The 60,406-nt window shown below is 36.1% G+C and overlaps 3 protein-coding genes across 6 annotated transcripts; 2 read left to right on the top strand and 1 right to left on the bottom strand.

Annotated features, from left to right (window-relative positions):
• The first annotated feature begins 7,764 nt into the window (after positions 1–7,764).
• On the top strand, positions 7,765–24,238 carry LOC115243799 (protein gooseberry-like). Its single transcript, XM_029821035.1, is given in 6 exon segments — positions 7,765–8,752; positions 13,249–13,387; positions 14,266–14,555; positions 21,884–22,282; positions 22,521–22,808; positions 22,811–24,238. Coding segments are annotated over 6 exon segments (1,443 nt in total). The 5' UTR covers positions 7,765–8,694; the 3' UTR covers positions 23,080–24,238.
• Positions 24,239–29,040: 4,802 nt separating this feature from the next.
• On the top strand, positions 29,041–40,112 carry LOC115243787 (facilitated trehalose transporter Tret1-2 homolog). Of its 4 annotated transcripts, none has more exons than XM_029821019.1 (5): positions 29,041–29,545; positions 35,036–35,092; positions 36,623–36,761; positions 36,873–37,192; positions 37,427–40,112. In XM_029821019.1, the coding sequence occupies exons 1-5, from the start codon at positions 29,507–29,509 to the stop codon at positions 38,378–38,380; spliced, it is 1,509 nt and encodes a 502-aa protein (XP_029676879.1). In that variant the 5' UTR covers positions 29,041–29,506; the 3' UTR covers positions 38,381–40,112. The 4 variants fall into 4 exon arrangements, with proteins under 4 accessions (XP_029676879.1, XP_029676881.1, XP_029676878.1 ...); XM_029821021.1 differs by lacking the exon at positions 29,041–29,545 and adding an exon at positions 30,277–30,498; XM_029821018.1 differs by lacking the exon at positions 29,041–29,545 and adding an exon at positions 33,983–34,269.
• Positions 40,113–40,416: 304 nt separating this feature from the next.
• Positions 40,417–45,799, bottom strand: LOC115243789 (cytochrome P450 307a1-like). The gene is made up of 3 exons (XM_029821022.1): positions 45,073–45,799; positions 42,481–43,272; positions 40,417–42,211 (listed from the first exon to the last, which is right to left on the bottom strand). Exons 1-3 carry the CDS (start codon positions 45,467–45,469, stop codon positions 41,883–41,885), a joined length of 1,518 nt encoding a protein of 505 aa, XP_029676882.1. The 5' UTR covers positions 45,470–45,799; the 3' UTR covers positions 40,417–41,882.
• Between the last annotated feature and the right edge of the window lie 14,607 nt (positions 45,800–60,406).

The raw sequence follows: 60,406 nt of genomic DNA, 5'->3' as shown, positions 1-60,406 counted from the left end.
GAGCGTCGTAGGATCTTGACAGATTGGTGTACCGGCAACGCCCCTCATCTATGCTCATCTCGCCAGCGCGTTGTTCTCGATGCGATCTACTTAGCGATCGAGACGAGGCGATATTAACGAAGACAAAAAGCTCCGATCGGCGAAGAGAAGAGGCTCGTAAATGTATTTTCTGCCAACTGCAACTTCTCGGACATCACTCGGATGCGGCTTCTTCCGTCCATGCGACGAGATCGTATCTACCGTCGGCGCTTCTTCTACCGCCGGCACACACATCCTCTCTTTCACAATTTTTGCCTCTGTCTCCGCGCCAACCATTTTCTCCATGTTAATATTTTTTCATAAACAAACTGGTAAAACTGGAAGATTGCGCTTCAAAGTATCGAAAATCATCTCTATAAATTATTAAGACGTGGAAATTAAATTAAAATAGATTTATTTTAATTTAATATAATTTAATTTATTGCTCGTTTTTACATTTTCGAGAGAATAAATTTATAAATTTATAAATTTTGTGCTATTATTAAAAAATATGCACGGCGCGAAAGAGATTTGAAATTATTGCGAGTGACATATTAATCCAGTTCGTCTCTGCGATGAAGCGGATAAGGGAGGAAGAGGGAGAGGCGAGAAGGAGGGGGTGGATAGAAGAAGAAAACGTGAGAAATCCGTGAAATTCCGATAATCCATGCCGCGATGGCTCCGGCATTCCCACAAATCTCGATGATCCTGGTTCCCGTAACCGATCTCGCTTGTGTATCATGATCCATCGAACATATTGTGCCGCTACAAAAATATATATTGCCTGTCGCGGCGAGAGATTGAAGCATTTCTTGCCTGGAATCTAACGAAGCATAAGACCGCCTTTTTGGTCTCGGCTCGTATCGCCGTTGTTCTTACCGCGAGACTTTTCGCCACCCAACGGTCCCACGCTAACGTTATTTCTTCTGCGATAGAATGCCGATCGAATCCTTCTTCCTTCATGTGCAAAAATACATTTTTCGAAAAGCAGAGATTCACGAGGGGTTCTCTGAAATAGTGATAACAAAAAGAAAAAAGCTGAGAATTTTTTGAAAAAAAATGTGAAATAATTATGACATTCGTGACATGTCCGAAAAAAAATCAGCATCGTAAATTCTGGCGAAGAATGGGTGAACGAAAAAAAAGGGGTAGTCTTGCAGGTACAGTAGAAACTTTTTTGCGTCTTGCAAATTCTTCGATTCCGGGACAGGGTTTACGTCCTTATTTTTTTTTTCTTTTTTTTTTTTTTTTACCGATGGAAGCAAGTCCGTCGTATCGTCGACATTGTGGATTATGGGCGATAATTAGGGATATTTATGTGTTTACGATCTGACGACTTTACGACTCGGGATGATTTTACTGGTTACGCGCGAAGAACGCCACCCCGCAGACTGCGTTGAAAAAAGATCCTGAACACATTTGCAAGGTCTGTCACGTAGTGACTCATGGAGTATCCTTTCAATATATTTCCTCTTTTGAACAGAAGCACAATATGAGAAAGAGTGCGAGGATAGGCAGGGTTGTGTTACTAAAAAAATATAATATAAATTACAGAGTGAATAGAGAATATGTACTTTGTTTACAATTTTTATATCGATTATGAACGAAAAAAAAGGAAACTTTGCCATGCTTTTGAGAAATATTCTCGCTTCATCTCATCAACTTCCAAGTCGATTCTTGATGCGTGCTAAGAATAACGGATAATCTAAAAAACAACTCGAGAGAGAATTTATCGTGAAATCCGTGCTGTGAATTCAACATTCCGGCTCTTCGCAGACTGGAAGAGTGACTATTTGCAACGACCGGTGCAACCAGACGATTAATTTCTGTGAGAACATTCGCCGTTGCGATTCGGTGATGCGAATCGCCGTTGATCGAGCGAACAATTCGCTGCACATCGAAAGTATTGCTTACACATTGCAAAAATCAGACTGACTGCAATTAGTTTCTTACTAACTCAGCTACAACGGCCGCCACTGGCGATACTTGATCCGGCGATCTCTAATCAGTTTTGTGTATATACAGAGTATCCCCCAGATCTGCATCTCCAAACTGAAGGGATGAATTCAGCACGTCAAAACAAGAAACTTTTCTATTTGACACTTTGGTCAAATCTCAAAAATAACACTTCCCCAAATCAAAATTTAATAGAAATGGACTATTGCTATTTTTACAAAATTCAGGTATTAATAGCATAAAAATCATTACTCAAACGATAAGAATTATGTTTTGGGACATTATAAAACGCAATTCTTATCATTTGAGTAATGATTTTTATGCTTTTAATACCTGATATTCATAAAAACAGCAATACTCCGTTTTTATTAAATTTTGATTTAGAAAAACGCTATTTTTGAAATTTGACCAAAGCGCCAAATAGAAAAGCTTTTTGGTTTTAAGTACTGAATTTACCTCTTCAGTTTGGACATGCAGATTTATGACACTCTGTATATGGAGTCGACCATGTAGTAAATTTTCTTTTATTTTTATTTATGAATTTTTACTCTTTTTATTCATGAATTCTTTCATGCGATTGTTGAATCTTTAGCCTCATTTATTCTGCTTCAAATAGCTTCGTCCTATTGTGGAATGATATGTTAAATGATAACAAATGCGAAATATTTCGAAAATTCCGTTAGAATGACACTGATAAATGCTTAAATCCGTTTCATATATTTGGCTATTTGTATCTCCGTGACAAATTCTATAGCTCTTGTTACTTTTCAATTGAGTCAACAAATAGGAGCAGTCGTAAACTCTTTCATGTCAAAAGAATTCATTTCGGAATATTTTAACAATTCAGAGGTTAAGAGGCGTTGCTAGAATAAATAGAGCAAATTCCAGAGTAAAAGTTTAACTTTCGATAGAAATTTCTAGTGCTTTTTTAAAAACTCAGTTATAGCAAAAGACAAATCGAAAATCTTATAATAATAAAATACGTAAAAATTGTTTTTAGGTTTAGATACGAACAATGATTAATCGTCTCCTTGTCTAATCTTTGCTCTAATCAGTAATAGATAGGCCGTATATCAAGATATAATAAGTTTATGGCTGCTACAATTTTTGTATAGTCTCCATCATACCCTTTTATTGGATTCTTTTATCATCCTTTTCTATTCGCGAGACAATGGTTGACAAACCAGAGATTTACAAGCCTGGTGGAGTCTTTTCCTTCTTGGACCTTCAGGAGACTTTTGCCTTTCCATTTATTACAAACTAAAATGTCGCAGGAAATGTATTAAGTTGCAGATCGTTTGTGTGTGCTACTACAATAGATAGAATGTGCATAAAAGATTATTATTCAAATAAGGATTGCACAGAAATATAATTTTGTACATTTATCTTTATCAGATAAATAAAATAATTTTTTGTAAAAAAATAAAGCGTGTGTGTATGTGTTTATATAATCCACGAATATAAAATAAAAATGTTAAATTATATGGAGTTTAATTATAATGATTAAATTTTTTGCATTTAGTCTGAGAGAGAAATTCAAATATCGTTCGGAGGTGGAATGCAGGACTTTTGGATCTATTAAAAATAGCTATCCAATAATGAACTACGATATATGAAATGTTGTCAGAATAGAAATTTTATCAAGTAAGTAAACTATTTATTCTAACGATGTATTTTTTAGCAGCTTTCCCTCGAAATTTATCTCTCGATAACGGACATTCATCGAACATCTAGCTATTTATGCTCATTCCAGCTGAGCCCAATTTATCATTCTTAACGGTATTGTTTTTCAATGGATGTAGAACATGCATCTCAATGGAAGTCAAACATGTCTCGAATAAAGCATATACCGCTATTTCTATCGCCACTTTTCTCAAATTTGGATAATTTATTCTGGACCGTTATTAATTACCGTTATTACATATTAATGAAACGGAGGGAAGCATGCTTTGTGAAAGGAGATTTATTTCTACTGCGAATTTTCTCTCATATGTTTTACGAATTTTATTTAAATATTCCAAGATCAAGTTGAAATAAACGAAGCGAGGTTTCTTTTTTTTTATTCGTTTTTTTTCTATCAGCGGAATTTAACTACTGACAACATTTAGACTTCGGGGTCCGAGGAACCCCGCGGTTTCGCTGCTGTGAATCTGTCAACATTGCCGTAAGAATATAATGCATTGAAACGCGTTTAAGCGGGAAAATTTTAAAGTGGACAGGTTATTTTGTAGCAAAAAAAAAAAATCAACACCCTCGGCTACCGATGGACGCTCTGTTACGAATACTCCGATCTGTTACTTCTTTTTTTCTGTCAAAGCCTTTGAATAGTCGGGAAGGCAGTTAATCTAGAGTTTTTTTTTCGGAAAACCATGCTCTATGACGTTCGAAGCATCCTGTTTATTGTATTAACATTTTATACAGAACAATAATATACTGACAGCATGAAGTTAAAAGATTTTGGAATTTCAATTTTTACAGCTGTAGAAAAAATGATAATTTTGATTAACATTTTGAATTCTTCCTGTGTATTAAGATAATGTGATTGTTTTAGATCGCCCGAAATGCAATGAAATGCAACTTGAAAATTTGAAACGATTTATCTAGAAATTGCTAATTTGCAACGTGCGAAAAATTTGCAATCTTCCAGCGAGACTGCTCGCCATCGCGAGTAAAATGATCAATCTTGTTCCAAGTTTGTTATTTATCAACCACATTGAAAATACATTTCGCGGTTAATCAATATTTACACGAAGACCAATTACTCACAGTTGAGAGACACCATCTGACAGACTAATTAATTGGCTATTAATGATCCAACACATGCAAGATGATTTGCGTGATTTTCCCAGTTGCTCTAGAACGTATTATCAATGCGAGTATTCCGTCGTTTTGGTCCATTTGTTGATTTGTGACTGGCCAAAAATGTCTTTTAATTATTTATTGCGCAATAACACAATTATAATTATTACTAAAACAATAGAAAAATCTTTTGAAAATAAATTCGTTGGAAAATTCTAGAAAATAATTGAGCCGAATTTTTATTGGGTGTCCAATGAATAGTCGTTTTAACAATTCAAGTCACAAATCAATCAACAAGTACATTCGGCTCAACAAAGAGCATTTTGACCGCAAACACTGAGCAAACGTATTTTCTAAATTCGGGGCTTACGCTTTGGTCATTTTCAAACCGTATTCACGTGTGGTCCAAGACGTTTGCTGCATATTTATGATCCCTTATTTATACACACATCGAGCCACCGCCCACCGAGTAGCATCGCTGTCATACGAAGAGACGGAAGAGAGGAGTGCACGGAAGAAGAAGAAGAAGTAGGGGTTGAATGTGCTCGGAAGGGGTAGATTATTTACGGCGTAACGGTCTACGTCACTACTGTCCGCGTTGTCAGGTAGGCGGATCGAGTTCCGAGACGCAATTTGCATCTGTTTGCGGCTTCTCGCCTCCGCCCTTCTTTCGCTGGCTCATCAAAGAGCGATATATATCGTTCCTCTTTCACGCCCGCGTACCAACCGATCGCCTTTTTACATACTCGGATCGTCATCATCGTCGACCGGCACACTCGAGACCGTCCGATACGCTGCCTTCTTGCCACGCGAATTTATTGAACCGAACAGAATATTTTTTGGCGATTATATTCGAAATTAATTAATATTTCTTGCCTGAAATATATTCTATTTTTAATATAAAATATAATTCTATTAATATCCTAATGTGGGGGACAAAGATCATGTATGGCAAAAGAAATTTTGACAATATTTAAATTTCTAAATGATATTTTCCTTTTTAATCAATCATCTAGTCGGAGATCTTGTATATGGTACGTTCGATCGCGTCTTCAAAGATTTAGGTGTCTCTGGATTGTATAGGGGAAAATAAAATAGGTAATGAATAGTGATCTACCGTTTCCGGAAAACTTACGGAGCGACGAAAAGCCGATTCCCGACAGTAGTCTTCGATTCGTTCCGTAAAATTCCGCAACTTGAACGAATAGAAAATAATGCAAGAGTAAAAAAAAAAAAATATTGCCTAATTTTGACGCAAACAACTCACTCGACGTGGAGCCCGCCTCACTGATGCTTCATCAATGTTTATTATCGTCCTGTTTATGTACTCTCTTGCGCTCTTGCCAAGCAGGAAACTAACTGAAGACGACATTATTCTGGATAGGGTATTTGGGACCACCGTCTACGCTGGGGCTGCAGACGGCGCGATGCACTGTCACCCCATATCTTAACTATGAGGACTTAACTTACGGGGAAGGCCGTCGAGGCCTCCCGTCGCGCGGGACCGACAAAACAAACTCCTTAATGTCTTCATGCTCGTAGGGCTTCCGCGAACAAAATTCGCTTTTCGACCGTGCCCTCACCAGTTGGTAGCGTCATCGGACTACTGGAATGGTGCACCATAAGGTGCTTCAAGGTTACGAATTACAAGGTCGAATTTTCACTCCCTATAAATGAAGAGATTATTTGATTTACGTTGCAGCGCGTAAACATAAACATCACTGGGTAGCCATTGATTTCTCAAACACTTCCTTTACCGGAAGTTGTGCAACGATAAAATTGTTTCGAAAATTATGGAAAGATATTAGATACCGAAACAATTTTCAATAGTATAATTTAATATAATTTTTGCAACCTTATTAAAGTAAAATAGACAATCTCCTACATGAAGAGAGCTTTATATATTTATTTTTTGTAATTAAATTATCAGTATTATTAGATTTTGTATTTATATAGATTTTTATCTCTCTCTTGTGCATGTAAATATAAAGAAGACACAGAGAATATTCTCACGTTGGATTAACAAATTGCTAAATATATTAATGAAATAATTCGGGATTGTATTGCATTATTTAAAGTGGTTAATTACTAAGGGAAATCAACGATCGATCACTATTTCACGTCACCGTCGCGCCTATTGTGTCGCATCCTCTTTTCAATCGTGCATCGTCATTTCCCCGATAGCTCCGGAATGGAGGCCCCCTTGGACGAGAGGAAAAAAAAGCGCGAATCCTGGAGTAATTCGCAATCATGCGTGAACAGCTGACACTGGAGATTAGGTAAACTCTACGCGCCTCGCGCCAGCGATTTGCGCTAAATCGCTTTACGTAGCTTGAAAACGCACGGCAAGAAACGCACAATCTGCGCTCGAGCGATGACGCCGCATAGAACTCGCGGCGAGAAGATCACGACGGTTTTCTCCCATTACCTTAATTGCGCGTTCCACAAACAAACATTTGTCCCGTAGAATTTGATTGCGTTTCATGAACACCGTCTAACTTATTGAAAACTGCTGGAACGACGCTATGTTTGTAATTATGTTGTCAGCTGTTTACGTCTGTTATTACTTCTTCATCTTAGTAATATACTTTTACATGATTTATTTATATTTATTTACATTAAAAAAAAATAGATCTCTGCAATTGTTAACTTTAAAAAAATATATCTATACGTATAGTATTAAAAATTATCGCAGAGAAAATTTTCATTGTTGAAATGAGGTATACATTTTGCAATTATTATTAATGAGCTCGCTGTTCTACGCACAAAATAAGGTAAAATGAAGTTATATTATTCTTCTTCATCAAACTCATCATTTTCTTCAATACTGAATTCTTCTCTGAGAACATTCAGAAACTGTTATATTTCAGACATATTTTAAGACATTATCAGACGTTTAAGACATTAATAAAGAAGAACATTAACAAAGTTTAATTGTTGTATTATTCTGTTGAAAACTGCAAAAGATTACGAACAAGTATTCTTTTTGATATCACTTGGTTTCATCCACCGGCGATAAGAGAATTCTACAATTCCATGATTGATTTCTTTTCATAGGAAAACCTCGATAATCTCTATACTTATCCCAAAAATTACTTGGCATTTAATTTTCGGATTGCGATTAAGCGAATGAAGCGAAAAGATACCGCAAGCGAGACCTGGGAAACAAAAGGTTTGACCCACCGGGGTCATACTCGGGGAATAACGAGCGCTGTATGTAAGCATGGTGCGTGCTCGTAAAAGCACGGCAATAAAATTACCCAAGGTGCCCATCTGGTTGGGGCGTGAATCGGAGGCGTGGTGGAAAGTCTCGCAGTGCCGCGATTGGTTAACGTTGAGCACCAGTGTATTCAAGAATCAAGATTTGATCTCCCCTGTCGGTTTTCTCGTGCCGATCGTACCCCAACCAGAGTATCGCCAGACTGGCAAAACTTACCTGATGTAACTGGTGGGAGTTGCCTAGCCGTTAGTTACCCCAACGTTCCATCCCCAGGACGTTTAGTTGGGATCGGCGAGCCGATCGGTAGAGATCTATCTCTTATTAATCTTGTGAAAGTTGAAGTAAGTGTACATAGCCTTCCTATGTCACGTCAGATAAGATCAAGACTGTTGCGAAGAGAAATCGAGAAAGGAATGAATCAATGGTTCCAATCAATACACTACGACCCGGGCGAAATCGTCGCTTTTCAAACTTGCAATGGATACATGGTTTGTGCTTGCTTACATATTTCTTTTATGTGAACGTCGGGTGAATCGCGGGACTAGGTAGGATAAGTAGAACGGGAGATTAATGCGAAGGATGGAGAATCGACGATGTCATCCTTATGGAGAACTATGTGAAATGCGCTAGTGAAGTTTATCATCATTCGGTGCCGGAACGAACTTATCCGGACTACGTCGCGGTGGCTCGGCTTGGCTGAGATGGTTACCACCAACTTCTCGATGATGCGACCATGTTTTACTGGATATTCTCTTCAAGGTGTGTCTCTCGCTCGTCGCTAAATAGCTAAATACTCATCTAAGACTGTTTGTAAACTTAGAGGTGATTTTATGATCCAGATTGCTTCACTTTATCTTTCATCTATCCACAAACATTGTTCGATTAATATATTTTAATCTCACCAAGGTTGACAAATATTGTGAGATTGGATTTGATACTCTTTCTCCTTCAAGAAATGAGAGACAAAATTTTCTTAGAGAAGAACTATTAAAGTTTCTGGATAAATTTTAATAAGTGCATCAGTTCTAATAGTTTCTTGTTCAACAAGAACAAAATTGACATAAAATTAAAGTTTGTACAAAATAATTAATTAAATTAATCGAAGTTTTAGAGTAGTAATTTTCGGAGTAAAAGTTACGGATTCACAAAAATCTGCGAAATCTCGTCCGATTTATTTATACAATAAATAATTGCACTCGTTTTAAATTGATTGGAATATTTTATGAACCATTATTAGTAATGACATTATTATAGATTATGGAATATCTTCTTCAACGATAATAGTAAACGAAAGAAAGAAATCTATTTTTCTTTTTTGATTCTTTATTTTCCACTTATTTATTATCTGCACGGCATTAGGTTTCTTCATCAATATTTTTAAAGCATAAATAATAATAATAATATTTTGAATACATCGTTAATGTATCGATATATATGAAGAAAATTTTTATATAATTTATCGAAATCTCTCATGAACAGAATTATGCAACATCGTTGAAACTTTTATATCAAATAATCATAGCACAGCTATTTTTTATAAATATTTTTACGATTGACATGTCATATATATTTCTTCTATATACTTGTGGACATATTTTTATTATGTTATTTGTTTTCCCCAATACTGTTCCGTATAACGCACAGTGCTGTTTCATTCATTCGAGCTTTCTCGAAAGCTTTATGCTGTTATAAAATAATTAAAAACATTGGATTTTATATTTAAAATCCAAAAGTTTTATTTTTCTATATAAATTTATTTTATAATAGATATAAAAGTCATTTACGTCCCCGCTCAATATATTTATTGCTTTCATAGAAATTCAAGAATTGTAGAAAAGTTTATAAGTAGTTTTCTTCGAGTCTTTTTATTGACGTCGTAAATTTAAATTCATTGTCTAATCCCACGTGGTGCTCGCTCAAGTTCGTTAGAAAGAAAAAAAAAACGAAAAAAATGTGTGAGGTCAAAGAAAGTTTTCTATTTTTCGCCGTCCGCGGGATACCTATATCAATGAATTTATCTTTAATAACGTAAGTTGAATAATGCGATTTGTCAATGTCCGAGGGTGTGGTGTTTTGATTGTAATTAGCATGAATAATTGTTTTCTTGATGATTTACCAGTTGGAAACTAGATGCAGAAAGTCTGCATTCGCGGAAATCGCGGTGTTAATTGACGGCGGGCGATTAGCAGTTGAGCGAGAATGCGCTTCCGTAAAATCACCGCAAAAAAACTTTTCAATGATGGTCGTTAATTACTTCATCGTGGATAAAACGTAAGACTTCTTACTTTATAATTCTATCATTATAATGATTTATGAGTCGCCGTTGCAGTTTTTGCGAAATAAGCAAGGGTTTTATCCTCGTTCTTTAAAGCGCGATTTAAATTAAAATCGAAATTACTTGAAAGAGACTTCGTTGAAAACTTCGCGTTAATAGAGTCTCCGTAGACTCGTTTGTCAATTGAACGATCGATTAAATCAGAAGTTATTTCGTAGAACGAGCGCGATCACCATCGGTGAACGCTTTTTTCGGTGAACGTCGGTTGCACCCGCGGTGATGCATGGCTGCGATTATGCAACCGTTCTGCGCAATCGGATAGCGGTTCTCTTTTTCCGCAGGTGCTTTTTGCCGAACGGATTAGTCGAAGCCTGTTTACCTATCCTTTGTCTTACGCGACAAGATGTTTTACCTATCCTTTGTCTTACGCGGAAATGCGTTTGATTATAAACGAAAGCGTGCGACCATACTTTGCCGCGTTTCTCGTCTTTCGACGATAACAGTAATGCCGTTTATATATTCTCATATTCTTTCCGAATCGGCACAAAATGTGAAAGTACAATAATGCATATTATCTTTCTTGTGGCGCCTGCGAAAAATCACAATCGAATCATTTTATCGGGAATTAATCGTTTTGCTTATATAGGTCTTATTTATGAGGGTAACATTTTGCATCCGGATTAGAAAAGTGAAAGCTGTAGGATCGATCATTCGCTTCCTTCTTGCCGCGAGCTGTCTAAATGATTCGTCAATATATATAATAAGAGCGTTAAAAATCACGGAACTACTTTAATACGCGTCACTAATGCAAGTAATATTTATATCATATCGATTACTGTCGACATGATTGCAGATGTATATTTATACTTTTGTCAATTTCAAGGGAACTTTAAAAGAAAAAAAAAAATTTTCCTATTTTTATTATGCGAAAATTTTCGTTTTCTAATCTTTTTATATATCTTTATATATGGACTATATGTTTGTGGATACTAATTTATTTTCTGTTTTCTATTCTCTTTTATAATAATTATATATATTTATTACAAATCGAGGAATCAAAATCTCCTAGTTTATTATATTGTCAAATAATTTCAATGAAAAATCTGAAATAAATAATAAAGAGATTGGATTTTAAATAATATATTTGGTAATGAAATATACTCTTGTTGGAGAAAACATTTCTGCATTTACTATAGTGCTTTTTCAATCATATATAATTTTTATTATTAACAAGAAACACTGAAATATAAGTTGAATCGTTAAACGAAGATATACATAATGAAATATAATAATAAGGTCACAAGAGACTCTAGGTTTGTGTATGTACTAAACAATAACAAACAATAATTTGTCGTACATCTTCCCAAACATCAAACTGATGTTTTTCTTTTTTTTATCTATGCCAGCCTCTGTGAGACCGTATTATTACTTTTTATTATATTCACAGTACATATTATATTAACAGTTAATTAAAAAATTCTAGTTTCTTGCCATATTAGAATTTTTACATGATTAAAAACAAATATTAAGAAGTGCAGAAATATTCTAACAAGTGTATGTGTATGTATTTCATTATTAAATATAATATTTAAAATCTATAATCTGTGTGTGTGTGTGTGTGTGTATTGCTCGTTTTATGTTTTTCATTACGTATCGTTGCATGCGCGAGCGACGGTGTGTGTGTGTGTGTGTGTGTGTGTGTGTGTGTGTGTGTATTGCTCGTTTTATGTTTTTCATTGAAGCTATTTGATATTATAAATCGATTTGTAATAATCATATATATAATCTAAATCTCATACTTCTTATCGCCTACAGAAGAGTAAACTCTTTTGTGTAACTTTTGCACACGATATACAAATCGACATTACGTTTTACAAAAGAGTACACTCTTTTAGAATATCGATTTAAATGGACTTTTATGAATAAGATATCTATAGTTAATACATCGATTATATATATACATTAACAATACACGTAGCATGTCGTAACTATAATAAGATATCGCCGCTTTACGAAGGAAACGGTGATCGCCGTCTCGCCTGGATGATCGGATTTTTCATTGCGTTGTCATTGAGATCCCCTTTTTTTCGTCTATTGTATCGCGTCTCGTAAGAGCAAGCGCGGTTTTTCTCTAAACATCGAACGATTGCGATTGCGCGTCTCTTTTTTGCCCATCTAATCGTACAGCTCATTCGTCATTACAGCCATCACTCTCTCGGTGATTGTAATCCGTTTCCTCTGAAATTGCAACTGACGAGAATGCGGCTCATTCCTTAAAATACCAGTATTCCAGAGTTTCGAATAATAATCGAATTAATTACAGCGCGCATATTAATATAATGCACCGCATTTATTTATCTTGCTTTTAAAGTTTGCGTTCAAGGTTTGCTGCGTCTTGGATATACCGGCAATAAAAATCGCAACGACTCTATTTCCTAGAGCGGCCGCGTTCCTCTTTCTTTAGATCGGTAATCGAGATCGTCGTCGTGTAACGCGAAATTAAATAAGCCAAGCAAATTATACGCTATCATTGTTGTGCGTCGTAAACCGCGCCGGGATTTATTGGACTTATCGATAGTCGCTCCACAGCCGCCCGCGCTTATAATTCTCTCTCTCTCTCTCTCTCTCTCTCTCTATTTTCTCTCTTTCTCACGTCTTCGAGAGAAAGAAGTCGAATCAAGCACGCAGTAACAGCGATAAATCCAGGTTGCCCTCTTTATGCGCCGTCCAATAATCGCTGCCCCCCCCCCTTCCCGTTTCTCTTTCTCTCTTGCTCGGCCACTTCCGGTCGGTTCGGAAATCAAAGCCGTTCGAAGGACGATTTCTCAATCACTGCTTCTGCGATCAGAAGCGAGATGGAGAAATGATCTCGTAGAGAGCACGATAATTATTATTACGGTCGAATTAACATGTGCAAAAGGTTTTTCAATTATATGAGAAAACGATGGATGGATGGTGTAAGCGCTGTTGCTTTTTGCAGACTTAGGATCGATACCGGGCCAGGGCCGCGTAAATCAGCTCGGTGGTGTCTTCATCAATGGACGACCGCTACCTAATCATGTCCGGCTCAAGATTGTCGAGATGGCCGCGTCAGGGATCAGACCTTGCGTTATATCGAGGTAGAGAGTGAATAGTAATATATTTCTCTAAAAAGAAAAGAGAGAGAGAAATAGAGAAAGTTTCTAGAGTGAATTAATTATGTACTTTTAACTCTACACTATACATATACAGGGTGTTGGAAAAAAGGATAAAATATTTTAAAGGGATTTAGTATGCCCAAAAGCAAGTTGAAAAGTCTTGATAAACATGGGTCCGCAAATGAGCCGTTTTTGAGATATTTTTATTAAACGGGTCTAAAAGATTTTTTTATTTGGGGCTATTTAAAAAGTCTGGTGTATGTAGAGCCAATCAATAACTTGGAACAATTACAACATCGTGAACAAGAGGCCTGCGTCACAATCAGAATGAATCCAGTTGTATTTGAAAGAGCACAAGATTTATTTTTGCGGAGATGCAGGATCCGCATAGACATGGAAGGAGGTCATTTTGAACATCTTCTCTAATAAGATAAGGTAAAACACCAGCTGTTATTTTTTTTGCATAAATTATAAAAATAAAAATGTGAAACAAAAAATAAAAATTATAAAAATTATAAAAATGATAAAAAATATCAAAAATAAAAGTATCTCAAAAACGGCTCATTTGCGGACCCATGTTTATTAAGACTTTTCGATTTGTTTTTGGGCATACTAAATCCCTTTAAAATATTTTACCCTTTTTTTTCAACACTCTATATATATTTTATATATATACATATATATTTTTTATTTTCCCTTTATAGTAAAAAAAGAGGGATAGGAAAAATTTTTATCTCGCTCGAGAATCTTTCTGAATAGTTCTGTCTTCTTTCTATGATATAGTTTTCTAAAATAGAATAGAAATTCTGCGAGCGATATCAGAATTGAATTAATCTGTTATCGTATCTCATTGAGGGCAGACAATTGAGGGTATCCCACGGATGCGTGTCGAAGATACTAAACCGTTATCAGGAGACTGGTAGCATCAGGCCCGGTGTCATCGGAGGGAGCAAACCTCGCGTGGCTACGCCAGAGGTGGAGGCGAGGATTGAGGAGTACAAACGTGACAACCCGGGTATGTTTTCGTGGGAAATTAGGGATCGGCTTATCAAGGAGGGTATCTGTGACCGGACCAGCGCGCCGAGTGTGTCCGCGATTTCTCGGCTACTCAGGGGTCGCGATCCGGAAGACGACGTCAAACTTGGCGACGGTGAGAGATTCCAAAATAGCAGTTTCGCTTATTGGACAGAAATAAGATTTTGAGACTGCTTAGAATGCGATGTAGAACGCGAATAATTGTTAACGTAGCAGTTACACAAAGAAATCTAGCGTATTCATACGTGGGTCTTTTTTACCTCAGCATAAACGAAAAATATATTATCGGGAAAAGGAGAGGAAAATATCATTATTTTATATAGCTTTGCATAATTTATTTTTCTTATCTCTTTTTTATCGATGGATTAATTAGGTACTAAATAAATATTATTATAAAAAATTTTGAAAACTAAATTTTCGAAAATGCTAATTTAAATTAAAACTCAATTTCTGTTACGAATATATTATTTTCAATATATTTTATGATACGAATATCTCTAATCTTTCATACACAAGATATCTTATCTGTATGTGATGATACTGATTTTTATTCAAAAAAAAAAAAGAAAAAATAGTTCATCCTTCGTGTTACTATCGCTTATCTCGGAGATACCTCGGAGCTTCTTCGAAATTTCCCCGATCAGCCACACTAATGGCGGCGACGAGTTCCTCGAAGGGGAGAGTTCACCCTCTCTCCCTCTCGACTGCCCGAGTTTCTTCCCGCGTCCCGCATCCTAACGGAGATTGATGATCGCCGAGCGAATCGGCGAATCAGCCCGACGCGACGCCGAGTATCCTTGCACGGAATTGGATTATAACGACATCGGGACTCGCATAAGCGTACCGTGGCCGCTCGTTACGCGACGCCTGTTAAAATTGAATCAGCTGTTTTTTTACGTTTTTTTAAATTTTTTTTTACGTACGCGCCACGTTGTGTAGAGATACGTGAGATTTCGCAAAACTTGGCATCGCGCGCTGCTGCTACTGTATTAAAAGACAAGGAAATGAGAAGTCGAGAAATGCAAGAAAATTTCGAGAAAAACGTCTTCTAATTTATCATTCTACCTGGGAATATTAACTACGCCTTTAGAATACTTTTTAGAAATTATTTTTAAAAGAGTTTTGTAAAAACACATTTCTTTTTATATTGTTGTATTTCATTTTATTGTCCAACATAAATTACAATGAAATTCGCAGCGTGTAATTTGTTAAAACATGTCCGGATGCGTTTGTTTTCGCAAAATTTTTTCCGACAAAACATTTCTCAAAATATTTTTAAAGGATAAACTCAAAAGGATAAGCTCAGAAGCCAGTTGATCCATTCTTTTAATGCTTTACCGTCAAATGACCATACCGGTCCATTACTTTTTAACACAATATGCGTTTCATTAATCTTAATTTATGGTTTTTTTGTGGCACTATTTGTGTAGTTTTTTCTTATGACTTGTCGGTTAATCGTGTATAGATACAAATAGACACCCACCACTGACTTGTTTAAACCCACTCGATATCCATTCTAGAATACTAATACGGAGGCGATCTCGCTTAGTGAAAGGACCTCTCGGAAAGCTTCATCACCAGGCCCACACAGTGGCGGACCACCGTGTGGGACCCACGCTCGCTCGAGTATAACGGTATGAATGAGTAAATTAAATGCTCGCGTATTAATCGGCCGCTCCTCGCGTTTCTCGGTCTCGGAAATTACCGGTTCGCCGTCCATCAGATCGTCCTCTCCCCCGGTAGCCGGCACGGCCGGGCTCTGTAATTTTCTCGCCGCCCGGTACATGCCCACGTGTGTTGCACGGGGAGGCTGCGCGCGAGATGTGGGCCCCATTCGCGTGTAAGCGAGTCGATCGTCCTCGAGAAAATCGACGGCCGATGAAGGACGCGCGCGTCTACCGACTCGCCGGATGAATCAGGCATTTCTTCGGTATTTTCGGGACGATCGCGGCAAGACTGCGGACTAAAAAGATTGCGGTCAAACGAGAAAAGTGCTGAAAACGTTATTTTAAAGACCAGCATTTCATAGTTGGAAAATTTGTATCATATTTAACATATATCGCATGTCCCAAACGGTCCACACAAATTTTTGTATTAATTTAACATAATATATGTTAAATAATGACACTAATACTATGTTAAATAATTAATTTCAATACAAAATAAATACAAACTTCATAATAATTTAAAATAAATTTTATGTAAAATCAATATATATATTTAATGATAAAATTAATTTAGAAAAAAAAAGTTATTTTGACACTCTCATTCCTATTATAGAATAAAATCAATATTTTTTTCTGTAAATTTTAACACGTAATGCCTTTCATTAATAATACGAAATATATATATATATCTATTATGTAAAATTAAAGATATGTGCACATTGTATTATTTTTACACTTTTTCAGTTGTTTTAATCATTTAACATTTTAGTTCAATTAACATAACAACAATATGTTCAGTTAACGCATAAATATGTTAAATATTTAACACAAAAATTTTAACCGACATGTTTTTTAACAAGAAAATATAAATTTTTCAACATTTTATATATATATCAATTACAATGACATTTATAATAAATTAATATTAAAAGATTTAGTAAATTTAGACATATGTATATGTCTGACATACTAGAGTTCGACGATAAATAGATAAATATTTATCAAGGGGTTTAAGACCGAGACTTTGAATTGTGTCAAGTATAAATTTTGTGCGGACTAAAACACGTGAGACAAAGATCCGATAGATGTATACTTTTTATGAGGATATTGACATATTGAGCGGAATACATATAGCGCTAAATTTTGAAATTTTGTGTGATTTATCTAGGATGACAGAATTTATACTAGAATAATAGAATTTACAAAATTGACAAATCTTTGACAAAACCTATTTTGCAAAACCTTTACTGATTTTTGTCGCTATGGAAAGCGACAAGATGGATGGTGATAATGTCATCCTTGCAAAAAATCTAAATGGATGAGCATCATTTGTGGCGATTGTGGCTTAACATTTTAGAGAAATTTTCACGAAATCCAATTTGGCGCTTCAATGGCAGGAGAGAGAGAAAAAGGTTTGCTTAATACTTGACAAGACAAATGAAATGTGTACTAACGTAGATCTTCCTATGGCCTGAGAAACCTCAAGTCGGCGAAGATAAAAGGGCTCGTGGTTAGAAAGAGAGGGAAGAGGATTCATGCGTCTGTAAATCGATCGTTGTGACGGTTGGGCGCTCGTCGAAAAAAAAAAAAAAAAAAAAAAAAATAGAGAAGCCGGGGTAAAAATAACACGACCTCGCAGAGGGGTGAGAAGCGAAAAGGGACACCGTCTATTAAATGCTCGCGCGCGAAGTGTACGAGTCGAGTTGCCGGAGCTGTCGAGATGAAGTGACGCCTTTGTTTGGCAAACGTGTCGGATTGTTTTTCTCGCATACTATGTGAAACGCGTTGCACGTAAATAAGTTGAGGGGCCAATTGAACGAGGAAGGTAAATGATTAATCTCGCGTATTATATGTGGCCTAATAGCGTACACTGTTGGAAAATTTGGCTTAAATTTAACATATATATCACAAACGGTCCATGCAAATTTTTTTGTTGATTTAATATGGTATGCATATATTAAATGGTGACACTAATACTATGTAAATATTACAACAGAAAATAAATGCAAATTTCCTAGTAATTTAGAATAAATTTTATGTAAAATCAACATATTTTTAATGATAAAATTAACTTAGAGAAAGATTATTGATGGTCTGTAGTCGCTCTCGCTTCTAGTAGAATAAAATCAAAATTTTTTCCTGTAAATTTTAACAGATAAATTCTATCACTAATAATACAGAACGTATCTATTGTATAAAATTAAAAATATGTGCACATTGTATTATTTTTACACTTTTTTTAGTTGTTTTAATAATTTAACATTTGAGTTTAATTAACACAACAGCAATATGTTAAATTAACACATGAATGTATCAAATATTTAACACAAAAATTTTAACCGGCACTTTTTTAACAAGAAAACATAAATTTTCCAAATTTTCCACAGTGTAATAGTATTTTGTTTATGAAAATAGATGAATGATTTATAAATAAATTCTTTCAAATAATTCAAAAATAGATAAATTAGCCCTTTAATTTAGCTATACATGCGCATAAATTGAATAAAATATCGATCTTATGCTATTTCATAATTTGATTTGATTCAAGCTGCGTCTTCAAACTTTTCTACTTTATAATCTTGCACTGGACTTGCGATCGAGGTTGCCAGGTCTTTATTTTTACACTTTTTTTAGTTGTTTTAATAATTTAACATTTGAGTTTAATTAACACAACAGCAATATGTTAAATTAACACATGAATGTATCAAATATTTAACACAAAAATTTTAACCGGCACTTTTTTAACAAGAAAACATAAATTTTCCAAATTTTCCACAGTGTAATAGTATTTTGTTTATGAAAATAGATGAATGATTTATAAATAAATTCTTTCAAATAATTCAAAAATAGATAAATTAGCCCTTTAATTTAGCTATACATGCGCATAAATTGAATAAAATATCGATCTTATGCTATTTCATAATTTGATTTGATTCAAGCTGCGTCTTCAAACTTTTCTACTTTATAATCTTGCACTGGACTTGCGATCGAGGTTGCCAGGTCTTTGATTTTGACCTGGAGTCTTCGAGCGAAGAAGAAAATCTCCGGATTCTATATAAAATTAATTTTCTTTATTGCATATATACGTCTACCCAATTTCATATTTCTGTTTGCAATAAATTACGCGAATCGTATACACAGGAATTAATTCTCTCTCGTGCTCTCGATAAAGATATATCTCGCGAGATTTCTGCGCTGCCGTTGCCGTTGTCGTTTTTCTCGACGATTGAATCCGGGCGGATCTAAAAAATCAGAGGAGAAATTATATCCTTCGCGAAGAGCTAAGCGGCCGACTGGTGATTCTTCAAGTTTTCGGAACCCGGTATTAGCCGCGGAATAAATAATTGCCAGGTTGGTGCGACCGGTATACTAGAACGTAAATACGTCATCTCTCACGCAGGGGTTTCGCCGTCGTCAGCATTTAAAAAGTAGATTTTCCGTTATCCTAAAACACACGTGTGATCCTTTGTTACAAACATACAGATTTTCTACATCTACAATACAAAAAGTGCCTACGAGACGAAAAATAAAATACAAAATACAGTACGCCACATTTTTCAAGCTTAAAATTCTTGAGCGTCTTACCTGGCTCAATCACTCTTCCAGTCACTGAAACGCTCGAACAATACCCAGTTCGCCTTTGCATTTCGGAAGGAAGTAATTACCCATTTACCTACCTACGAGCTTTCCCGCGGCGGCACATTGTCGAGGCTATTTCTGATCGTTCATCATGAACGTGGACGTGGCACGATCAGGCCTGTTGGACCACGTCGTCGTCCGCACTATTTCCATCCGCATGCGGATAGGTGTCGGCGGATTGTGAAACTCGATGAGAGAGAAAGAGGGAAAGCGAAAAAGAAAAGAAAAAAAAACGAAATAATCCGATGGCGGGGGCGGATGGAAAAGGAACACGACGACGGGCCGGGAATAGAGCCCGTGTCGAATTTGCATTAACGCGGCCCGTCGCGGCGTCAGGCGTCGTCGCCCGATTAGTCGCGGGTCGTGTAAACTCGAATCCTCGAAACCGACGACGTCGCATCGCGATCCGCGCGCGGAAGCAAAAAGCTCTTCTCCTTCTCCTTCGTGTCTTGGGCATCGTCTGCCCGTCACGTGCTCGGTCGCATCAAGTTCCTCGCGATGAAAGGAAATGCACGCGCGAAGAAATGCCTATTTCCAGAACTCAAACATAATTGGATGCATCTAGATGAATGTAATAGGCGTGCTCTGCAGGTTGGGAAGTTTATCCCTCTTTCTACGCTATAGAAATGTAATGTAAAACAAGATGAAAATTGTGCAAATTAGAAACTTGCACATTGCTTCTTCATCATTTTATTTCACTCACAAAGCTTAAGCTCCTTAAAGCAAGCGGATTTTTCAATTTTGGCTTCCTTATAGAGAAAGCTTTCACTGATTCTCACTAGATTCAATGCCAACCATCTTTTGATAATACTCTATTCATGTCAAAACAATTAATCTGATATTTCAAAATTTACGAAAATTAATGTGTATAGATATTTCTCAAAAAATCCAAAATTTTATAAAAAATGAATTCTTTCACCAATCCTCACCAAATTCACACCAACCATCCTTTAATGATACTCCATTTATATAAAAAAATTTAACCCGATATCTAAAATTCTGCAAAAGTTAGAGCATGTACAAACATTTTTCAAAAATTCAAAATTTTATAAAAAATGAACTCTTTCATACATACATACATTTTTTAATAATACATAAATTATTTAGATTGTTTATACATAAATTTTTTAAAAATATGATTTTCCGATATTTTAAAACATTCTAAACACATTGGCATAGAAAACTGAAAAAAAAATTTTGTCACGAAAACAAAGCTTTCTCTGTGAGGGAGCAAAATATGAAAGATGCAGTATGATTCTTTCAAAATTAAGCAAATTATTTTTAAAATTAAATTAAGCCACGCTCGAATGCATTATCGTTCTCGCGAGTCTTTGTTATTTGCATCAGACGGAGTTCATCTGCATTTTCGTGAATATAGTTCCTCATTGGTGGTTTCGCAATTTGTTTTTAAAGAACCAACGTCAAAAACGCACGGCGTGGATCAGGGGCCAGGTGCTTATTTCACACTCAATTTAGAATCAACATGTTTACACCCGCGCGATCTCCCTCGATCCACCTACCTTCCCCTCCCACCGTTGCTGAAAGTGTGGTTGTTTTTGACGAACGAGGCGAACCGCGTTTTGTCATTCGTTCATCATGTCACGTATAATTGTTTTATGCGATTTCTTTGTCGCTCGAAAGCTAATGACTGACAATGAGTGTTTCGTAATTATTTCATGGCCTAATCGCGCAATCTTCTCGCCGACCTTGAGCTCGGTAAAATTACAGCATCGCATTGTTTGAGGAAGTTTCTAATCGTAGCAAACAATGTGCAAAATCATAATGTGAATTAAAATGAAAAATGAAGTTATGTTTAATAAAAGTTCTTTCGAAGGGAAGGGGGTAAATATACAAAATATATCATATGAAGGATTGTATATGTATATATATATGTAGGGTGTCTTATTGTAAAACTTTTCCACGCAATTATCTCTCAAATTATTTGCTATCGAAAAAATATTTTAAATAAACCTTTTTGTGTTTACCATAAAAGATTTCCAATCCGTTGAGTTATATGAGGATTTTTAATTGTAAACTCTGTGCTCGAGAAGGATTTTCGCAATGAAAAAAATTTTTACATATACATATATTTATATATGTATATTTATTTATTTAACTAAAATGCAATTTTTTTTAGGCAAAACGAGTTCTGGATCCGACTGCGACAGCGAACCGGGAATTCCATTGAAGAGAAAACAGCGCCGGAGTAGGACGACCTTCACGGCCCACCAGCTGGACGAGCTGGAACGGGCCTTCGAGAGAACTCAGTATCCTGACATTTACACTCGAGAAGAACTCGCCCAGAGGACGAAGCTGTCAGAGGCTAGAATTCAAGTGTGGTTCAGCAACAGGAGAGCTAGATTGAGGAAACACCTTTCCTCGACCTCCACTGGATATGTCGGTTCCGTGGCATATCCGGCCCCCTCGTACGTTATTCACTCGTCGGCACCGCCACATCCGCATCCTGGAGCGACGGTGCCACCGGGTCATCCTCATGGTCAGGGTCTATCAGACGCGGCGTTCACCTCTGGTCAAGGTAAGCCTAAATATAATAGTGATTCTTTTCTTTGGAAAAACACAGAAATCTAGACTATATTTGGCAGACATTTTTGTAAAAGATATATATATATATATGTATGAAGGTTTTGTAAAAATATATTTTTAATCTCTTTTATATATGAATATCAATGTTACTTGATTTTGAGTCAGAAAATAATATAATTTTTGGTCAGAACATGACGTAACAACTGCATGTAAACTCTATAAAGTTACAGAACTGTACTCGTCCCATCACGCCCCAATGTCTCATCAATTGGCGACGGATTCCGCTCGGCTTTCTTCGTCCATCGGATCGGCTCCGCCTTACAGTTTCCCGACTGCTGTTACTTATCCCAGCCCGATGCTTCCATCGACCACATCCACGACGACTCACATGACTCACCAGGCGACCTCGACATCCTCGAGCTACCAGCAAACGGTGAGCGGTCATCAGCTACCGCCCCCGAGTCCTCTGATCACCATGATGGGACCGAATTCTGGCAACTCAAACTCCGCTTCTGATCAATTATCAGTTCGGTTTCGCCCGCTCAGCAGCAACAGCAACAACAACAGCAGCAGCAAGCGCAGCAACAAACCAGTCACGGAGCGACATCGACGTCATGGAATCTCGCGATCACCGCCAATAGCGGTAGAGTCAATCTCCCGAGTCCGCCGTCCAGTTTACAGCAGCCTCACGCTTATGGCGCTCATCCACATCAGGTAGGTACTTTCGCCAGTCATTATACCGCGCAGAATTTTCAACCGCCCAGACCGACGCCGCAATACTGGTACTAAGAAGTGTGATCTTATAATTAAGACATTAATAAGGTTCTCGTATAGAAACACAAATTCTGGATTTCGCGGGCTAGTAAGAGCCCGACGCAGGATGCTGGTGCGTCAGTTCTAAAGAAAATTAATTCACACCTTTATGTGTGTGTGTGTGTGTGTATATATATATATATGTGTGTGTGTGCCATATAGAAATTGATATTCCGTAATTTGTACGCTATACGGTATTTATTATTTAATGGCACACACCTTAACTCTGCAGTCGTCGCGTGAGATCTTTAATAGTTTTTAGTAAAACCGATATTTAGTAAAATGCATTTTTTAGTAATAAAATACAAACTTCGCCCTTTGACTTTTTTTTTGGTATTTTTCCGACAAGTTCTCCGAAGAAGTTCTCGCGAAGCGCATCGTTATTTTTAACTTGATTGTAATTTTGAAAGTCTTAATCAAGCGACGCGATAACGTCGCGACGCCAAGTACATAAAAAAATACTTATTGGCTTGTCAACAGTTTTGCCTATGTAAATATTATTTCCAAAATAATATATTTTTTTATTTCCCGAAAACCCAATTAAACAAAGAAAATATTTGAGTTCTCGACGTAAAAGATATAAATTGATTTTTTTTATATTGAGATTTCTCACAAGGTTCGATTTGTGTTACGAAAAATAGCGCGACGACTAAAGGGTTAAGCAGGCGCTGATGGAAGTAATAAAATAAAGTTCGGTTTACTATAGTCAGTGGACGCGATATCTCTACTGAAAAATAACAATACACTTAATAAGCACTTAATACTGCCCGAACGTACAGCAGGGAATTATACAAAATGATCATAGGGGATTCATATAATTAAAGAAAGTCGCAAGAGGATGGCAAAGTTTATACCGAGATTAATATTATTTGAAGATAACCGATACGCGCGATTTTAATTCGGACTCTAATACTGGCTTCGATAATTTAGGAGCGCGAAACGTTAGAAAGATCGGTACAATACGTGTAATTCTACTCGGCAAAACACAACGCAATCATCTGATTTCAATATTCGCGACACAATTTCTCTGACGCAATAATTCCGACTATAACAACCGATTTTACATAATTCACGTATAAAATTGTACACGTCACATGGAGCTTGGTATAAAAAAAAAAAATAATTGTTTTTAAGAAAAAGTATGTAATTATTCACAATGAATTTTTTTAAACAATTATTTGTTTTTTTTTACGCTAATTGATTTGCCTTATTATTCTGTATATAAAAGTATTACGGTAAGATTATCGAAAACTAAATATTTTACGAGATATTTTATTTTTTATATCAAAATATGTCAGATTAAAATATAAAATAACTCAAAAAGTACTTAATGAAAAAATACTTTATTTTTTTTTTACTAATTGATTTGTCTCATTATTCTGTACACAAAAGTATTACGGTAAGATTATCGAAAACTAAATATTTTACGAGATATTTTATTTTTTATATCAAAACATGTCAGATTAAGATATAAAATAACTCGAAAAATACTTAATGAAAAAATACTTAATGAAAAAATACTTAATGAAAAATAGTGCTTTGAAAAGCTCTCGAGATAAGCTACAAGAATATGCAATAAAAAAAAGGGGAGTTCCATTTAAGAAAACATCGGTCACATTGACCTCACCTTGAAAAGGTCACTCAAGGTCAAGTCCATATTTTTAACACGTGGCCCCTTTGAAACCATGCAACTTTTGTCTGAAACTTTCTTTTCAAAATTTCATTGTTTACGAGATATTCGACTGTATTCAGACTTTTGGCCTATCCTGTATACATAAAAAAAATTTTCAAAAGGCATGATGACTCGTCTATGTCTCATGCTGATCCTAAATTTTCAAAGTACTAAAATTCGATATCTTAATCTAATTAAAACCGACATTTTTGTAATCTCAGTGGTACTTCTGGCATGAGACCGATCGCCCTGCTTAATCCAAAATCGGCAATAATATCGCCGGAAACACCAAAAATCGCTAAAGTAAGAAAAGGGAAAAAAGAGTGAGAAACAGAGAGAAAGAGAGAGGCAACGACTTCAGAACAATCTAAGATATTTTTAACCAGATGGCTTGTGTACGAATATATGTTCATTTTGCGAACGCTGTGACTTGGCGCTATTATGTCTCTCGATTACGCATGATATATAATTTACATTAGAATTTAGATAGGTTTAGTTATGAAATTTTTATGAATAATTGAATAAGGATAATAATAGTTAGTAATAAAGACGAATTAAGAGAGAGAGTGCACTTCCCCCTTATTGGGGAAATATGAAATAATGTGACTAAATATTTGAAATATCAAAATTTTTTTTATTATTTAAGAAGAAAGATTATTTCAACATAAAACAATGTTGAATATTTAGAAGCGATAAAAAATCTTTAGCATCAAGACCTAAGTGTATAAAAACGTATATTGTGTATAAATCTTTAATTTCTCTTTCAATGTTTTATATTTACAGTGCGACCAAAAACTTAGCTTCTAAACTGTACATACTTTAAAATTCCGTATTTGTACGATATAATAAATAATAATTATACTTTATCGCGGTTTCTTATATAAGAAAGATTTCGTATCAAGGCTTTCTTTTTGTTTAAGATATATTTTCAAAATTTTCCTTTTTTGAATAATATTTTAAACAATTCAAATCTTTTTATATAAGTAAATTGCCTAAAGATTTAAAAAAGAAGTTTGAATGATCATTAAAACATCGCGCATTCAAACAATGAAATAATAAATATAAAAATAAAATCGAAAAAAATTGTTTTGCTTAAAGTAATAATCGAATACGCAATATTATTGCGAGTAATATTTTATATATCTTTTTTATAATATTTTTATAAGAAAAAAAAGCATATTTAAAATATTTTATTTATGTATGAAATTTAGAATTTTTTTACTAATTTAAAAAAATAGATATTTTACACGAAATATTTTTAAAAATATTACGTCTGTTATCTATTTTAAATAATTTCATAAATAATATTTATACTCGATTCGTACTCGATGATCATTTTGCACAGTACAATTGTTTTTCGGTTGTTTCTTATATTGTATAATAATAATATTTTAGAAATTATATACTCTTAATAATGTCTTAATTTTAATGATTTTATTTTAATGATTAGCGAGAATAATTGTTCCATCGCTCGTATGCATGTACAAATTTTAATTATGTTAAATAATTAAATCAAATAAGTTAATTATTGGTTTCTTTCTCGCTATGACAGAATAACTATAATGCGAGGAAAAAACTAGAGATAAATATGCAGATCAATATCCATCCAAGAGTAAAAAATGTGCTATTTTTAGTATAAATTTTGGTGTTTGTTTACGGTACTGCATGTAAAAATGAAATAAATGATGAATTACTACATTTTCAAAATATACGAAATATAGTTATATAAATATAGTAATAGCGATTCAAATTGCAATTGATTTTTTATTACATGGGTTTTTGGATTGCTTCTGATACATATTATTTGTAATAAGTTTAAAATTTGTTAGCTAAAATTATTATTATTTAGTTACATTTGTGTGCACATCTTTTTCATATTTTTTTTTCTTATAATTGGAGCGAGTTTTTTCTATTTTTTAATTTCGCATTGATATATATCCGAGGAGTATGATATAAACTATCAATGTTTTTCAAGCATTAGATAAGACTTACACTTGCATTTTTATATGCATTAAAAAATAATCGAGATGTAATTTAAATAACGCTATACTATATACATAGTATATTTATATCATTGTATACCTCGGATATGTGAAACGAATACATTGTATTTGTATTGAGTATATTGTGTCAATATGTGCAGTATTGTACAAAATCAGCTAAACGGAAAAAATTAATATCAGCTGATTTATGAAAATCTATAATAAATGACAGTTGTAAGAATAATTACAAATGAGTGTTGCAAATTTTATGCGATATCATTGACAAATTTTGATCGTTTATAATTTAAAAACAACTAATGCGCTCGACATTTTTATGTTAAGATTTTCTATTCTACCTTCAGAATGTTAATTATTGTACGGTGGTTGTGAGACCACTCTGCATGTATATGTATATGTATATATATTTGATATAGTTACTAAATAAAAACTTAAGTGATACTTGTAATATATTAGTTTCCTTATTGATTATGGATTTGCCCTTATTGATTTTTAAGAATTTTGTATAAGAGTAAGAAGAGAAAAGATTAAGAAATACTAATAATATTATTTTATTGTATATTGTATATTTTTTTTTAATTTTGATAAAAATTATCTTTACTATATCGTATATTAATTAACCAAAGACAATAATATGTATAATATATTTCGTTACATTAAAATATATATCTAAGTTCTTTTATAAATAACGAAAATATTACATTGTTTTCATTATGAGATGATAAAATCTAAGTTGCATTATCAAAAAGATACAAATATATATATATCTCTTCGCAATTTATTCGATTGTTAACTGTTGCTTATGTAATTTCTTCCTTGCCTATCTCAATTTTATCTCTTGATAATATACCCTGTGAGCAATTTGTTAGCTTCTCTTTTGCCGCTCTAGAGGGACATGGAAACTGGATTTCAATTTTTTCATCTATTCTCATATGTTCAATAATTACTGCTAATTTATTTCTCAAGTAACGTTTCATCATGTAATGTTTATGTCAGTTGCAATTTTATATTAAATTACATGATAATATTTTTTAACATCCATTGCTTGCTTCACTCGTTTCGTATGTATTGTCAATTTTCAACTTCGCCCCTAAAGTTTTCTTCTATTTGCATTTAATGCAACTGTTACAAAAAATATGTTCATCACACGGATACAATGCAGTAAAAATATAAATGGTAGCGTCTTTGTCTTGGGTTACCATCGTTGGATATAATTGTACGACGACATAGCCGAATGAGGTAGAGATGAAAGTGGTAAACGGTCTGAGGACGCTTATGTACTTGGTAGGATACAACATATAATACTCTGCTTTTGTCCAAGGAAACGTCAAAAGCCAAATGTTCCGGACGCCTGCTGTTCAATTCATCGTAAAAATCGCAAGATATATCAGGAAATTTTTCAGGAAGCTAATATTCAGAAAAATTGATTCTACTTCTATATTTGCTTTATTTCATCATGCGCGCACGCGACTACTCTTTTACAGAAATTAAGTTAATTTAATTATTTAAATTAATATTAATCAAATTAAATTATTTAATTTAAGTAGTTAAATTAAGAGATTAATTTTTAAATTAATTTAATTCTTTAGTTATTTAATCGGAATGCGGGATGTTACATGTATATAAAAATTTCATTATTTTATTTATCTTTCTTAAATCAATTACACAACTTTTTTCACAAGATTTTCTTTTTTTGGATGGTCCCTTTTTGGATATATAATATTAATTGATCATCTAAAACATCTAAAAATTTAAAAATAAAAAAACAAGATTCTCGCAGTAAAACCAATATTTTTAATTATTTATCCATTTTTTATACACAAACAAGAAAGGAAAATTAAGCTTTGGGTTTTTAAAGATTTTTTATACTTCATAAAGAAATAATTAATTAAGATACAACAAGCGATAAGCTGCGTTTTTGCAGATATGCGTACACTTGTTTAAGTATTACTATATTAATTACTATTTATCCGATACAATAATAAGATAAATAAGAAAAGAAAACAAATGAAATACCTCATTTTAATCATCATGTTTGCATTTTAAGAGTTATTACACGTAAGTAAAAATAAATAAAATAAAAATAAATATATACACATTATATATAAACAAAATGCAACTATAAAATATCACTTGGAATTTTACTTTAAAACGCTGTGAGGATTGAAATATTTCTCTCTTTGTGACACTGTCAACTTCAATGTATACCAAATTCACATTCTCGTCACGTAAATTATTATACAAATCGAACAAATGAAAATGTATGTAGCTACATACGCGATGTCGTCATTCCAAATATAATAAACACGAGTCTCATTCGCAGCGTTTATTAGTCGTTAAGTAGTTAAACAGCCAGTGTGCACACTCATTTAAAAAAATGACAAGGCGTCTTGAAAATCTTTGAAGGCAACGTATATTTTTATCAGTATTGATACCGATAGCAATGAAACGTATCGCAAAATATATCCAACTTCTCGGCCGTCTTTTAACGTGAACGATACTTTTGTCCAGTGAAAAAAATTTGTTCTCAGCAATCAACTCAACAAACTCATCGCTGTATATTTGTTTATCGATAGTGGGATATGTTCCTAATGAACCTTGTGAAAAGAATGACGTAACCTAAAGAAATTTTGATTAAAAAAAACTTTTTAGTTCTAATATAATTGTAAAATCAGTGCGTAAGAGGTAACTTCGTTTGCATTGCATCGACAATTATTGCAGTCTAAAAAAAATGCTTTCTCCCACACACGAAGACCATCGTTTGATTCAGGTAGGTCAAAGCACTTGCCCAATTCCATTTCCTTGCTTGTGATACGATGCTCTTTATTAAAAATAGTCCTCTGACAAACTGCTGTGTACATTTGACCAAAAGACTTATTTTAAATATCTCAATTTATGTATTATTGCTCAAGATTAAGATCAAACTACCAAGTTTTTTTATAAATAATTTCGACTTTTCTGTAAAATAACAATAATTGTTTAAGCTTATTTTTTCAATGACATATATTTCAATATTTTTTAATGATTTATTTTTATTTACAATTTTAAATGTTTTGATATATCTGTATTCATATCTGTATAATATATATGTATCCTAAATCTTCGAATATTATCTGCATAAAATTATAGATAAAGTTGTATCCAAAATGTTACTGCTAGTTGGATTATTAAAATGAGCTTTACCTAATAAATAAATATTCAGAAATAGAGTTTAGAAAAAATATTTTAAATCAGATCCCAAAATTGCAATTGACTTTGGCCTTATCCGCTTCATTAATTAAAATGATTATATTGCGAAATGATAAAGTATTAATCACAAGATAATGTGATAAAATGTCAATACAATTGTCTTAGCAAATCAACTTTGATTAGCTATCTTAATTCAAATATCCGGAATACGTCGCAAAATTTGTCGCAGTTGCATGAATTTCTCGTTCGCGCCAAAGAGTTACGAAAGATTTCAACGGATCTCTTTGAATATCACATTGTTGGCCAGCCTCGGAGATCGTTTCGTGCACGCGATATAGTTGCGACGGTTTAATCTCCTTACGCAAGCGCTAAGAGTTCCGCGATAACATATGTCTTATTGCGTACAGTCTTATAACAAGTCTGGCTGAGTCGTCTTTAATCGCTTCTAATTCGTAAGCGCGTGCCACCCGATGACCTCCGACATCGATACCCAACATCATCGGATAACACATCGCTTCTTCGGACCCTGGGCATGTATGTTCCCTAACATTTCTTTGTCATAATAATTATCATCGATGATATCATTAAAGTTCATTTTTAATTATAAAGTAGATAAGAGAAAAGATAATTTTTTTATTCCAGACACATGTGACAATTCTCTTCCAAATGTATTTGTTATTTGATATATATAATAAAACGTTATTTAGAATTTTATGTATCAAATTTGTGAAAAAAGATATGAAATATTCTTAAAATCGAAAAGATACGCGTATGTGTATTAAAAGTACAAAGTAAGTGTGTGTTCTTTAGATAATGAATTCTATTTTATTTAAATATTCTAAAAATATCTGGATATTTTTGAGGGTTTACTTGTAGTGTCTCTCTGCTACATTAAATCTCGTCAATAGAAATTAATGTAGCGCGACAGCCCGTGGGACAATAATTTGGCTTCAAGGTTGCGTCGACAAATTAAATGAACTTAAGAAAACAAGGAAGGAAATAATACTCGCAAATTTACTAAATTTATCTACTAGAATCTTACAAAAATTTTATGCAACAAATTGTCGCTCGTAACTTTTGGTAATGTAATAACGTGAATGAGAAAGAGAAAGAAAGAGAGAAAGACATATTATTACAATGTTATTATTCCGCTTGTGATTATATTACGCTTTGTTGTACAAAGATTAGCATTATTTGCTTATATGAAGTCTCGTGATACTGTCAGTTGTAACGATACCGAAAACGGCCGTCATCGTTGCTTTAATCAAAACCAGTATTGTCTTAATCGCATTTCGAGTACTCGAAATAATATTAATTATATAAAATTATATATTACGTATAAATATATAGAAAAAAAAAATTTTTAATCTAAAAAAATTAAATATTTATTTACAGACATTACTTAATTTTTATCTAAAACTAAATACAAATAAATTAAGGACTTTTTATTTAAATTGTTCACGTACAAGAGATAACATTAATTATAATGTATAATTTTCCGATGGATATAATTTAACTACTATAAAATGTACTTTTTAATGGGTGTCCAGGCAAGAAGTCCAACATATAGGTATACCTCATTAAAAGAAATTACGCAAATCGATACCGAGAAAACCGGAATGAATTTTACGAGTCACAATATAAATCCATATCGCAGAATTTATCGATTGATACAGGAAGTCAAATTAAAGTAGATGAATATTAATTAGCCTTTCACTTTGGGGTCCAATGGCGAAATAAACAGGTGTTTCGGATTAAATACTCACATGTAAATACTCAATTAAATACTCAATTATATGACGCATTATAAATTTTAGTTAGTATATACAATACATGACGAGAAGATACGATTTTGATTAACACGATTGATATAATACTATGTTTTTTCGATTATCTATTATCGATTGATTCTGAGGAAGCAAGATATATCGTATTTCTATATGCATGCATTTGATTTTAATCAGCTTGGAATAATAAAACATGACGCATCATAAAAAATACTTTATATTTCTGTATACAATTTTAAATCTATATTTTCATAAATTTATCTTGAAATTTATACCGATCCTTTAAACTTATAATATGTTGATATTTTATATAATCGTTAAAACAATGGACAGTATTTAAATAATTCATAATTATAGAGCAATTAATATTTCAGAATTAATTCAATGTCGAAAAGTATATTCACAGATTTAGCGCGCGAAAGAATACATAGAGTTATGTGAAAAAAATTTCCAATCTAAACAAGATATTGCTATTATATTTATTATACTTATTATGCAGGTGTCCCCAATTTAAATGTCAAAACTTTAGGAGCGTGTAGGGGACCGATAAACTAAGACAAAAAGTCCTTTAGAGATTTGCTCGTTTCTGCTTCGTTTTGAAGAAAATCGCAAAAAATGAAAAATTTAATTTTTACCAAAAAACTTAAAACAACACTAAAATTATTAGATTTATCAAAAAGTATTATAAAATAAAAATTGTAGAACATGGAATTAAGAAAAGAGAGTGAGTTAAAATCCTCCTGAGGTAAAATTAGAGGATTGTAGATAAATACGCGACAACGCGAAATTTGGTTTCTAATCTAATTTTACCTCAAGAGGATTTTAACTCACTCTCTTTTCTTAATTCCATATTCTACAATTTTTATTTTATAATACTTTTTGATAAATCTAATAATTTTAATGTTGTTTTAAGTTTTTTGGTGAAAATTATTTGTTTCATTCTTTGCGATTTTCTTCAAAACGAAGCAAAAACGAGCAAATCCCTAAAGGACCTTTTGTCTTAGTTTATCGGTCCCCTACACGCTCCTAAAGTTTTGACATTTAAATTGGGGACACCTTGTATATATATATATATAAATAATAATATTTTATAATAATCATAATTGGATTATTTTTCTCCTTTTTTTTCTATCGATTAGAGCAATCTTGAAACGTGACGATAAATTTTTTTGTCCACTAAAGTCGCATTTATTAATGCAATTACTATACCTGACCAAACATTACCAAGCAGAATTATGTGACCCGCCAACCATTGTTTTTTTTTTTACGTAATCATCTCTTTATCAGTCCCAAAATAGAGATGAAGCGCGGTGGATGTATATTTGACATTCGCAAATGTCGCTCCGCGCCGATCCGGCAAATCGTCACTCGTTGTCGCGAATCGGAGTGATCTCGGAGTGGAGAAATGTAGCCGAGTGCACTAGATAAACTCCCTGCGTCGTCTTCAGTCAATAACGAGTTCCCGGTTAGCGCTGGTCACAACCGCCGCCTGCACGTCTCGCGCTAATCGAGAAGCTCGCGAATGTAAATCGGTGTAGCTCCCCCACGAAGAGTGATATTCCCGATTACCGCTCGAAGAGGATCGATTGTGCGCGCGTATAGACAGTTGATTTTTACAATTTTTCGGAGCGATATCTCGGAGACATCACGCGCGCATTTCGCTTGAATCGCAAACAATGGAACAATAGATTAGACACGTGTTTGTAATTGTTATATAAAGATCAAAGATTAAATACATAATCTTATGTGCGAGTAGATTATTCGTGCAATTATTCGCAGAACTTTATTGAGCGAATAGGACAGGCAATTTTTAGCGGAATAAACAACGATATTTATAATACATATATGTGTGCGACGATATTATATCTAAGACAAAAAAAATTAAAAATAGAGAAGAAGATGGCGCTTCTCGTATTTAAAGTCCGCGGAACATTATAAACGGCAACAGTATATAACTCGGTCCAATTAATTACCTTCAAGTCATCCGAAACTTTGTTTAAGTAATCGGCTCTCAAGTCACTCTCGTATCTTTTAAGCAGTCAGCGTGCAAACAGTCGATGAATGTTGATGAGATTTAAAGCACTTTATAATATGATATCGAGCTAATTATCGAATATATAAATACTCATTGAGGATTATAAAGAGATATAAAAAGTATCGAGCCGTGAAAGAAAGAGCGAGAAGAGAAGTGGTACTTGAAAGATAAAAAAAGATTGATACCGTTTTTTTTTAAATTATAAATCATAATTTTGTGCTCGATAATATGCCAAAATATTATTAAATTATTGTCATATTATTAGATTAATTAAAATAATCGAAACAAGTGTATTGTAAGGAAAAAAGCATCATGGCGAATATAATAGACATTAATAATGCAAATAGACGAACGGATATTAATGATGCGAATAGACAAACGGACGTTAATAACACTGAGTTAACGAACATTAATAATATCGTGAATGCACAAATCGAGATTATCAATACAAATGGACACATATCGACTTGTGTCGAGTTCAAGGTACATATATATATTTTATACAAAATGCAATGAATCTCTGTATTTAGATGTCACAAATAAATTGCATTTTTTTTCTAAATTTAAGAAAGTTGTCATTTCTTTATAAATCTTAATGCTCTTCATGTTCCTTTTTCATTTTCTCAAGTAATCTTTTCTCTATTCTTCCGGCGTTATTGCTGAAATAGTTTCTCGAGGTGAATAGTTTTTTTCGAGAATTAGTAACAGAAAAGAATGATGCTTGTTTTTTTTTCAAATTTGTCTACATTATTTTTCATTATTCAATTTTGCCTTCAAGAGATTATCGGGAACACATTGTTTTCACTTTCTGTAATTCTCTTTCTCTTCTGTAAGTAAGGATTTATCTTTAAAAAATGTTCATATATATCCCCCGCGTTGTGATAATGCTTCAGAGTTTATCAAGTTTATCAAGTAGTATTAGTCGATCATCCAATAATTAAACGGGCATTTTCATAAGACACGCTGGTACGCGTTGCAATTATTCATGCTCCTATCGCTTAAAATATAATTATATTCGGATGTATCTTATATTTGGATATTGTTAAAATTGTTTGACAGTTTTCTATTTATCATAAGATTTAATATACGGATCATAGATTTTAAAATTACAAAAGAAATACTACAAAAATTATAAAAGATGTACACAATATGGAAATGCAGACGACAATCTAAACTTTAATTAGTTTTTACTGTAATTAAATCTAATTACTTCTTACTCTAATTAACTCTTAATTTTATTCTTTTGCAGATGGAACCCAGCGTTGACGAATTGAAGAAATGGGAACGAGATGGAATAATTTATCAAGTATGTGTTAAAATTTCTTATATACTCTTATATAAATGACATCATTATTTTTTAATTAATTACTTTTCTTAAAAGACAAAGATATAAATAACTTAGAATATTACGTCATAATTACGGACGGTAATATCACTTATCAAATGTTCACATTTATATACATAAATGTAAATGACATCGTGGAATAATGAATATATAAAGCACATCGCTGATAAATATACTATCTCAAAATCTACATCAAAAAGAGCTAATATTAATATTAAATAATAATCAAATATTAAATTAATTATCTTTAATTTATTGTCCAAATAATTTATTTTTCCGATTGCGTGAATATTATTACGCTATTTACGGCGGTCGTCAAACACAAATAATTTCACAATAAGGAATATTAAAATCTGTGTAATTTTTTAAACATCAATGTTACGTCTTAATGTCATATCACCGTCCATTTATTATATTTTTTTTTTTTATTACCTTGGAATTAAAATACAACATCCGCAAACTGGAAAGTAAATGATGAAATAGAAGCAAAATATATAACAGAACGGATTTCCTAATCAACTCGATGTATTCATGAAAAATTATACAGTTTGTTAAAGGAAATATCACACAATCATATCAATAACATTATTAATTCGGAATTGTAAAAGAAGTCTGCAAAAATAAATTATCTTTATTCTTGCAGCGAGAGGATAAATATTAGAGGAGATATATGTACATATAAACGAATAAAAATCTCAACTTCGTCAAAAAAAAAAAAATTGCTCTTCTTGCGATTTTTATTTGCATTATGATTTATCCGTATTTGCATTTCTTACTACGCATCTAGGTTTCAGTGGCGTGCGTTTTCTCATTTTACGGCAACCAAAGCAATTTTTAAAAAGTTTCAGTTAAGTTTTTATTACGGTTTTTCATATATAAAATGTCGCGATTCTTGGACAACAAAAAATGCAATTATATATCGTATATAACTTATCCTTAACATTGCAAAAAATTTCAAATCTCAATATCATCGCACAGTAGTGATAAGATATACTCTATCTATGTTACACACAAGGTATTTTTTGTAATGTACGTCATAATATCTTCATCACATATATATGAAGCCTTGCGCATGAATTACATCACATTCGGCGCTTCGAGCCGAGTAAAACTATGATTTTTCATCGCGAGATTTTAAAACGTGTTTTTAATTGTCGGCTGCGTTTCCTCTCGTTCCCACGATCGTTCGTTAAACCGGTTCTAATGATATTCGCATGCATAACAGTCGCACCGATAGGTGATTACTCCGATAAAAAAATTCGATGACTGCATGATACGCGCCTTAGTTGACTTCAGCATGTCATGATACACTATTTGCAATGCCCCCTGCATCTGTTTACCGCGTTTTCGCATCACATGCTTAACGGCTATAAATTATCTGGTTTTCTCTAGTTTTGTCGAGGAGATTTGCTACTATCGCGTGTTGTCGCACAATTCCTCTTGATATCGCCTGTCACTCTTTCGCCTGATTTACAATGTTTTTTTCTACAGATATTGATGTGCTTATGCGTCAATGTTGTCATGCTGGGTCCATCGATGGGTTTTGGCTACAGTGCCGTGGCGGAGCCTGCGATGAGAGCCCCAAAAACCGACGATGTGCAACTCGACGCCGTTCAGGCAAACTGGATGGGTGAGTGATGTAAAAATTTGTCGAAAGATTCTTTACGACTTTCGATTATCGGAAAGAGAAATTTGTATTATCTCTTTCTTTATTTCATGAGAATTATTTTTCACGCCGCAGCTACTGTATCAGCAATAGGTACACCCTTCGGTTGCATAATCTCGAGCCTCGTGATGAGACGAGGAAGGAGGATCAGCCTGTTCATGACGTCGTTGATCTCACTGGCGGGTTGGGTGACAATTTACACGTCGAACAGTTACATGCAGATTCTGGTGGGGAGAACAATTTCCGGTATAGCTACGGGGATGTCGGCGGTTCCGATAACGGTGTTCGCGGCGGAAATAGCGGGATCAAAATGGCGAGGTTCAATGATCACGTGTACCAGTATCAGCACCGCTCTAGGTCTTCTCATCGTTTACATCTTTGGATATATTTTGAAGGTAAACGAGTTCGGGAATTGCATTTAAATCAAATTGATCTCATATCTTGCTGCTGTCACGATTTGTTAAAAAAAACAATAATAAAAACTCTTATTTAAACAAGTCTGAGATTTGTTTAAAAGTGCCCTAAATTAAATGCGTATCGCTGTGGTTATATAATCATTGGTATATGTGCGGCATATAATACGAAAAATAATGCAATCCTTACGATTCTGTTTTTTTTTTCTTTTAAAGGATGACTGGCGGTTAGTGGCCTTGATGTGCGCTCTATTTCCACTGATGGCGATCGCTCTGATTTTGCTAGTAATACCAGAATCACCACTATGGCTGCGGGATCAGAATCGGCCCGATGAAGCGCTAGAGATCATGAAAAAATTTCGCGGCGTACCAAAGGACCAACCAGCTCCGGCGGAACTTTTGTTCGAGCTGAAGCCGCGGGCGCAGAAGAAGAATCAAAATCTGCTGCAGCAGCTGCTGAAGAGGAATTCCCTGGTGCCGTTAGCCATAATGCTCACGTATTTCTTCTTTCAGCAATTCTCTGGACTCTTCGTTATCATATACAACGCCGTCGATATTATGGACAAATCTGGAATCCAGGTGGATCCTTACATCGGCGCCGTCCTGATAGGCGTCGCACGTTTCTTAACCAGTCTCATAACGGCCAGTGTGTCTCAAAAATACGGCCGACGGATCCCATCGATGATTTCCGGCATCGGGATGACAATTTTCATGGGCGCCCTATCGCTCTACCTCTACCTGGCCGAGAACGGAACTGTCATGCCGGACAAGGGGGTGATCCCGGTAGTGTGCATGATGCTGTACATCTTCATGAGCACTCTGGGTTACCTGGTGATCCCGTTCGCCATGTTGGGCGAGGTATATCCGTCCAAAATCAAGGACATACTATCCGGCCTGACGGGCGCTACAGGTTACATCTTCAGCGCGATAGCTGTTAAAACGTATCCTGATATGCTGAGACTGATGAACATGCACGGCGTGTTTCTCTTCTTCGCCATTATCTCTTTCGTCGGCGTGATATTCATTTTGTTATTCTTGCCCGAGACGAAGGGAAAGACTCTGCGCGAGATCGAGGACATGTTCTCCAAGAAGAAGGTCTTTGAGTTACCGGCGGAAGGGGTTGTCGAAGAAAGAGCAGCTTCAAACGTCGTCGGTCTTCTAAGAAATTAAGAATATTTATTGTTTATATGGACGAAAAAAATAAACCGCGGATCGTAATTAGTATTAGGTATTTGAAGGAAGGCGAGATCAAACCGTAAATTGATAAAATAAACGTCACGTCGTTTTGTGATGTTTCGAGATGCAATGATTCAAAAGGTATAATTAAAATAATGAGATAACTCAATATTTATTTTAAATACGAGATCTCTTTTTAATGTGTTGTATATTTTGTAAAGATCTAAAGAAATTGTAGAATGATGATGTAAACAGTGTATTATATGTATATCAAAACATACCTTTATAGTCGAAATAAGTTCGCAAACTATGTAAATTTAGAGATTAGATTCGTATCAGTCTGGGATTCACATAAAAGAGATCTCGAGAAAGATAAGACGACTTGTATCGGATTATATTTTATTAAAATCCAATATTTACCGTGCAATACTTTGAGTGGAGCTATATCCTCTTAAGTAAAGTCCAAGGTTCCATAATATCATTGTATTGTAAATACTTTCTCATCGCAGAAAGGTAGATTAAAGTGTCATCGTATTGCTGAAGATCTAAAAAATGATATTGCGTAAAGTGTCGATAATACGTGTAATTAATTAAATATAAGACTTATTCATTGTGTAATATCACACTCTCGACAATTAAAAATATTGAGACTTAATAGTATTAAAGAGCGGAGAATAGGTTCTTATCTAAGTGCTGATCACAAACAAGTCGCGCAAATAACGCATCATTAGTTTGTTTGCATTAAATCGTTCTTACGTAAGATAGTTGTCTCGTGACAGTACAATCCAAAATTTTATACTCTGAGTTAAATCCGACTGCCTACGGTTACCGATTGAAAACTTTTGGACTATTTCTGTACTATTTCTGTTTATTGCCAAGTCAATGTCCGCAACGTTGAGCATCATCTGTCTTTTCTTAACTTTCGGCGGGCCACGAAGTCTTTTTATTATTGCATTTCTAAAACTAAATGGTCAATATAATTTCGGTTTTTTTTTTTTTAAATAGAATTCCTAAAATATCCTTTGTATTAATTTTTCATCACCTTTTTGTTATTCTTTCTAATTATTAAAATTCAAAATACGAGATTTTCGTACGTTTTGCGTATAAAAAATGCAATTTTTGATAGCGATTATCTCGCGTTCGGGACGGTCAATAATTTTTAAGTTATACAAACGTGTAGATATCACATTTATTACCGTATAGTTAAATTTTCAAATTTTTCTTGTTAATTGCGATTTGCGAGACAACTACCTTAATAGACGCTGGTTAAATCTTTTGATTTATTCTCTGCGCGATGAAGTCAACAGCCACGGTTTGCACGGTGATAATGAACGATAACGAGCATAGAAATATATTCGCGTATCACGTCAGAATGCATTTCTGCATTCTGCAGTAACGTTGCATACGTTATTTACATATTCAAGATTAAAGAGACTTTTCTGATGCGATCGGAATTTACTCCGCGACTAGAATATCATTTTGTGAACGATTGTATTTTATAACGAGTTATGTATCTACTTTCTTTCGTACAAATTATTTTACGCGGAAAAGTCGAGCGATTTTGTAGAACTTTAAAAATTATCATTTCTAAAGTTCTCCCGCAGTTGATCAAATGTGAATCAATTTACAATCAAATTTACAAATTCATGTAAGCTATATTAAAAATGTATTGTACATATGACGATTTGACGATGTAAATACATACGTATTATATATATACATATATAAATGTCTCTCGTATTTTATTATTAAAATCTTAAATAATAAATTAACAAATTGCGTAACAATCACGATAATTAAATAACAAACACAAAATAATGTACAATTTACGAAGCGTGGAGTATAAATGGAGTTCGGTGGAGAAACAAGACGAGATGGGGCGACGATTATCATGATTACTGACAGTAATAATAGGGATGATAATAATAGTAAGTGATATAATATATATAATATATAATAATAATAATAATATAAAATAAATTGTAATATGTAATAATAATTAACGTAATACTCTAACAGATGCACAATAATCAAAATAAATTATTACCTGCGAGGTAGTACAGGAAGAGAAATATTATTTGTCAAAAATCGAGAATTCGAACATTTCGAGAAAACGACGTCGTGTCTTCGCAGTTTTGTTCTTTAACGCGACCCTTTACATTTCTTTTCTCCCCTGTCTGCTCCCGTGTTCCTAAAAAAAAATTACTTCGCACCATCTTACGTCATGAGATTTTTTAAGCGACGATATACAACAACGAAATACGTGCGCGTATTATAATTTAATAACGCTACAAGTCGTTCAATATGACAAGAAGAAGAAGAAATGAGAGCGCAATATACGACGCAGAATTTACACGCATGAGAAATACAAAATTCGCGCTTTTCTATCGTGAAAATAAAAATAAAATCTTTCGCAAAATTCATTGTTGCGAATAGATTTCGAAGCTTGTAACACGAAACCGCGCATTCTTTGACAAGAGATAAATGCCATTGTGTTAATATACGTTTAAACGAAGGTGCTATTGTTCAGTCTTCTTCTTCTTCGATTATCTTTAAATGTTAAACCGAAGTTATATATACGCGTGAATCGTCCGGACTTAAGCCCTAGCACTCTCTCTGTTGTGATATCCATTTTGTTAACATGTCAACGAGAGGGATCTCACCTTACGAATGAGCATTCGCCAAATAATAAGCGAGGCGTGATGATTTCTCCAAAACAATTCTCGTTCATGGTCGAGTCTTAATGGCCATCTATCACTTGATTCAGCGAGAATATCGTGAATGATCTCGTAGCTTTGTATGCGATAATTCATCGCTGCAATTTTTAACCAATCGACTTAGAACAAGAAATTAAAGATCTCCTAATATAAATTAACACACAAGATTAAAATTTCAGGATTGACATTAAATGTTCGCTCAAATTAATTTCTACCTATTATCTATAATACTTTTCAAATTGAATCAAATCGTATAACTGTCAATTAAATCCAAATCTCACAAAATATAAGATAATTAACAAAATATAGAGGATGATTAAAAAAAATCGAAACTGGGCTCCGCGCTTTCTTGCGCCTAGGGCATGAGTCGAGGAGCGATCCAATTAGCTATCTTAACGATCTAATAATGTCAGTAAAGCTCTATTGGCGGAAATCGAATATCTTCCACACTCATTTCCGTTTCTAACCCTCCCTAACATCAGTAAAGCTTCATTCAAGTCAAAAGCCTCTTTTTAGCTACTGGTTCTCCGTAATATTTAATAAAAGCTCCGCCGACGCATGAAACGCTTACGTCCTGTCGCCATCGTTTGACGACATCGAATATCGTCTTTTCAACCTTGCATTCCGCGATCGGCAGCGAAATTTTCGGGAGCCCAGCTCGTGATCGAATCGACACAGATGTCGAATGTCATTCTCGATTATTCGACGAGAAGTCGAAATAATCGCATTCCGACTTTGTCGACCCGACCGGATTCGCTTTTCGTCGTCGTCTTCCTACCCTACCGTCTCTCGAAGTGGAAGTTGAAACTCTTCTCCGGAAGCGCCAGGTTGCCGATGGGGACTTTGTAGTTCTCCTTCTCCACTGGCAGTATGTTGAAGTTCTTCAGCAGAGTGCCTATCGTTGAGAAGCTGATGTACTGGACCATCTTGTAGCCCATGCAGGATCTCCGGCCGCCGCCGAAGGGTAGGAAGTGCTCCGGTTTCAAGAGTTTGCCATTCTGTACGAATCTCTCTGGCATAAACTCCTCAGGAGATGTCCACAGCTCCTCCGACATATTCAGGTCGTAGTTGTTCAGGAAGATAAACGTGTCCTTCTCGATCTTGTAGCCTAAAATAAAGGATCAAGTCAGTTCCACAAAATTCTTAGAATTACCACAAATTTTATTATATTAATAAAATTCGCAAATATTCATCGATATAAAATTGGAGATCCGCAAATTGTATTACTACTTTGGAAATTATCGGAGCGATTGATTGAGACGAGAAAAACTACATGACATTTATTAACGTTTGACATTTGACGTTTGACATTTGACGTTTGACATTTGACGTTTGACTTATTGTCAAATGTCAAAAAGGAGAGAGAAAATTACTCACCGGCCACGGAACTATCCTGATTGGCCACGTGCGGTACGATCGGGCTGGCGATCAGTCTGATCGCCTCGAGAACGATGGCCTCCGTGTATGGCATTTTTCCCCTGTTCTCGAGGCCGACGAATCTGCCCGGAGTCCCTACTCCGTCGATCTCCATCTGCGCCGCTCTCTGCACGTGCGGTCGGGTGACCAGGTATCCGAGTATCTTGACGAGGAGATTGCCGACAGCCGAGTGACCTCCTACGATGTCCTCCAGCGCGAACATTGCTATGTCCCAGCTCATCTTAGGCTCGGCGTCGGTCTTGATGTGATTGATCAGACAGTCCACGTAATCTTCCTCGGGCATGATCGATTTCCAGTTGACCAGACGGTCCCCGATGACGTACTTCTCCATGAATCGCTTGACTTCGTGAGTCCAATTAATCATCCTCGTCATGTTTCTCTGGTGCAGCGGCATCAGGAACGGCATAAAGTCCGCGGCGTAGCCCTGGTTCACCTCGTAAAACACCTTGTCGAAATTCTCGACCATCTCGCGGAAGGATACGTCGCCGAGGGGGAAGCTGCGCGAACAGAAGTACTTGAGGAAGACGTTTGCGCACGTGTGCATGATAAGCGGCTTGGTGTGCAGGCTCTTGCCAGCAATGCCATTGAGATGATCGACCAGCAGCTCTACCTCGGCACCGATGATACCGTTCAGTTGGTTGTATCGTGTGGTGAAGGCACGGGGGAAGGTGTGCGCTCGCAGCATTTCTCTTCGTGTCTTCTGAACGTCCGACCAGTTGCAGAACGCCAGGGCTGTGGGAAAAAGAAATTCGCACATATATCCCAATCCATCTCGCTGAAATATCTTTCGAGAATTTATTCGGAGAGAATATATCACGAGATATAAAAAAGAAATAGAGAGATAATTTTTCAAAACATTTTCACATTTGCTATTATATACTCTCCTCGACTAGTTTCGCTTCTTATTACACGACGATTCATAACGACTCGCAACGGAAGCAGCTGACGTCGGGGCATCGTGACAGCGAACATACCTATTCCACGAACGCATCGCGGCTCAAATTACCGAATCAAGCGGCGGCGTTGAACTTGGCCTTGTTACTGCGCGTAACGACGCGTTTCAAAACGTCATCGAATTGCAAAAATTTGTCGACGCGTGCTTTCTACCTTGCGCGGGAATGTAATGCGAACGATGCGGCATCGATTCTCATAGCCGGCCGGTATGCTCGATATATGAAATCGAAGGCGGGAGAAAAGACGACAGCAAGAAATGACCCGGTTTCACGCCACCTGAGAACCTGAAGATCTTTTCGTGACTCCTCCATCCTCGCGTCACCTATTTTTTTACGATGACCCAGCAATATGTTATCAAGTGTCATTAGGATTAAAGAGAGTTGCATCTCGAAATATTTCTTTCTCGATTGCCATTTTAACGTTTTGTGTGTAACTTGAAGAAATATTCTAGATTTTTTAATAATAAATAAATATATATTAGATAATTTTTACAATCTAGAGTTATTTAAAATTATTCAAAAAAATCATAAAAAGATATATTGTTAATATTGAGATGAAAAGAATCAAGAAATTGAGCAGATAATAATATTTGACCTGTAATACACGAGAAATATATTTTAAAAAGATATGATTATACGTATTAAAATAAATTATGCTATGTAATCGGGAAAGAATGGACGAATGAAATGGAAGGAGTTAAATCGATCGTCTCGCATCGCGGTGTACGGTGGCAGCATTTCTGGTAAATTAGCCTTGATCCTGTTTGTCGACTGCCGGGTAAGCCAGATACGCGTGAAAGTGGTACCGTGACCTTTCCGACTGCACTTGGTACCGCTTCTCGCGCTGACCTTAGCACGAGTTTCGGCGCGGACCTGACGAAAGCGCGAGAGAAATATGCGGTGCGCGACAAATAAATATCGAGTGCGTACGCCGTACGGTATGCGTGATTATATGCGTGAGTCGGTCACGTGTCTCGCGCGACACGCAGCAAGGTTATTAGCATGAAAAGCGATTTTTCATGATTTCCGACGAGGCGTTGACAAGTGACATTTGTTATCGGCGCGAGATGCTACATCGATGATTTGAGGATAAATAAAGATTGATAAATTCGGCTCGAATTTTTGATCTCTCAGATGAGCGCGCGATCGGTCGACACATGCAAACGGCTAACCGTGACCTAAAGCGCTGAGAGAGTGATTCGTTGTGGTTGTACGAGCGTAATCGATCTCTGTTTCGACGAGCGATCCGAGAATTTTTAAATGACACCATTAATTGTTCTTAATTATTTTTATATCCGAAATTATCTCGAATCGATCCTGCGATTTTTCGCTGCGTAGATCCTCGGCAAGAATTAAAAGAGAATTACGGAAAAATTATTCGTTGTTTTAAGGAATGTATTTGTTATTTTTTATTTACACTGTCCAATTTTTAGTTATTATTTTTCTAACAGTTAATTGATATTATTTTGAGATATTTTGATTTTAAATATTAAAATTTTAATTCTTTTTTAAACAAGGATTAATTTTGCGCGAAATTATTTTTAATCGCGAAAGAAGATATATAAAATAAGATACTTACAGTTCTCCTTGTTGCCGAAAAGAAGATGATATCTGATAAAGTTTGGTCGGGAATCAAAGTGGTGGCCCTTGGCGATCAAGATTTCCTTGATGTTCTCCAGACCGTTGACGACGACGCAGGGCACGGAGCCCATCTTGAGCTTGATCACCTGACTGTCGTAGACCCTGACGAGATCGGCGAAGGCCTTGTAAGGCACATCGTAGCGTCCCAAGATATGAAGAGAGCCGAGGATCGGCCACGGCTTGGGTCCCGGTGGGTCCAATAGAACGGACGCCTCCTCGCCATCGTACAACTTCTTTGGCGTCTTTCTCGATCTGATGTGATCCACCAGGATCAAGATCAAAGCCACAAGAGTGACGGCAAGCAAAAAGTACGTCGTTGCGCTGATATAAATCATTTTCCGACACAATCACAAGATTCTTCACTAAAAAATACTCGTTTTCGTTTCCTTTTCCGCCACTTTCTTTCCTTTCCTATGACGACCCGGAAGAGAGTGTTTTGTAGCGCTTCTTAATGACGAGTTATCTGATCGTCCGGATTTAAAACCTCCTTGGAGATAAAATCTTTTTTTGAGACACACACGTGGATCTTGATGGTTCGACTGCTCTTGAATATCCTCGACAAGACGATTTTTTTTTTGTTCTAATCCCGGGCGGTCTACTTCCCTAGAGAGATATCAACTCTGTCGTACGTGTCGACCGATCAGGACTCAAGCTCCTTGTGGGCCCGTCTGTGAACGGTCCGCCGATCTGGCTCGGTCTGTGGGGATAGGATGGTTGCCCGGCTATCTTATATAGCCGGGCGTAATGTAGTCAGCACATTTGCGTCGAGCACTGTGCGCCTCAACCCCATACATATGGATTCGTGTTGAGACGAGGTGGGCAGCGAGAAGAAGGAAGAGAAGGAGGAGGTGACACTGGAGGTGGAGGAAGAGGAAAAAGAGGAGGAGGAGGAGGAGGAGGAGATGGACACTCTTGTACGGATCGCAAGAGCTGTACCCTTCTGCCTATATCTCAACGGAAACGAATTTCAAGAAAACCTGAAAAGAGACATACTCACTCACGCGGGTTGTCGGTAGGGCCCGCAGCAGGACCCGCAGGGCGGAGGGAGAAGGGAGCCGGAGGGAAGCAGCGCTCGCCGCGGCGGAGGGATGATCGCGAGATTGCCGGAGGAGAGAGAGGAGGAAAAGGGCCCCGGATGACGCGCGGTGGAGCAGGGAGGTAGCTCGTAGTAAGTAGTAGGGGCGGGTGGAAGGGAAGAGGAATGGGGAGGGGAATCGCATCTCTCGGTAGGGCCTCTTGGGCAAAGCAAGGGACGCTTCTTGCCCTCGACTTCTCTCCTTAAGGTGCCATCGAGTTTTCTGGCAGCCAAGATGGTGGTGGTGATGGTGGTGTGCGTACTCGCATGCACTTCCAGCCGCGCCGGAATTATTTCGGTGTACTTGAACGTACGTCACGGGCCGGATCGGAATCGGCGATCGACGGTAATTCGCTTTTGGTACACCGTACGGGACGTGGACGGAGAATAAAGTTTCGTTTTTCGCGAGGCGGTTGACTGATACGACCGGTATGATGCCAGTTGAACGCTTTGACAAGTATGCGGGAACCGAGTCGCACTGTGCAAGAAGGTGGATTATGGACGTGCATCGAAGATGCATCGAGAGAGGAATGAGAGGAACCAGGTATGCGACCGCCTGTGTTTCACCGCGGAAACAAGCAGAGAGGAGCCAAAGAGCCGCGTTTCTCGATATCATCAAAGCTCAGTCGTATAAATTAAACATTTATTATTAGAATCATACATTATTCTATCATTGTGTCGTTGAAGGTTAAATGAAATTTTTCGCATTTAAAGAGAATTATATTTAATTGTATTCCATTTTTTTTTAAATATTACAAAGAAGGAAATATTATTGCATGTGTAGTGATTATCATATTTGTTATCTGAAACTCTCCTGTATTATCACGCTTGTTTGGGGCGGCAGACTTTGTTTACGTCTGGAACGATTTTTCTCATCGGGAAAAATCAATCGATCGATCGATCTTGAATCCTAAATCTGTCTCAGCAGGATGTTGAATAGCGTTATGTAACTGTGAGACAACTATGCGAATGCATTTCGTTCGACGAGAAGGAAGTGAAATATACAATTCCAATGATGTCTTCTTTTCCTTTCATCCATATTAATTTAATTTATCAGCATAAACATTATTTATGTGAAAGACAAACACATCTAATAATTCTTCAAAATTTCTCTCATATAATTAATGAGTAACACACTTGCGATATGTATTCGCGTAACTATGTCAATAAAAAAAAAAAATTAAAAATTATGATTTTTGTTTTCAAAATTTAATTTCAAATTAATATCAATTATACTGTAGGCGTAAACGAAAAATACGAAATTGCCATAAAAAAAAAAAAAATATTCTACGAGTTCTCGTAAAACGTTGTTTGCTACCCAATATTGAATTCTCAAATATTATATTTGGTTTCCGTCGTGATTCACGATCGAAAATCGGAGTAGATCCAACACAACAAAAGTCGAAAACAATCGCGAGGAAACACAATAGTAACGGAATACTAGATGCGAGAATTCAGCATCGCAATACAGTCAAAGAGATTCGTTATTTTGGATGAGGAAGCATAAGGAGTACGCTTCTCGAATTTGTTTGAATTAATGAATAAAGCATAAGTATACAGAGCGATAAATGCGTATGCGTCCCTCTCTCCCCTCGCCGAGAGGGAGGGAGGGAGAAAGGGGGGCGGGGTTGGGGTTCTTCCGTGAACCGCGTGGCTCAGACACACGCAACCCCTCTTTCCCCGCCGGTCAGCGCCGCGATTTTTTTCCCTCTCACTCGCCGCGACAGTAGAGAGATTACTTCATCCGTATCAAGTGGTATTATCGAGAGTTGATTTCTGGGAAGCTAGCGGTACCGGTCTCTCTCTCTCTCTCTCTTTCTCTCTCTCTTTCTCTCTCTCTCTCTCTGCCCGCCGCTTGCTGCCGTCCCAGCTCGCCAAATCAACTCTAGAGACGAGGCGCGTAACGGGAAAGTCATCTCTTCTTCGCTTTTGCCAGCGACAGCCGGAAGCTGCACGTTCCCGTCGTCGCTGTTATCGACGTCGTCGTCTTCGTCGTCGTCGTCTTCGTCTTCGTCTTCGTCGTCGGGGCGATTTTTCATTTCGCTTTCGTACGCGATCTCTCTTCGCGGTCCCTGTCGCTTGATTAGCGCAGAAACCTGTTCGAAGGAAACGTCACTTGTCGCGTTTCTCTCCCGGCGTACACCTTGGGATTCAGGAGAGAACAATTTATCTCGCGAGTCTCAAATTTTGATCTTCCTCCTAAGATTTTGCATTCACGTTAGTCAGTTAATTTTAATTATTCAACCCGAGTATTTTTTTTTATCTCATGAATTATATTCTTATAATTATCACGCGTCGTGTCTCGAGATCTTCGGCAGAAATTTTAATGGCGGATTGAATAAAAAAATTGCCATCGTCGCGATCGATTATTTTTAGTCCCTTGGCCGCCAGTCTGACTAGCACAGAATCAACCGTTAAATTCGTAGAATCCCCTCCCCTACCCCTCTTTCCCCGCCGGTCAGCGCCGCGATTTTTTTCCCTCTCACTCGCCGCGACAGTAGAGAGATTACTTCATCCGTATCAAGTGGTATTATCGAGAGTTGATTTCTGGGAAGCTAGCGGTACCGGTCTCTCTCTCTCTCTCTCTTTCTCTCTCTCTTTCTCTCTCTCTCTCTCTGCCCGCCGCTTGCTGCCGTCCCAGCTCGCCAAATCAACTCTAGAGACGAGGCGCGTAACGGGAAAGTCATCTCTTCTTCGCTTTTGCCAGCGACAGCCGGAAGCTGCACGTTCCCGTCGTCGCTGTTATCGACGTCGTCGTCTTCGTCGTCGTCGTCTTCGTCTTCGTCTTCGTCGTCGGATCCTCCCGATGATCGGTGTTTTTGCGCGTCGCATAACGCAGATGAAATTCCTCCTTGTTTTCCAACGCACGTGAACACAATGTCGACTTCTGATTACGACACGTCTCCGATTTATCTGTGAATTCTATTTTGAGAGAGGATCTTTTATCGCTACGAGATAAACATGGTCCAAAGAAATTTTCGCATTATTCGTTACTCTGCCACGTGCTACTCGGGCAAGGTCTCTTCAAATTCGTGCTATATATATACATTCTCTATATAATAAAAAAAAAAAATAATCAACTTTGATAAACTAAAAAGAAATTTTAATTTCGCGAGGTGGCCAAATACACGAAGGCGAAACACAGCACCGAAAAATCAAGGCTGCCCGGATTAGCAATGAATAAGATTGATAGCGGAACGTTACCGACGATGGTCGCCCGTCTTGCAACCCGGCCCTCGTCCTTTTACCTAAGATTTGTAGGACGGCGAGGAAGCGGGATTCTCCGGTTAGCGTCACCGCCCAGCGTGAAAACTGGGTTGGGGACGCTTAAAAATCCGTTCCCAAGGATCACCCCCATCCTCCCGATGATCGGTGTTTTTGCGCGTCGCATAACGCAGATGAAATTCCTCCTTGTTTTCCAACGCACGTGAACACAATGTCGACTTCTGATTACGACACGTCTCCGATTTATCTGTGAATTCTATTTTGAGAGAGGATCTTTTATCGCTACGAGATAAACATGGTCCAAAGAAATTTTCGCATTATTCGTTACTCTGCCACGTGCTATTCGGGCAAGGTCTCTTCAAATTCGAGCTATATATATACATTCTCTATATAATAAAAAAAAAAATAATCAACTTTGATAAACTAAAAAGAAATTTTAATTTCGCCATCTAGGAGATCCGTATTATTTAATCGTTGATTTGTAAGACGACAGATAAGATCGTACTCTGTCGTTGTCGACCAGAAAGCAATTCATCGTGTTATCACGTCGGGGGCACGCGATAAATTAGCCAGGGGGAGAAAAGGGCATGTCTGATGTATGCAAATATATAATAGACAATCGAGAGAGAGAGAGAGAGAGAGAGAGACGAATTGCCGGAAGATAAACGCATGCGGATTAGCAGGCGCCGAATCGCATTTAGAAGAGAGTCTCGCCGGCGAATGTTGCGCAAGAAATTATTGAAAATGTAACGGGCCTCCCTCATCCCCCTATCCTAGGCGAAATCGGGCCACACGTACACGCACGAGAGATATCGTCTCTGTCCCGAGACGCGTCTCTCCCGCTGACGTTGATCTGCATGTAGCGGTCGTCCCGTACGTGCGTTGCGCTCTAACGGTCAAGAGAGACGGCTTTTACATAAGCGCGGATAAACGCGCGAAACGAGGCGAACGGGAACAGATATCCCGGTCGCGATGGATATTGGCAATTGCAAAATTCGCGACGGATACATTTATGGAGAGGCGGCGGGTCTCCCCATGTTTCTCGTCTCGTCTCGTGTGCGTTAACCGTTCCCGAGAATCACGCGAATCGTTAACCACGACGTAAGTTAGACATGCTGATGCCGATCGAAGGTAAAAGTTTTTTTACGTCTAGATCGCGCGTTGCGCCGAGAGATAGACACGGGGAGATTCGAGTTCCTCTTTACGTCAGCGCGTTTTTCGCGCCGAAATTCGTCTCCCTAATTTTCACGCCGCTTCGTTCAAGGCATTTTCGAACGCGAGAGGAATTTCGACGATTTCGCGTAATCGGATCGGTGCGTTTCAGTGTCCGATTTCGATCCGGAAAAAAAAATTGACACTTCGATTTTGTCGGCACCGCAACTCTTTTATAAAAAGACTGACGTTTCAATTTTTTGATACTTTATCTTTTTGCCAGAAAATTCAGTCTTTTTTTTTTCAAGTAAAAAATGCCAGTAAAAAGAATTTGATTTTACAATGATATCGATATTGATTTTGAGGACATATCGACATAGAATACTGTTTGAAAATAATAGGGAAAATAAGATTCTTTAAACTGTCCATTTATCAAAATTATGCATCTTCACGAGTAAAGTTTCGCAACGTAAAATTCTATTAATGTTAAGAGTTGAGTAAAAAAGGGTTTATACAATTGCTTGCCAAAGTATTGCGATGTATCGTCGCTACCTAAGTCATTACCGAAGCGTCTCGCTAGTCGATCGCGAACGCGGAATCATTACGTCAAAGCTCACTCGTAACCGAGTAAATGAATAGGTATTTGGTTCTAGATCAAGCCGACGCGAGAATATTAGCATGAGTCGTAACGGAGCTTCGCCGCGAATCGGAGCGAGAAAAAGTGACAACGACAAAGAAGTAGTCCATGTATTTCTCGCTGCCTGCAACTTTTCGATTTGTCTTTCTTATCGAAGACAGGACGGGATGTCTTTTTATTTATGTGTGCACTTGGATATATTTCCAATTGCACATATATTTTCTTTGTATCTATGAATAAGGCATATTTTAGAATCTTCTAACAAACTTACACTTTATTTTTTTATTGCAATAGTTCTTATCTGTAATAAATTTCTGTATTAAAAAGATATACTAAAATGAAAAATATACTTTTATACAATCTGTATTTTTTTACATAAAATGTAACTCCTCTTTGTAAAAAAATTTTACTGTACTTTAGTATAAATTAATTAGAACATTATAACAGATATGAATTATATGTAATGCAGTTACTCTTTTATAAATTCCATAAAATTCCAAAATTCCAAAATTCCATAAATGAATATTTTTAATAAAAAAAATCAAAATAGTAAATTTTTAACAATAAAAAAATAGAGCTGTCAATAAAATAGATTTTTATTTAAAAATTGCTTTTTTCGATCTATTTGTAAGAATAATTATTATTGGCTGTAAATTAAAAATCTATTCAAGATATTAAGTTATCATTCTATAGATCCACTCAAAAAAATGTCTTGCTGATATAGGTAGATTTCTAGGTGTCACAACAAAAATTTATCGCTATTTTTTGTATCTGTTAGAATATTGTCTGTTACATATAGAATTTATAGCAGCAATATTCTAATAATATCTTCTAGAAAATTTAGGTCCCATTGCCAAATGTTAATCACTGCATTGGATAAATATGAGTTTCGATACTACAGCTAGAACGATCTTTGTGAGAAATATAACTGCCAATTATAACAGCAGCATCGAAAAATTGTGAGAAATTGTTTAAAAGAGCTAGATAGATTGGGCGCGTTATACAAATATGTTAAACGTGAGGGGCGCGTTATACAAATATGTTAGATGTGAGGATTATATATTTATTTGTTTCTTGCCGCTAATTTTTTCTGTGTATCACAGCCAAACTTTATAACAAGTATGATTGGCCTTAACATGGATAGGCGCCACAGAAAAACATTCTTTCTAAATTTCACAAACAGTTCAGATATAAATTCTGTCTCTGTCACTTAGATTGATTAAATGCGAAATATATGCGATATCACAGTATTTGCTAATCATTTATGTTCCTCAGTTAATTTTGCGCACCCAGAAAATTTTTGCTGTAGTTGCAATACCACTTTTTTGAGTGTCGTTGTTCCTTAAACGAAAATCCGATCAACGCTTTAATTAAATCTGTATGCAACTCTTTTCGATTTTAAAAATTTCTTTTTTTTTCTAGAGTTTATATTCGAAGAATTATTGGAAATATCCACTCAAAAAAATGTCTTGCTGATATAGGTAGATTTCTAGGTGTCACAACAAAAATTTATCGCTATTTTTTGTATCTGTTAGAATATTGTCTGTTACATATAGAATTTATAGCAGCAATATTCTAATAATATCTTCTAGAAAATTTAGGTCCCATTGCCAAATGTTAATCACTGCATTGGATAAATATGAGTTTCGATACTACAGCTAGAACGATCTTTGTGAGAAATATAACTGCCAATTATAACTGCAGCATCGAAAAATTGAGAGAAATTGTTTAAAAGAGCTAGATAGATTGGGCGCATTATACAAATATGTTATATGTGAGGATTATATATTCATTTGTTTCTTGTCGCTAATTTTTTCTGTGTACCACAGTCAAACTTTATAACAAGTATGATTGGCCTTAACATGGATAGGCGCCACAGAAAAACATTCTTTCTAAATTTCACAAACAGTTCAGATATAAATTCTGTCTCTGTCACTTAGATTGATTAAATGCGAAACATATCACAGTATTTGCTAATCATTTATGTACCTCAGTTAATTTTGCGCACCCAGAAAATTTTTGCTGTAGTTGCAATACCACTTTTTTGAGTGTCCAATTTATACTCCACTTTCTTTAAAGAAGATTCTACAATTTTTTAATCATTTCATTTACGGTAAAAATTTAATTTTCTACAGTCTGTGCAAAAAGTTTCTCAATTTTCTCGATTTTCCATGACGTCTCGAGCGAACACAACGACGGAGGGCACACCTTATGCGCCTGCACCTGTATCACGCACAACATGAGGTGTCCGCGATTCCTCTCCCGGAATCCTCTCCTCCTCTTCTCCCTTACGATTACGACACTCTTCCGCGTTGATTTATCTCTCGTTCGTCCGGTCGGTCGCGTCTTGCGTGGACGCGATGCATCGCGGCGGAACCGGTTTTCGGGTGCTCTCTCACGTTTGAATGTCTCCACCGTTCAATTTCACCCGCGGACGAACTTTCGCGACGAGCGTCCAATTATCGCGGCCGTCCGATAAAAGGGAAATTAGTCTCCGCCCGAACCAGGCGCGATTAAATGTCCATCTTTGTCGCCTACCGGTCACGCTTCTGCGTGGATGGCAAAAGAGCTCGAGAGCAGAAAACTCTAAACGCGTTATCCGTAACGGTTTTATGAAGAAATTATTAATTAGATTAGGTACGTGTTTTTAACGTACTTAATTTAATATATTATTTTAATGTGAACTAATAATTTCCTAAATAATTTCCGAAATAATTTCCTTATATAATGAACAAATTTGCCATGACAATTTGGTTTAAACTCTTTCTCTCTCTCTCCCTCCCTCTTACTACACGTATCTCGTCTCACACACACATAAAATTTATAAAACAGATTTAAAAATTTTAATAAATTTAACTTGATTTCGAAGTATAAACGAGTTCTCTTTTCTCTGAAACATACGATAATTTGTAGTAGTAAAACTCTCGGCATGTGCTTGTCTATCGAGCAATCCGAGGTTACGACCATGTATCCAGAGTTCTAAACTAGGCGGACTGGTCTTGCGTAGAGACTCTTCTAAGCGGCGGATCTCCAACAAAAACAGCTCGTGTTCAGGTTAGACGAGTCGCGGTATCGAATAGAACGCGTTCGATGGCGACTCTCGCGTTTTATTACTAGGAATCCGTCTAAGCGATATACTTAGACATCAAGTAAAACTGCATTAAAAAAATAATATTTTTTCGGAAAAATATAAAATTTTTGCATGTGATAAACTCTATAATCCGCGTTTGTATTATTGTAACTCAAAAACTTAAAAAATTGCGAAATCAATATGCAATAAATATTTAATATCTTCGTCTTTCGAAGTAAGATACATAAGAGAATAAATTTTATCTTAAAAAAATCTTAATTAAATATTTACGTGAAATATCTGCGAGAGAGATGAAAGAAGCTATAAGCCTACCACAATATGAGCGCGACGAAAAGAAGAATCTACTCTCCAGCTGGCGACTTGTTCCAGTCCTAGAACAAAACTGTTCTTTTATGTACATCAATGTCCAATGCAAAGGCCTAACGCGATCGTCCTGAAGGACGCATGCATAGAAGCCCGCGAACGCGCTCGAGGATCTCCTTCAAGGTGAACGCTGAAACCGGCCAAAACCTACGACAAGCGAGATATTTGCATCCGGCGAACGCGCCGGAGATTGATAGATCCGAGGCGCGTTCGCCGGTGGTTAGCATTAGTGAACGCTCATGCGCTATAACGTAATCATGATGTCATTTCCATCGACCGTTTTCGATCAAAATCCGGAGAGCTGAAGCGCCGAAAAGAAGGAAAAAAATAAGAAAAAGAGGAAGACAAGGGGGGTGAGAAGGGGAGGACGAGAGGTGAGCGAAGAGACAGGATATAAATATATTCGCTGCTCTCGTGGTTCACCGGCGATTTCGATGCAGCGACGTCGATTTGGGTTTCAAATCGCAGGCCCGGGTGCATCTGCCTAACTTTCGGATGGGTCTAGCATCCGATCTTGCGTATATCAATATCGCAGCAAACACTGCATCGAGACACACGGCCGGTATAATTTCACCATCTCGTCGCGGCGCGATGACGTCTGCGAGTTCGGTCGAAAATCCGAATGAGATTACCGGACGAATGGTCCATCTCGAAGATTCTTTGGAGATTTTGCTCTCCAAAATTGAGAGAGAGAGAGATTGATGTAAAATTAAATTTTTACCGTAAAAAAATAATTAAAAAGAAACAGTGAAATATAAATTAAATATTTCCAACGATTCTTCGAATATAAATTCTCGAAAACAAAAAAAAGAAATTTTTAAAATCGGAAAGGATTGCATACAGTTTAACTAAAACGTTGACCGAATTTTCATTTAAGGAACAACGGCGATCGACAACGATCGGACTTCAAACGGATCTGGACGGAACGGCAAGCTCCTTCTTGGCAGGATATTAATGTCGGAGTACTTAAGATCGCATCTGACACGCGATTTTAAAACGGATGCAATCGAACTTCATTTAAGGAACAACGGCGATCGACAACGATCGGACTTCAAACGGATCTGGACGGAACGGCAAGCTCCTTCTTGGCAGGATATTAATGTCGGAGTACTTAAGATCGCATCTGACACACGCGATTTTAAAACGGATGCAATCGAATTGCATCTGCTCGCGCTGATAGAAATAGCGATATTCCGAGTTGCTCTAACCGACACATCGGCTCTCGATAATTAATTCAAATGCCTATCCGTTGCAATTTTGACGCTGTAGAACCGAGCCAGTGACGGATGACAGCGTATAATCGGACAGTGATATTCAAACAGTGCGTAGAGCGTTCGACAGAATCTATGAATCTACGTCCTACGTAAAAATTTTTACAAATGGAAACTATTAATTATATAGATAGAAGCAACGCGAAACGCATTATATAAATACGGAAATTATAAATTAAAAATTGCCTGCAAGCTCTGTAACCGAAACACAAAAAATCTTTATCAAATATTTTTTATTCTATTATAATTCTCGTAAACCAGCGACAATTTTTATAGGTTGATAATTAATCCATAGTAACTGTATATCTTTCACAACATCAAATCATCTAAAATATATATATATACAATTTTTTGATAAAAAATGGAAAAATTGAAAGCGTCAACCAGAGCTACAGGATGACAGAGCGATATCGACTGATAACCCCTCTTGATAAGCGCATCGCGTGGACGTCAACCGAAGGACACTTCGACGTGGGTGTTCGATAATAGTCGGCGATATGCAACTAGTGGCAGGCCGAAATGTACATGACATGTGACGCATTACGCTTTCGTGTTCAGGACATTCGAAATGCGTGGCGGTGCCGTCCACCTCTCTATCGGCACGTTATCAAAATGCACATAAATCCGCAGGATCCTGATGCGCGGGAGGTTGAATCTGAATTAGAGGAGAACCACCCCATCGATCACCCCACGAGAGTTACACATAGACGGCTGCAGAGGAGGCGACGGAAAGGCTGCGAATGCGGCTCGAATTTTTAACTGATCCGACCGATCTGACCCCGCTGCGACCTGCTAAAAAAAGGAGATCAGCCACGCGCGGATCGAGGATGTCAGTCCGCGAATGGACAATCCTGATCCTCGTTATATGTAAACGTCTTGTTTGTCTTGACTTTGCGATGTTAATATCAAGGAAAGCTAACGGTGCGCCACGGGATCTGTACGGGAATCAGCGAGCGACGAGAATCGATATTGCGTCGTTCCCTCTATTAGTAAAAAATGATCAGATTCTCAAGATTAAGGTTGCACGAGACTCAAGACAAGAAAATATTCGTAAAAATCTTGTATTGGCATTGAAAATCTTCGGAAATTTAAATCTTGTCTTGATTTTGAGCAAAAATCTCGTCTTGTATTGTCTTGTCCTGATTTTTAACATTTTTGATCTAATACTGAACAATTGTTTAAAATAATATTTAACATATTTTTTATAATATATAAAATAATTTAAGATGATTATTAAGATGACTATTCATGTCATTCCTTTACTTCCCAAAACACTATACATAATAGGTTATAGCTAAATAATTGTGAAAAATTTTATATTGTTTATTCTGTTTATTGAATTAATTATTTCTAAATTTGTTAATATAAGTGTTTTTTTATTTATTAAATAAAATTTTTAAAGATTGTATAATATAGTGATTTTTTTCTCATCTAATTTACGTACAAATCTACTTATTTTAGCTTTTTTTAAAAACCAATAATCTTGACAAGACCAATAATCTTAACAATCTTAGTTTTGGTATTGTCTTGATAACTAATTAAAAATCTTGTCTTAATCCTGTCTCGAATTTGGAGACAAGACAAGATAATATTAAGACTATTTTTAATATCTCATACAACCCTATTCAAAATAAATTTAATTGAAAGAAAATTTGACAATAATTTTAAAGGATGTGGAAATGAAAATTAAAGAATATATTTTAAATAAAAAAAAAAAAATTGTTAAAAAGTCGTGAATAATTGATGCCGATGCCGAATATCGATATGTTGAAAGATAGACAGATGTTACAAGATACATCTCGTAGGACGAAAGAATGTCCGTTTATCATGCGCACTCTTATGTAGAACCTGTATTTCGATTGCAAGAATTATTATCGTGTCTACCGACATGTTTTCCGAGATGAATTTCCCGGAGGATGTTTACGCGAAAGATATCAAGGATACGCTTCGCACGAAGGCTGACTCGGCCTTATTCGTTGTGGATGGCTGATCGCAGGGTCGACAATTACACGTAAAGAGAAGGACAGGGGATCGCATTAAGGAACATAGGTTCTATTTTCCCCCGGCATTTCTATCGGCGGAGACATGTATTTAGTAGAAGAGTCGTGCATCTATCTAGCCGTGCTCTCTAGCAACATTAGTCAGGAATCCAGTCTTTGAGAGCGCGCGGCTCTATACACTAAACGCGATTTATATTCCTACTCTTGTACTTCGAATTAACTTCTATCGAAACGTCAACTGATGAACATCACGAGAGAGAATCGATTCTCGATAGTGTAACGTGCATCCTTCTCTCTCTTTTTGTCCGACGATCTTATTTCTCTTTCCTTCATAAAAGCAATCGCATTGCATTTCAGAAACTGATCATTTTTATTCCTCGAAAATAGCATTAATATCATAGAAATAAAAGAGATCTCCCTTCTATGCGCGCAATATTTGTATAATTTTAAATCTTTTTTCTTCAAATTAATATTTTTTTGAAGATACAAAATGTGTGAATAATGAACATTTTTATCTGTGAAAAAAGAACTGAAAAAGACGAATTAAATTCATTGAAATAATTTCATTTGACACAAACGAGATGATCCGAGATACATTTCGTCCCTTCCGCCGATGTCTCGAGAGGCACGAGCCCGATGCATGAACGCGGACGTCGTACGGTGTTCTGGAATAGTCTGTGACCGAGTTTCGGCAGGGAAATAAATAAGTTACCGCTTACCACGAGAGAGCGAGTGACGCACGGAACGGCGATTTCGTTAGCGCCCTACGTCGACTCGAAACGCCGGTTGCATCAGGTAGTTGCATAAGCGAGAGAGAGAGAGAGAAAGAGAGAGAGAGAGAGATTTCTTCCTTGGTGGCGTCGATGAATCACTACCGGATTCCCTCGCCAGGTTACAAGCTGTAACTGGAATCTTCGGAGCACCGGTGGATTTCTCGCGTCCGAGACGCGAGTTTCTCGTCACTTGCGTCACAATTTAAGATTCTCGAAATTCAAAGTATCACCTCCGGAGAATCTTCGAGCAATTAGTGTCGGATCAACTTGTTAGCTAAAAAATTAAAAAAAAAAAAAAACTATAAATTAGAATTGTGTGCAATATATCCTCGAGACGTCACGGTTTCTCAAATTTCTAAAATGTAATGATATTTACTAGTGAGCTGTAAACAAACAGGCAACCGCAGATCGCAACAATCTCTAGTATTTTGACGCTAAAGACTCAACTTATCGCTTTTTCCTGTTTACGATATTTTTTCTCTTCGCCCATTATACATATGATCAATCGAAGTCGATTGATCTAGCGAGAGTTCTCTTCCGGGGTAACGGCCGCCTCGGCCGTTGGGAACGTGAATGCTGGCCTTGACATTCGTCGGCTCCTGAACGGAGGAGATTCTTACGGGTTTATTGATGGTAATAAATTAGTACCTGTTCCCCATGCGGTTAAATTGAGCAGTTTATGATCTTACGTCGAGTATTCCGATACACGTAGCACAATGACGTTTCCTTTCCTCATGTCAATGATATTTGCAATAATACAGAAATGATTTTCAATATAATAAGGGAGCCTTATACACGCTCTTTCGCGAATTTGTTTAATTTGATCAAATAATTGAAACATTAAGAGTTAATTTTGCAAACTGAATACTCGATAATAAATCAAAATAAATCGGTGAACAAATCAAAATAATCCTGACTGAAAACTCGAAAATTCTTCCTTTACTAAAATTCAATCATATGACACTGTCATTTCTCAATAATTTTTCGCAATTTTATTAACAAACAATATTATATTTCAAATATGTGAGATTTTATTAGAAACGCAATGATAAATTAATTAATATCGGAAATGTAGCTGGGTGCAAAAAGGATTAATGAGATGCGGGCGATGATGTTGGCCTTGACCGACCAGGAAGGTGGAGTAGGGATGAACGAGTCCCCCGATCGTCTGGGTCAGGCAGTATTTCAGAGACTTCCTTGCTCAAGTTTTAAGCGACAACAAACACCGCAATATATTTTGCGTTCGCGATCTTTCGCGATCTTTTCTTTTACTGTTTTTTTTTGCACACACCGCATTGTAATTTTAATTGTTATTAACTTTCTGTACACTGCCTGACCCCGGGCCGAAAAAACGATCTCTCTGAATGTTGCCCACAACTTGTAAATAATTGTAATATGTAAGTGTAAATTGTGATTTGTCTAATTGAATTTTATATTCAATTAATATATAAGTATTATTTGAGCCATAATAAGTATTATTTAAGTATATTATTTTACAAAACTTCACACACAAGTGCGATTGCTATAAAATATTTAATAAATTACCATTAATTATTATACTTAATTTATAATTAATTTTGCTTTATATATTTTTAATAAGTTATCCTTGACAAAGTATGCAAAAATGAATGTGGCACATTTTTCTTTCAATAAAAAGAGATCTATTAAGGAGTAAATTTAGTAGG

The sequence above is a fragment of the Formica exsecta genome, unplaced genomic scaffold, assembly GCF_003651465.1.
Source record: "Formica exsecta isolate Colony F162 unplaced genomic scaffold, ASM365146v1 scaffold733, whole genome shotgun sequence".
In the NCBI taxonomy this organism is placed as follows: domain Eukaryota; kingdom Metazoa; phylum Arthropoda; class Insecta; order Hymenoptera; family Formicidae; genus Formica; species Formica exsecta.
This window is presented reverse-complemented; position numbering and strand designations above follow the sequence as displayed.

What these genes read in the sequence shown, in the direction of transcription:
- LOC115243787 (XM_029821018.1), top strand. Translation starts at nt 34,099, where the DNA reads ATGGCGAATATAATAGACATTAATAATGCAAATAGACGAACGGATATT. An exon ending in GAGATGGAATAATTTATCAA is followed by an intron (nt 35,093 to 36,622) that starts GTATGTGTTAAA and finishes TTTTTTCTACAG; the next exon opens with ATATTGATGTGCTTATGCGT. An exon ending in CGTTCAGGCAAACTGGATGG is followed by an intron (nt 36,762 to 36,872) that starts GTGAGTGATGTA and finishes TTCACGCCGCAG; the next exon opens with CTACTGTATCAGCAATAGGT.
- LOC115243789 (XM_029821022.1), bottom strand. Translation starts at nt 45,469, where the DNA reads ATGATTTATATCAGCGCAACGACGTACTTTTTGCTTGCCGTCACTCTT. An exon ending in TTTCGGCAACAAGGAGAACT is followed by an intron (nt 43,273 to 45,072) that starts GTAAGTATCTTA and finishes TTTTTCCCACAG; the next exon opens with CCCTGGCGTTCTGCAACTGG. An exon ending in TCAGGATAGTTCCGTGGCCG is followed by an intron (nt 42,212 to 42,480) that starts GTGAGTAATTTT and finishes CCTTTATTTTAG; the next exon opens with GCTACAAGATCGAGAAGGAC.